The sequence below is a fragment of the Rhipicephalus microplus genome, chromosome 3 (genome assembly GCF_043290135.1).
Source record: "Rhipicephalus microplus isolate Deutch F79 chromosome 3, USDA_Rmic, whole genome shotgun sequence".
Lineage (NCBI taxonomy): Eukaryota > Metazoa > Arthropoda > Arachnida > Ixodida > Ixodidae > Rhipicephalus > Rhipicephalus microplus.
Window position 1 is genome coordinate 137,093,391 of NC_134702.1, and position 60,948 is coordinate 137,154,338.

At 44.8% G+C, this 60,948-nt stretch overlaps 2 protein-coding genes across 2 annotated transcripts; both read left to right on the forward strand.

Moving 5' to 3' along the window:
• The first annotated feature begins 26,520 nt into the window (after window positions 1-26,520).
• Window positions 26,521-30,615, forward strand: LOC142802968 (uncharacterized). Its single transcript, XM_075888055.1, has 2 exons — window positions 26,521-28,142; window positions 30,495-30,615. The coding sequence occupies exons 1-2, from the start codon at window positions 26,521-26,523 to the stop codon at window positions 30,613-30,615; spliced, it is 1,743 nt and encodes a 580-aa protein (XP_075744170.1).
• Window positions 30,616-41,203: 10,588 nt separating this feature from the next.
• On the forward strand, window positions 41,204-46,480 carry LOC119171113 (uncharacterized). Its single transcript, XM_037422188.2, has 4 exons — window positions 41,204-41,363; window positions 41,832-41,902; window positions 43,204-43,296; window positions 45,651-46,480. Exons 1-4 carry the CDS (start codon window positions 41,297-41,299, stop codon window positions 46,437-46,439), a joined length of 1,020 nt encoding a protein of 339 aa, XP_037278085.2. The 5' UTR covers window positions 41,204-41,296; the 3' UTR covers window positions 46,440-46,480.
• Window positions 46,481-60,948: the final 14,468 nt, after the last annotated feature.

Genomic DNA, 60,948 nt, shown 5'->3' on the forward strand with positions numbered 1-60,948 from the left:
CTTTAGCAGCGTATTGTCGGAGAGCTCTCAGGCCACCAGTCGTAAGTTTGGTTTTCATTAGGATTGGAGCTAATGTTTCATTTGTTTACGATACTACAAGCCTGCAACTAATCTATGTACATGCTAATCTGTGTAGTATTGTACATGCGATCAGTGAAACGTGGCATTTATTCCAAAAATGGCCACATCTTGAAAAAAACGTTAGCTAAATATCACGGGGAATAATCTTTCACTTTTAAAACAATTTCAAATAAAAGTATCTTATTCCTCAGTATAACGCGGACTTCAAAAATGAGAGTCGAATGAAAAATGAATGAAATCTTGCATCAATTTTGAACAAACTGAGCCAGATTTCTAAAGTTCACACTGCGTCACAAAATAACCAAGACGCCAATACTGTTGCATCCAATCTGCTTCCTTTGCGTTCCAGCTTCTTTCCTATTGTGTTTTCATTCTTCAGTTGTTTTCTCTGCAGTGTGATGGTTCTGACTGCAGGACAAAGTTTGCTACGACAGAATGCAAATGCGAAATTTAAGAGGCCAACTTTTCACTTGTTTCGGCCTGTTAGTGGTCCTTTTTGTGTTCTGCACTACTTTTCCTTCTTTTTAAGACGACATATATCACGTAGATGCTGACTGAAATAAACAAAGTGGGCGCCATTCTACTTTTTGAAGAAGTACTCTGAAACGGTGCGGCATTACTTGACCAAGAAAGTAAAGGAGCCGAAGGATTTTTGAGGGCCTTAAAAAGACATCTCCCTCTTTTTTACCCGTGTGGCATCCCTGCCACACTGTTAATACCCACTCACAAGTGCATTTCATTTCCAGTCCAAAACTTGGAGGAAGCGCAGGTCAGAAATGAAGTTCCCCTTGCAGTGATTTTTTGCACAGCAGCGCTGATTGCGACTGCATTTCTTCGATAAAAAAGACAAGCCTGTGCAAGACGTAAAACACAGTCACAGCGAAAACTGAAAATGCGGCTTTTCCAGAGTCTTTCTTGCACACTTTTGGGGCTGCTACTACAAACATGCTCAGACTTGGGTGCACGTTGAAGAACGCCAGGTGGTCAAAATTTCCAGAGCCCTCCACTACACTGTTTCTCATCATCATAATCAGCCTGTCTACGCCTACCGCAGGGCAAAGGCTTCTACCATGATCCGCCAATCAACAATGTGCTGTGCTTTCAATTACCACGTTATCTCTGCGAACCTTTTAATCTGATCGGCCCACGTAACCTTCTGCGTCCCCTTCGTGCGCTTGCGTTCTCTGGGAATTCATTCCGTTACCTTTAAGGATCGGCGCTTATTCTGCCCACGTGCTACATGCCCAGACTATGTCCATTTCTCCTTCTTGATTTACCCTATGACATTCTTAACCACGCGGTTTGTTCCCTGACCCACCCTGCCCTCTTCTTGTCTTCTAAGGTTGCACCCATCATTTTCTTTTCCATCGCTAGCTGCGTCGCCCTCAATTTAAGCTGAAGCCTCTTTGTAAGCCTCCAAGTTGCTGCTCTGTAGGCAAGTCCTGGCAAGATGCAGCGGTTATATACCTTTCTCTTGAGGGCTAGTCGCAGATTTTCATTCACGATTTCAGAGTGCTTGCCGAAAGCGATTGACGTCATCCTTATTCCTCTAGTTATTTCACTCTCGTTGTTCGGCTCCATGCATGGTTAATACTTCTCCTAAGTGACGCACTTCTTTACTACGTGCAGTGATTGATTGGTTAATATGTGGGGTTTAACGTCCCAAAACTACTATATGATTATAAGAGACCCCGTAGTGGAGGACTCCAGAAATTTCGACCACCTGGGGTCCTTTAACGTGCGTCCAAATCTGAGCACACGGGCTTACAACAATTCCACCTTCATTGGAAATAGAGCCGCCACAGCCGGCATTCGATGCCGCGACCTGCGGGTCAGCAGCCGAGTACCTTAGCCACTATAGACAACCGCGGTGGGGCTACAACTTCCAGTGTCTCTACGCGTACTGCAAAGTGCTGTTTTCTGCCGAGACTGTTCCACGTTACTTTAGTTTTGTAGATATTAATTTTAAGACCTACTTTTGTGCTTTTCGTGTCCAGTTATGGTATCCTGAGCTGTAATTCGTATTCTGAGTTACTCATCAAGCCAATGTTTTCACTGAATCGCAGTTTACTAAGATACTCTTCATTAACTCTTAGTCTTAACTCTTCCCAATCTAGGGTCCTGAAAACTTTCTGTAAACACATGGTGAAAAGCATTAGAAAGATCGTGCCTCCTTGCCTTACACGCTTCTTTACTGGGATTCTGTCGCTTTCTTTATGAACAAAGAAACACGATTCTTGTTGGGACGTTAAACCCCACATAGCAATGAAGCATCAATCAGAATGATATCTGAGAATGATATCTGCTTTCGCAATAGGTTGGAGCAATCAACGACCCTTGTACTCGTTATGCACTTCGTGGCACCTGGTTGTTGGTTTGCTGTTCTGAAACGCCTGATTACACATGTTAGCGAGATTTTTTTTTATCCGACATGAAGTTTGGACAGACTTTGTTTTCTAGCTCAGGGGTAAAACACTGGGATGTCATGGAGAGGACCCTGGTTTGAACCCTGTTGCCCGGGGCATCTTTATATTAAGCTTTCCATTGAACACTGCTGTGAGATCCCCGCAAGAGTGTCGTAGTTCTCGGCCGCCACCACCGGGATGCGCAATCGCTATGGCAGGAAATAAGAATAATATCCAGCAGAAAGCGGTTCGATCCTGGCTCTTGCACAAAAATCGTGTACAAGCACTGTGTTGAGACGGAACCACGTCTACATATTGCGATATAATGTTATGCGGCCGTTACGTCGGGTTAATGTCAACTAGACTTAAGTGCTACCCACTGATGTTGATATATGAAGCAGTGTCCAGGGTTATCATCCTCGTCAGCACCAGCAGTGAATAGAGTCAAATAACAACCAAGTGTCACAGAACGCGACTAATGTAATTAGGCGTTACACAATACGATTTGCATTACAATTCGTTGTTGGATGCTTCTAAGTTACAAAAAGCTCAGCTATCATTCTTCATGGCCATCAGTCATGCAATCAAGTATTTGAGTAGTAGTTACCTTGAAAGCGTACTTGTATCAGCAGGCTCAAGATAACTTACAAAGAGTTCTAGAATTAGCAATCAGTGTTTTTACTGTGACTGTGCTGCTAATTTTTAGGCCTAACATTTTTTGTTTGTTTTCGTATGTTACGCGTTAGCGTTTACGGACATCGTTGGTGGTGGTGGCTGGCTACTACAGAATCCTTGTTGTGATTTCATAACAGCTACGAAAATTTTGCGTATAGCTGATTTCCAAAGCCACAGCTTTCAAAAACGTCTCACTGCTTATAATGAAACATTCTGCAAGGCCAAGTAATGGTGATTCGCTCATCGTAAATGGCAGCCTCTTCGAAGGCAACTACTGTAGATTTGCACAAAGAGCTGGTGCGTGGAGAAATATTTACATTGCACGGATGTGAATAAACTCCATTCCCGTCCTGGCATTTGCCCTACAGTTTTAAGCAAGGTAAACTAACGGATGTAAGATAGTTTTCGGCTTCTGTGCGTGCGACATGAATTGGACGCTCACAGCCTAAAACCTCATCTGAGAATAATGAAAAGAAAGCAACGAAAAAAACATTCACAGCATATCCATGAGGTGAATCATGACAAGCTGGGTAGCAGACGCACGGATTGACGGATAGACGGATAGACGCACGCACGGACGGATAGATGGACGGATAGACGCATGCATGGACGGATGGATGGACGGGCACACAGACAGACGGACAGACGGACGCGCGGATAGACTGACAGACTCTTCGCCCCACTCAACGTCATTCCCTTCGTGGATATGCTGTGACATCATCTTTATTAACATGCACTGAAATGCAACTGGCTACTACGACGACGCGGGTCATACGAACCTGGGCGTAAGAAACTTAGTCCCTAAAATGCCGCCTGCATCTTTCCACGACGGAACTTCAGGAACTGCGTCACAGAAGTAGGGGGGGGGGGAATATCACGTGAATGTTTCGTAGTTGGGTATGGTATGAAAATGCTTGATTGCTATTTCGTCTTGATTATTCCTATTCATTGTATGAAGGAGAAGCGTTGCTTTCCCAGATAAGTGACAGCCAAGTAAAGCCGCCCTTCACTGAATTCCTAACGAGTGATTGGGAGAGGAGGAAGGGAGCGACAGTTCTACGGGAGACCGGCACAAGACGCCAGCATGCGCCACGAGGTGTGAGACGCTATCAGGCACTTTAAGAGTGTGCACTGCACCGCCGCTGACGTCGAAGTGCGACATCGCACGACCAAGAAATACTCCGCATATAAAACCTGTTGCTGCTCTTTCGGGTTAGGTGAACACACCGCTAAGAAACTTGAAGCAAAGTTCCCTCCTAATGCCGTTCCTCATAACGTACTGAGAAGTTTAGCGACGTAATACATGAATATTTTAATTACATACAAACTCTTTTGCATGGTTTCTTAGGTGTATGAGAGTGTATAAGTATGAAAAATATATGAGAGTGTATGAATATTTTTAGGTGTATGAATATGAAACACATTGTTTGAAAACTTTGCTGCTTGATACCCAAACTTAGATAGTGCATTGTATTTTCATAAAGACCAAGCCTAAAAATAAGCTCACCAAGATGCGATAAACAACTGCCTCCACGTTTTCTACTAGGAAGTATGAGATTTGCTATCAGACGTGGTCGAATAATTGAACTTTCGTATTTCCCCTGGTGAAGCGTAGACGCAGCTTCAGCAGTGTGAAAACATGCTTGGAACTGATGTGATGTGATAGCTTTTCACTTAGAAATTATGCAATTTTTTTCGGGGGGGGGGGTAAAAAGAAAGATTTCAAAAACGCTGGGAAGTACGTCCTCGCACGTCAAAGGGCCAGTTTTTTTTTCTATAAAGTTAAATTTTGATGTATTGTGGACATCCGGTCACTGTAACTAGCTGTTCTTCAAACATAAAACACCACTGTTTTAGCAAACAACATGCATCATTATTTTCACACTATACAAGATATCATCAGTTTAACTAAACATGAGCCTACGTCGTCGACTACTTGCAAGACACAGATAGATCGCACATTTTCCAAAATGATTCCGATGTTCCTTGCAGTGAAACACGCAGATATGTGGCCAATGTTTTCGTGAATGTTCTTTGTAATAGGTTGATTACATTGGCTATCAGTATATCTACATTAAGCATTTTATGAAAATGTCTGTTTTGGGCAATCGTATCTAACGCTAAAAGTCAATGTGCATCGCAATTTTTCAGCATGTTCAAGATCTCCTAATGTTAAAAAAGTGACTGTGACCTCATGTTCTTTCTTATTTGGACACAGCCGAGAAGAGTTTGTGACCAAATGATAAAGTTCGTTTTTTTTTTTTTTTTTGCACAGATGATACGTGGCGAGTACGTTGTGACCTGCGTCTATCTCTGCGAAGGACTTCCATTCCGGTTTTCTAGGGAACACGATGGCACCCGATGCGCTGTGAGTACGCACATTTCACAGTCGCACTTGTGCCAATTTTTTACAGCTGTTCTCGCAAAGCACCCGGGGGTTATTACCGTAGGAATTCGGCCCTATGTCGTTGTAGTGGCTGCACTAGGTAATGATCACAATGATGTTCCCGTACCTCCAAAGCTGAAGCTATGCTTAAACAATATGCACACAAATAAAAGAAAATATATGTATTTCCTCCTTTTCTTATATTATTTTGTATACGCTTGTAATTGTACACAACCGGGCATATACATGCTCCACAGCCCATGCAGTGGATGTCTTTATAAGTTATTCTCTTTTGTCAGCGAATCAGTCAAATTCTTATTTTGTCGAGTGCTTTTCAGTTTTCAGCAAACTTTTTATTTTGGTTTATGGACTACGATGGTGTACGTACGGTGGTGTTTGACGCCTGACTCAAAGGCCGCGGGATGAAATTCTGGCGGTGGCAGCATTGCGACAAAGCCAAAATGCTATAGTCCCTGTGCTTCAATTTAGCTGCGCGGCAAAGAACAACAGATGGTTCAACTTTGGTCTCTTCACCATGACATGTCCTAAAACGTGATCATTACTTTAGGACGTAAAACAACAATGAGGAGTTCAGTTCAACAATTAAGTATTCCGTTGCGTTTCTTTCTTAACAGCAGGGGTAGGCTATATCACTATCTAATCGTATAGTTTATTTAAGATCCTATCAATAAAAATACAAGCTAGGTTACATTGCACCTATAAGCCACCCGATGTGGAGCAGCAGACTACTGCGGATACAGAAGCGTATTCATGTATGTCTTGTCTAATCATTCACACGCGTTAATTTACTGAATGCACTTTTCTAGCCATTGACCAACGTTCAACAGTTTTCATTGATTGCCACCAGCTATGTATATTCGTTACGTACTTGTTTTAACTGTTCATACAGTTTTTTTCCTTTCAATATGCTTTTCACATCATCAGTTTCTTTCTAGTCGTCTACCTTTAGGTTTGGTTGGTTGTTTTAGTAGAATTAGTACAAAGGCGTCGAATCACCTGTAGGGGCATTTGCAGTATTGTTTTTCTTCAGCGAGACAAGTCGGTACGACATTTTGGTAGTCTACCTTTTATTCGCATGCAGCCGAGAGTACAGTAAATGAATCCAATGCCATTGTGCTGCCAAAACATAATCAAAATACAGATGACGAGTAAGAAGACGATGACAACTCAGGTGCTTCCTCTGCTAAATACGTGTGGGGTGAGTGTAGGTTGGCTAATCAAAGCCTTCCACAATATTAAGGCATAATTGCTCATAACTCTAATTCAGTCATGCGACCACGGCACCCATTTATTTAGAGCGTACGTGTGCTTCGGTTGACCACCATATAAATATCTGTACTCAATAAATTTTGAAGTATTGTGACACATCATCAGGGCACTATGGCTCAACGACATTATTTAACCCAGTTTTCCCAATGCACGTCTCCGGAAAGAAGAAATGCTAGAATGTTTCTATTTTCTCAAATTGAGGTATTTAGCACCAAGACAAAATTATCGATAGTGGAAACTAGTTATTCTACCACCAACGAAGTCATAGCTCCTTTCAATAATACTTATCAAAAAAATTCTTCTCTTTCTGAACTGGGCCAAAATAAATATAGTAACAGCAAAAACAAAACAGTACTGGCCTACTGTGGAGCCAGAAGATTCTGGCGGTAATTCTTGCTCGTACGCTGAAAAAAAACCACATGCACTGTATCACATGCGCTCGGCTCTCTGCCGTGGTCTCCACCACTGCCGGAGTCTGCGTCCTCTCGCGGTAGCCGGGCGTGCGAGGTGATACTCGTTCGCCTTGCTGGGGAGCGCATCAATTGGCACAGCCGGAGAGAAACACTGCGCACGGTCCTCATCTCGAAAGTCAACGTGGCGTTTGGGTGCGTCCCCACAATGTTATCTGATTGTATGACGGAGGTTTCATTCAGCCAAAACAGGAGATATTAGGCTTTCGGTTTTTAATAATGTTTCGCACATGATTTTCGCCACATGTGCATTCACCTCATAGAACGTATAAGAAATAATAATTTATCACTAATACATAAACAGTGGAACTTCCTATGCACCAGTATCACCAATAAATAAATTTACAGGAGAGCAAAAAAGCATGCCTATTGTCGCATATACTGTGCACCAACTCATTCCGAGAGCTGCTTTCGAACCAGGTTCCTTCAGTACAGCCTCCTCGCGATTTATGTCCAGTGACTGCTTAGTACCCACTCACCTGAGTTGCAGCTAAAGACGTTCCCATATCAATAGACAGAAAACGGAAATCACGGGAGACATCACAGCAAGCCAAATCACATTAAAAGGTGCAAATAGAAAGAGGAATACATTCAAGCTGTGTTCATACAACCAGAATTCATCAGCCAAATCATATTTCAAAAAACAAAATTTCTATCAAACGAGCTACCCCATATGGTTGCCATGATTCTTGTTTACTTAGCACTGTGTTTGAAGAACAGAGAATCAGACTACACCAATAAATGAGACACATACGACGCTTTACTTGGAAGTAGTTCATTGGAACAAACATTTGACACTTTAAGCCCTATCATAAGTATACTCTTAGCTGCTGACCCGCAGGTCACGGGATCAAATCCCGGCTGTGGTAGCTGCATTTTTGTTGAAGGCGAAAGTGCTGTAGGCCCGTGTGCTCATATTTGGGTACACGTTGAAGAACCCCAGGTGGTCGAAATTTCCGGAGCCCTCCACTACGACGTCTCTCATAATCATATGGTAGTTTTGGGACTCTAAACCACACATATCAATCAATACGATCACTGCGCTTAAAATTACGGTCCAACTATATAGTATAGATAAGAATTTTAATGACTTACACTTGTTGTAACTAAGGTTAGCGTCCCGTGAACTACAGTATAAATTATTTTTCATAGTGCACATGCAGCTGTGAAGTTTACCTACTTTCCATCACATCAATTTGGAGAACCTTGTTTCAATGCACCATCAGACAGGCGTCGTGAGCCTACTTCGCAACGGCGCTACAGAACGCAGCAGGATTTGCTTGTATGACTGTCAGCGAAGTCTGGTTACATACAACCCTCATACAGGGCTCATTTAGGCGGCAACGATTATATGCATAGCCATACCTGTTTTACACTTCTCACTTTGACGTCGATTTTAGATGCATGGTGAGGTCTACCGGAATTTTCCCCTTGGCAATGTTTTGCTGATCATGCAACTCTTTATGTTTCGTTTTTTTTATGTTACAGGCTTTTATAGACGGATATACAACGCAAGGTTACTGCAAGGACGGTGAATGCAAAGTTCAAGAAGCTGCAAGAACCAAGCAATGATTTTTATGTTTCTGCAACGACCTCGACGACGAAAGCTCGTCGAATGTCACATATTATATTCAGCGCCTATTTTACCCTTTTTTTGTGCAGAGACTTCTTGTGTTTCCCAGTTCTCGGTGTCCATATCCAATACATCCGCGTTGTCTTCTGCACTGTACACAAGACACAGTTGCTACCGAGACAAACATTGTCTCCAGAGGCAAGAAAACAAGTATACCACAGTTATTCTGAAGTTTGTAGGCTATATCAATTACCTTAGAGCAGTGCTGAGTGATGTGGCATAGTTTGAATATTTGCATAACTTTCAAAAGTTACATTTACCCTTTGCCAGAAGCAGTATGTAGGAGCTATGAAAAATTGTTTGTCTACAGTCTCAAGGCGTATCATGATGCTTTAACAATTTTCAGAAAATTACTTTGCCACGTGAGCCCCCCCCCCCTCCCAAACTCTAAAATCAAGCCACTGCGGATTGCTTAAAATTTTAGAGGGTGCTTGAGCTTCTCTTCAAGAGTAGAATCCAATGCAATAATCGAGCCCCATTCCCATCGCCTTCCGAATGGCCAGCCTAGCTTCACGTTGAACACGTCAACCATGGCGAAAGAAAAAGCAAGTCTATGCGTAGCAGTGCCCGTTTTGAACGAGCCCGGTGCGCTATCCCACGTGCCTGGTGTGCCGTGCCACCCCCTGGCTACGCCCCTCATACCCAATGTATTCTGCCATGCAACAAGTGGTTCCATATCGCGCCTTTATAGTATGGGTACTTCTTTACAAAACAGGGTAATGCACTTGCTCGTTCTTGTGGTAGAACCAACGGCTCCTAAAACTCCTTGTAACATCACTCTTTTTCATAGAGGGCTCTCTGCCATCCCGCTGGCTCGGAGCCCTGCCACTTGCCACGTTTGCAACCAGACGCCGTAAGAAAGCGCTCACCTCCTTAGTGCTTTTTCACATGACACAATCTTGCCAATAGCTTGGAGGTAGCTGTGAGAGCTTTGCGCGTTTACAAGGACTTGCAGTCATAGCTACTCACCCATACCAAATGGGGAAAGTAACATCCGCACACGAGGCAACGTGTGCGCGGCTCACGTTCAAGACATAGTTTCTTTAGGTGGTGATCGTAAAAGACGTGCCTGCCACCAGGGTCACCGGATCAAGTAGGCAGTGAAAAGGCAGAAAATTGGGACAAGAAAGGCAGAATGGAGCCAGCCTGAGCCAAACGCTGTCAAAGTAACCAAAAGCGGACATGCCTTTGTGTGAGCAGTTGTTCTGAAATACAGCGGACGTCGAGAACCCCACTAGCTAAATAAGTGGAACTTGATGCCTGTCGAGAACGCTAATGCTGACGATGATGATGTCGAAAACGCTGACGGCTTTAGTGAAGCGAACAACGTGCGCGACGAAACACCATTAGAGGACAACGAGAAGTGTGGTGACCCCGAAGGCCTGGATGACATGAGCGGTGCTGAATAAGTAAATGTCTTGGAGGAGACCGTCAAGCCGGTGACCGATGACACTACCGAGCACATAGAACAGGCCGGTGAGTCTCGGCACTGACAAAAGCACGTCGAGTCGTTGAAGTCTGATCAAAGCAAGTATGCGAAATCCTAATGTGACAAATTAGAAGTTTTCGAGGAGGATACGAAGCGAACTCTGGGGGCATATGGCGCTAAACTCTATTAAAAAGCAGCTGACCACCACAATGAAAGGAAGCCATACAACACGAATCAATAAAGATACATCGGCGTGAAGCCCGCGGCAGATACGGAATGTGACCCGAGCAAAGACTTCAAGAAGAATGGAGGTGAGAATCAGTACAAATTGGAAGACAACGAAGTGGATGGTGATGAGGATAGGGTCGTTAACGTAAATGGAATGGTCGAAAAATTTAATGAAAACGGCAATTTCATTACGTACAGTTTCTTCATTGAGTGAGATGCGAACAGTTCTTTCCAATCAAGGAACGGGAGGACAGGAGTTAGTAGACAACAAAAGAAGCGGAAGAGAAGCACTGTGAAAGGAATGGACTAGAAAAACACCAAAGACACGGAAAGCCACTCCAAGGGACATATAACTCATGCAGGGCTGCTGTAAGACTCCGGGTGTGACGCCTATTTCGATAAACAGATGTCACGTTTGAAAAGCTAAATAGCGATGACGGCAGTGACCAGAAACCACGAAATCTGCCAGGGCAGGCTGACACCAATGAACACAAAAAACTAAGTAGTCCAGGCTGCCCATCGAAGGTGGGCAAGAAGGAAAAAATGACTTAAAAGTTAAAAGAAAAATGTGTTAAAAGGTTTGAAAAGTCGCGTAAGCGCGGAAATAAAATGGTTTGCTCGGGCTTGACCCAAGCATTGAACAAATTGACATAAACGTTTCACTATTTATGCGGATGAACTTTTCAACGTGCATTAAAAATCAGTGTATTGTCACTGACGTCCTTGTATATTTACAAAAAGGGCCTTGAGCAGTGTCATAATGTGATGCATCGTGACGAATGAACAGCGAATTCTGGAGTTTTCTTTTTTTCCCACCTACGTTCTCGAGTCGGCGTTGTCGTATCGTTTAGGTCAGAGGTACGCACTGTCGTTCAGTTGTGTTCAAAACGATTCATCTTTGAACGCGTTGCTTGAATACGTTCCGCTAACATATGTGGGTGTATAAAATGGGACGTAAAACTACTTGTTGGCCTAGCGGACGCAAAGTCTCCGGAAATGGTCTGATACACCATGTGGTTTGATGTCGCTATTTTGTCTTGTGATAATTTACCGCGGGTGCGAGCAGTGCGAGCTCTATATGCAGGGTGCCCCTTCCTCGTTCATTTTTTTGATCGAGCAGTTTGTCCCGTTTTTTTTGGCGAAGTCGCACAAAACAGCTAAAAAGTTGACGCTGTCAAGGCGTTGACCGCAACGCGAAGTCACGTGATGGTGCGGAAACACTGGGCGGGCTATTTGGACCATTCGCACGTGAAGCCAGTGGTGCTGTCCGAGGAGTACCCCTCGATCAGTGTACTCACTGCGATAGCATCGTGTGCCTAGAGAGCTTAGAGATCAGTAGTTTGCGGCACAGGCGCCGATCGAGTACTGAGGGCGGTGTTGTTACAATGGGAAGTGTGAACGGTGTTACCGTGTAGCAGTATAGGCCATGCAGTCTTGACCGTGCCAGGTTTAGCCTACCCTTGAGCTATCGAGGAGGCCTGGATGCCGTCCTCGAATAGTTGCATAGGTGCTCCCGGCTGTATGATTGCCGCGGGGTTGATGGTGACAGTACCCTGAGCGGCGTTCACCAAAAGGAAAGACCACAGTAGCGATCACCTACGAAGACATGTTATGTTTCGTAGTTTGTATACTGCACCATTCATATGAATAAACAGGCACAGCAGCTTAAAGTTGTCTAAACGTGCGAAATACGTACAACAAAAACTATCAGTGTACGTCTGCCAAAGAATTTCAGAAAAAATAAATGACAGACAAAGAACTCGTTTTTCCTTTAAAATAGCCCCTTCACAATGAACTTCAGATTTCCCAAGCTCACCGCGAACAATGTAATTGAAGAACGTGCCTCAAATAATGCGCTCAGCATCTATTCGCATGTCGTATTGCTACAACAAACGGCACAGGTTGTATCCCGAAAGTTCTTTGTCTTTACACTAATCTCAACCTATGGTACGGGACATTTTGAAACTGACCACTTACTTTCACGAATTTAACTCAAACTGCGTGAGTTATACCATGACTACCAAAAAACAACGCGTTGCTGGGGAAGTAAGACAATATAAAAAAAGAAGTATAGTAACGATTTCTCTGCGTAAAGCTGACAGCGCGTGGAGCTAAACATAGATAACAGCAGCTCCTGTTTACGCTCTTCGTGTTGTCGGCCCTGACAGTGGGCCAGAACGGAACTTTCGCCACTGTTTTGCAACAGTGACGTGAGGGGCCCTAAAGAGTGCCATTGTTGGGCAGCCGCCTAATCTACTGGAATGTTCGCAGCCAGGATGTTTTTGCCTGAATAGATGGTTACACTGGCCTAACTGTAACAATTTTGGCATGCAATACTGCTAGTTTACTTGTGAATGCGAGAAATCAACACTTTAAAGCTCACAGATGCTACATTTAGGGATGGTCTAACACAGAACGTAATCAGAGGAAACGAAGATGTTTTCTCGAAAAATGAAGCGCACAACTTGCGCTAAGTGCGCAAGGCTGTAACCAACCGCGGAACGGGTTGGAATTTGCTGTTTTTTTATGTTTCTTTCTCTTTTTATCTTTTACTCTCTTTCTGATAATTCTTGCAAATTCTTTCTTTCAAGCTCTGTTTCTCGCTTTCATTTTTTTCCCATTGATTAGTGTTTGTGTCACTATTCTTTCTCTTTTCTTTCTATGCCCTTTGTTTTTTCTATCTCTTTTTTTCTTGCCTCTTGCTATCTGTTTTTTTTTTACTTGCTGCTGTGCAAGTTGGTTCATACTTGGTAGGAAGCGATGGTTATGTATTTAAAACAGAGAGACCTACAGATAGCGATAATGCAGTGATTGTTGATACCACGGGATTGATGGGCGTATTTATTGCCCTCGGCGGCAAATAATGCTAGTCGTAAGTATTCATTCGTCCGTGTCCGCTCTTTCCTTGTGTTTTAGTTGTACAGTCGTACTGTCTTGCCATTTCTATATTTTAGTCTCTTTTTTCGCCATCTTACTTGATCTGTCTCTGTGCTCACTATCTCTATCCTTCGGCTTATTTTATTCCACACTGAATCAACTGATTAAGAGCGCGTGCGCGTGTTGCATGTTTGGGAACTCACACATAAATGCTCCAAGAAAGTTCCCGCAGTTTATGATGATCATAATTTCTTGTCGAGGCAAACTGGGAGTTAGCCACGGTTAAAACGCTCCACTGTAGAAAACCAATGTTAGGTATATAACATTTTTTTTTCTTTTTAATAAAGTTTTCTAAAGTCTCATCTAACTGGTAAGAATAATAGTGAAATAAGCATTTGTACAAGCGAAAATAGTTTAAAAATGGAATTTTTAGACCTTTTTTATACTTTATATGCCTGCCAAATATTGTAAGAAAATTATAAAATTGGATAAACATAGATGTGACCTATTAACCTATTTACACTCTACTTCACTTTTATTCTTATAAACGTTTCCACGCAAATACCCTTTTGCCCCACCAAAATTTTCTAAAACATTGATGTAAGGTTATTTTCTACATCAAATAGCACATTGGTTAGCATAATGTTAACCAGGTACACATTGAAAAAACAGGCATCAATTGAAATGGAGAGTCGTTTAATAACATTTCATTTTCCGATGACAACCAATTTTAAAAGTCCTTTGTGGTTGAGCACTGATTATGATGAACCCTCAGGTCGTGAGCTCAGCCTCTGCCATGATTGTGTCACATCTTGTTGAAGGCGACTTGCTAGGGGCATGTATTGTGTGTGATGTCACTGCCCGACTGTCGAAATTTGCGTTGCCCTCTACTATGGCGTCTGTCATATTCATATTGTGGTTTTGGGACGTGAAACCCAAAATATTTTAGCGTGGTTTATTAGTAATATTATTGTAATATTTGTTAAAATACTATTGGTATTATTACTATTATTTACAAGTAATTATATTATTTATAATAGTATTATCTATGAATGGCAAAAAATAATTACTAATTGAACCAATACACTTTTATCTTGGCCTAAATATGAACGGGACGAAAATAATACCTAACATCCTGGCGGAACATGAAGAGTCTCAAATCTCAAATCACACATTGGTGTGTATGCAAGAATTTGTACACCTAGGATAACGACTAGCACGACTGAGCAATCGTGAAAACGAAATTCAGCTAAAAGTAAGAATGGGCTCGAGAGAATTCGGTAGGCCTTCCTATGCAATTTCCATAAATACGCCACTGTTATTAAAGGAGAAATTATACAATCACTTCATACGACCACTTGCAGCATTTAGTTTAGTTCTTCTCCAAGTTGTAGCGTGTGTGCCAGAAAGTTGAAGAGTAACCAAACTAGAGAAAAACTAGACTACGTAGCGTGTAGTGTAACATCAAATAATAGGAATAACACTAAGATGTCCGCTGATGGCAGCATGGGTCAGGGAACAAAGATGGGCTGCAGTTATCCTATTTGGTATCAAGTGAAAGAAATGGGCCTTGATTGACCACGTAGCGCAGAGCAAGGACCCGCTTACTACAAGAGCAACAGAAAGGTGGCCAAGGAAAGGGAAACGTAGTCACAGAAGGAAGAGCGGGATGGAGCAACTACATTAAAAAGCTCGAAGGAATAAAATTGGATCATCAGCAGGGTAGAATAAACTTTCGGTCATTAGGAGAGGTCATTGTTCTGCAGTGGACTATAACAAGCCAAGTGATGATGATGATGACGATGATGATGATAAGGATGATAACCTTTTACTAAAACACCCTTCGGGAGGTCACAGTGGTATCGGCTATCGAAACAAGTGTGGCCCATGTGATATAGTGCTAGCCGATAATTGGAACTCGCTGGTGAAAGAGGCGTTGATTTTTGGGTGGTATCAAGTGAACAAATGTCTCTTTTAGGATTTTCTACGACCACACCTGAAATATATTTGTACTTGGCGAGCAGCCATTGAATAATTCTTTAGAACAGTGATATCACAAGCAGCACTGAATGGTGACTGAAGAGACCGTGGCTGTATATACCAAATGATCGGTGCATTGCAGTATAGTGCAAGTGCTTGCTACAGGAGGCCTCTTTACAATATTTTGTTCTTAGAATAACTAGACGCCTTTGTGCGGCTTCTAATCTGCATGATGTAACTTTCAATTGGTAGTTCTCACATTGATAGCCTTTATTTTTCACTGCTTTTCAGTGACAAGGCTGTTTATACGATTGGGTACCTCGCATGATATTGGCATTTTGATTCACAAAAATGCCTGTTGCTTAGGACACAAAGGTGTTACGAACAGGTTGTGTTCAAGAACACTTTATAACACCCTCAAGGGTGTATACTGGTATACTGCATAGAGAAACTATATTAGGTATTATATTAGATATTGGCATTTTGATTCATAAAAATGCCTGTTGCTTAGGACACAAAGGTGTTACGAACAGGTTGTGTTCAAGAACACTTTATAACACCCTCAAGGGTGTATACTGGTATACTGCATAGAGAAACTATATTAGGTATAATTTGACTTCTGCTGGTATATTTCAGATGGCCACATTATGGAGTTTTCTGGCAATGCAGACAAGGGAACGCGGTGTTGTAGAATAACACTAGTCCTGTTCCCTCCAGTTTTTCGTAATAATGTTAGGTATTGCTAACACGTACATGTTGGAAGCTGCGCCCCGCGCAAGCATCACCGTGTGTGAGCTGGCGTCACTCCTCCCTACTTGAACTTAGTTAGCTTCTGTGTTTTGGGCACATAGTATGGTGACGTCTGTGGCAGGCCCTTTTTTCATAGGTACACCTGTTAAATCTGCGCAAAGCTAAAAAAGAAAAAAGTTTGTTTCCACCTAATACTTATGCTCTTGCTAAAAACACTGCTGCTCTCGAGAAAGTTCGTGAATTGCTGCAGATAGTTGTACTAATATCTAATATACAAACCGCAATTTCTACTTTTTTATCTATTTACCAATACCTGTCATTTCGAAAAGAGTCCAAATAAATAAAGGCGGGATCTTCACCTTCGAGAAACGCAATGCCACCTGAGCGATTGTGATAAAACTTGGATGTTTTACGGCCATCTGCATTGTATTTTCTTCGTGCGTCTCTGCCATGGGCACGAGAACAACAATCACGTGAATGAATCCGAATATCTTTCACGTGTTGCAATAAAGGTCACCCTATATCTGACGGTTTTTTACTGTGTAACAATTTTAAATGCACTCAGTTGTAGGTATAACGCCACAAATATTTCGTTTGTATTCGTTCTCGGTGAAATATAAGAACAAAGAAGTAAACATAATATCTTGGCACAGATAAATTTTAAATTTGAAACCTTAGTGTCTGTGAATTCTGAGAGCTCAAAATAGTGGCCAGCGTACATATCCAGGTCTTCAAGCGTTTCTATGCAAAAAGGCTTCCGAGGTTTATCTGAAGCACTATTTTGTCAACGGAAAATAGTTTTTCAGACAATTCTCAAACCACAATAAAACACACACTATACAATTTATTCGCGGCTGCTAAATGCGCCTTTATGAACTCTTCGGCTGGGAAGGAAAAAAAAGATTCTACGAGCAAGAGATACTGCTGTTCAGCCGAATTTTACAATCGCGTGTGGCACGTAGAGTTGCGCACTTAGGATAATCAAAATTTCTTAAGTTCTCTCTCTTCAACAGTGCCCTCGTCATTACTCAATCCTGGAGGAGCATGAACAAATGTAGTAAGAACGGAAGTTGATTGTTCAATTCACACGCTCTTAGTGACGTTTAGTCAAGTCATCTTTGTTACCCAAACGATAGGTTATAAATATTATGAGGCATGATAATGCGCGTACCTTGTTGTTTGAAATAGCCGATCAAGAACCTATGGCAAGGAAACAGTGAAGTCTAGCGACCATGTACAGGCTCGTCTATTTGTTGGGTCGTTGTGGCTAAGCGTGACTCCGCTTAGCGGAGCGCCAGTGCGTCTGGTGGGACCACACATCCTGTACGAAAGTACTGCAGATTGTTGTTCTGTACGAAGCAGACGAAGAGAGAACCACTCCAACATTGTGCGGATGACGCGAAGTGTACGCCTTGGGCACTTGTGTTGTGCTTCGCTTGGCTTCAATGAGTGGTCGTGCCGGATGGACTGGTGCTCCACATAGCGTAGCAGCACTGGTACAGTGTAGTGTGAAGACGTGTTGTCCGAACAGTGCACGAGGTTGAACATTTCTATTGGGCTTAAAATAACTCAAGGTATAGGTATGTCTGTTGCCGCTAAATGTGGCCGGGCCCTTTTGTTAGCGGGCAGCTTTATAGGACCAGCTCAACACGCAATCCGCATGAAGTTCCTAATACTCAGCATGATGATGTGGTCTTTGCTAATTAAACAAGACTCTGGCAATGACTAAGCTGCAAGCAAAGAGATAATGCTTGTGCCAAAAAGGTCACTGCCACCTGATATAATTTAGATTTCATTTGCGAGAATTTTCCGTAATAGGGCACTCTTACGCTGTTCACACTGCGTGAGACCTGCTGCGACCTATGAGAGTGCCTCGAAATATCTGAAACCACGCACTTGCAGATGTGTTTACTCATTGAACAAATGGAGTAAGAAAAGTTTTCGACGGCTGATTTCTCTATTAGGGGCGACGCTCAATAAGGTCGAGGCTTGTCCGGTTTTGTGCGCCGTAGTCGACATTCACGATGACGATGACGCTGATGACGATGAAGATTAAGGGCGTTCCATACCACATATTCTTTTGTCATCAAAGCACAGCACACGCAAGGTACCCACTTTACGCCATGATGATGGCGATGATCGTCATTACGATAAAGAAAAAATAGCATTCCAGGTGATTGACTGAATTGACTTCATTAGGTCAGTCAAACATGATCTTTCTTTAATCATGGCACAGCACATGCAAGGTACCCGTATACGTCATGACGATGAGGAAGCAGTGCATTCCAGACCACACATCTTTTTTCTGCCATGAAGGCACAACAAGTGCAAGGTACCCACCATAAGTCATGACGATGACGCTCATGATGACGAAGAACAAGCGCGTTCCAGACCACACATTCCATTTCTGTCATCATGGCACAGCACCTGCAAGATACAGACTATACGTCATGAAGACGAAGAACGAATGTGTTCTAGACCAAACATTCTGTTTGCACCATCGCGGCATAAAACATGCAAAATCGCCGCTATACATGATGACAATGAAACTGATGACGACGAAGAACAAGCGCGTTCCAGACCACGCATGTGGGCACAGTGTGGAGCACATTAAACTAGTAAATTCGCTAATGCCCGTCGGTTTACCAAATTACTTCGTGGCATGGGCTCACTCCTCTTTAAACATCGAGGATTCTATTGCTCTCAATCTGGCGCTTCGTCTTCAAAGTATATACAAACTAAAGGTCTCCCGCAAGGTTCGGTACTGTAACAATTATTATTTATTATTTTATTGTGCACAATTTCAGTACAACGCGATGTACAGGTGTATGTATACGCTGACGACATCGCCTTTTTAGCTACAGCTACAGATACACATACATTATATCAAATGCTACAGTTTTATATGAACGCTCTAGACACATGGTTAGACGAGATTAATCTATCATTAAACTTCAGGAAAAGTACAATCGTAGTTTTTCCTATAAGTGTTCCAGTGCATATTCCTGTTCTTTACAGACAAGACTTTATCCCGCCGGTGAAATCAATTAAATACTTAGGAGTGACTTATACTAAACCTAAATTGGAGTCCGCATATGAAAAAATATGGCAGCTACAGGAGCACGGGCGCTTGGGATGCTTCGTAGACTCCGAAATAAACGTTGTAGTTTACGTCGTGAGGTGCTTGTCATCATATATTGTATGTATGTTCGCCCGATATTGGAGTTTGGCTCTGTGTCTTGTTTTCTGGAGCACCCGCCTACAAAATTAGACCACTGGTACAACTAGAACGCGAAGCCTTACGTATACGACTTGGGCTACCTAAACTTGTCGCAATTAATATTTTACTTAAGGAAGCGCGCTTGCCTTCTCTTCGTTCTATGTTCCAAATACTAGTGGTCCGTACCTACCTAAAAATATACGCATCCCGACATAGGAGGCTGCAATATGTTTTCATTAATGAGCCGACGTTCTTTTTTAACCAACAGTAGTCTAGATTGAAGCGTCCACAAGTTATCATCACACAAAAGCTATTGGAAACACTACAATTAACCTTCGTGAAGTACGGGTATTAAGAACACCTACGCAAACAATAAAAATTGAATTTGACAATATATTTCCTGATAATTGCAAAACTCTTTCCAAGAGATACCTAAATGCCATTTTGAAAGACCGCCTGGCAAGATCAGACATAGCTATTGTAATAGCAACTGATGCTTCAGTTCGCGAAAAGAAGGCAGGAATTGGAATTGCATCTTCAGTGTTGGATTGGTCTTTTTCACTTCGTTTACCCGATTTTATACCTATTTATTAAGCGGAGTTCTTTGCAATTTTCTTAGCATTATGGAAATTACCTCAACCAATAACAGATGTTATTCTTTCGGACTGCCTGTTTGTGTGTAGTTTATCAACTGCGCCTAATATGTCCAATGCTTTAAAAGTATTTTACGCCCTTGCTCCAAGACATTTACGACTGATTCGCTTGGTGTGGATACCAGAGCATAAAGAATTCACTCTCACTGAATATGCAGATGCACTCGCAGTGGCCTCACATAACTATCTCGTAATTTCTCTATTGCCGACGCTAGCATTTATCCCCGTGACACGCTTTGAAAAATTTGTAATATCAGATAATTTTGAAAAAATCTCGCTTGGCAAGTTCTGATTTTTTGCATGCTAAGTACCCCGGAAAAATCGATGGTGCTCCTCTAGAGTGGCGGAGATATCAATTACGAAACTACGACGCCGAGTCCCCCCCCCCCCCCCCTGAATATTTATCTACACAGGTCTAATATAGTACAGGCTCCCCTATGCCTCCACTGCAACGAGAGTGAATGCTTTCACCATTTACTCTTAACATGCATGTTATATACAAACCAAAGGAAGAGGCTGTTAGAAGAACCTCTCCGTAGGTTGACTCTAAATTTATCCCTTCCGGTGGTCCTTTCCTTTGGAGCAACTGAAAAGGGATTTAGCCGAATGAATGTTTGCGAGGCTGTATGCGAGTTTTTAACGGCAAAAAATAAATAGAATATTAAGCTAAAGCATTAATTCACTTTATTTTAAACCATACTAGCTTGTTCGTTTTTTGTATTACCTGTATTTATTTCATTTCTAAACTGTCGCTGACAAATTCGTTCTTTGTTTAAACATCCTTACCTAAATAATTCAGCTGGTAAAACAATTCCATCTCACAAAAGAGGCACCGTCCGTTTCATGGCTGATCCCCCGTGGTGCGTTGCGCCAGGACCCTGAGGAACAACCAACCAACCAACATGTGGGCACGCAGGACACAGCACTGCAATGGCGCTAACCAAGCGAATATTTTGCCTTGTGCAGGGTATCATTAGTTTTGCGACAATAACTGCCACACGCATACAGCTGGACCAACACTTTTCGGGTAATGCACAACACCATGTTTTCGACTATCTTACGCTCAGGTGATCACCTTTACTGAACGTGACGAGGCCAACGACACTTTGACCTGGAATGACCTGGAATGCAGAAAAAAACAATCTTTTATAAATTTCCCCGAAATAAAACATCGCTATACTATAATTATATGCTGGGCTCTTCTCCACCTGAAGAAGGCACTAGCTATCGATATTTAGGCGCCACAATTTACAATAACCTTTCCTAGCACATTCACGTTCACAACATATCTTCCTCTGCTTTAGAAATTTATGCTTGTTTGAATCCAAAAATAAACATGCTCAGGTATCTGTTCAACTTTTTGCGTAGTATTACCTAATATGTCTTAACTTCGAGTACACCTGCATTGCATGGGACCTCCACACACAATGTAGCATAAAAAACCTTGAACGATATCTAAAGACGGGCTATCTGACTTGTTTACAATAGCTTTTCCACATTAGACTCACCAACTGAACTGATGCAGACAAATGATATCCCCAGTCTTGGATCGTGTCGAAAAAACTGTGCCTTGACTTTCTGTCACAGCAACATTGCAATAAACTCACACTCGATCCGGTTGAATATTTGAGTCTTCTATCAATTAGGCCTATTTCTCAAACTCATCCAAATGCTTTAACCCTCATGTCACTAGAACTGGCCGATTGAAACATTCTTTTTTTTCGCGCATCATGAATGATTGGAACAACTAACACACTGTATCATTTGTTTTGCACACTGGTACTGCATAATGTGGGTTACTTAAACATGTACGCTAAAGACTGTAAAGTTAAACTGACAAATTATGTCACTTTTAATCTTGTTTTGTCTACCCTGCATAGATCTTTTGTCCGCGTATGTATTAAATAATAATAAATAATAATAACGCATTCTATTTCTGCCGTCATGACACAGCACATGCAAGGTACTGACTATACGTAATGACGACGAAGAACAAGCAGGTTTGAGACCAAACATGGTCTTTCTGCTATCACGGCACACAAAATGCAATGTACCCAGTATAAACAACGACAATGACGCTCATGGCGATGAAGAACAAACGCGTTGTAGACCATCCATTCTCTTTCGGCCTCCAAGCAACACCACATGCAAGGTACCAACTGTGCGTCATAACGATCATGAACAAGTGGATTCCAGACCAAACATTCTCTTTCTACAATCACTGCACAGAACATGCAATCTACCCACTACAAATCATGACGACGCTCATGACGATGAAGAACAAGCGCGTTCTGGTCCACACATTCTTTTTCTGCCACCAAGGCACAGCACATGCAAGGTACAAACTATATGTCATTGATGATGAAGAACAAACGGTTTCCAGGCCAAACGTTCTTTTCCTACCATCATGGCACAGACAATGCAAGGTACTCACTACACATCATGACGACGCTCATGACGTTGAAGGACAAGCGCTTTCTAGACCACACGTTCTCTTTCTGCCACCAAGACAAAGCACATGCAAGGTACCGATACGTCATGACGGTGATCAACAAGCGGATTCCAGACCAAACATTCCCTATATGTCATGCCAATGGTGATGACATGGATGACGATTTAAAAAGCGCGTTCCATGCCACACATTCTATGGCACAGCCTATTCAAGGTACCCACTATACGCAATGATAATGACGCTGATGAGGGTAATTATGATGATGATGATGATGATGATGATGATGTATATCAAAGGCAACGGCAGGCTTCTCTGGTATATGGCGTCTTGATATGCTCTACGCCGTATTTCGTATGACGGAAAACAACCAACAACCACAGGGGGAGCGCTCAGACCTCGAATTGCCAACTGCAGGCCAGATCTGAATCCACAAATCACTAATATTGAGGGCGAAACTAATTTTACAACTCGACGAAACATTCAAGTTATGACGAATAAACATTCTATTTTAATGTATTCTCCTTGGCACTCATTCACATGCGTGAGTGGTCAACTTCAAGTGGGATTTCAAGTAACACCGAACCATCCCACTGCTTCGCCAAGGGATTATCAATCACTTCGTGGATACGCCGTCATGTCTTTTTTTGGCGCAACATTAGTGAAAACCTGCAGGTAATTAAGCCAACGAAGGTATGTAGGAAGCATCATAATCCCTTTATGTGTGTTTTAAGAATTCTTTTATAGTTGTGAAGAAAGCAAAGTGAACTAATATGCAGTATGTCGATGGTATGCGCTTACCGAAACTTGGCCTTCGCATCTTAAGCAGGAACGAAGCTTGAAACTTTTCGTTAGAACCAGTGAGCTTCAGACCCGATGTTCTCAGGTTCGGTTTCTGCCAGCCGGGTATTGCATTTTCGTTCACTTTACTTTTTTCACATCTATACCACCAATACTATAACTCGAAATAGTGCAAATAATGCTCCCCATAGCTTTTTAAAAACGAATGCATTTCTTAGTCGGGCTATGTCAGGCGTACATCGGGATCAGTCCACCGCCCTCTCCCCGGAGCAATAGCTGCGGGCTCGCGCTTCCCTAGCAACCACAGTCCCCACCATGTCATGCTTCGGTATCGGCAGCAGTCAGCAACAGCTGCGGGTCAATCCTAGCAACTGGAGCATGTGGTGCCAGAGAGTGTAGCAAAGGGTAAGGGCCGTTCCACGCGCTTCCCGCACAGCCCTAACGCACGTGCCGGGACCCCTACCACACGCAAGTGGGTAACAAATGAGCCAATTGGCGATGCTGTGGAGGGTGAAAGAGCGTCGCCAATTGGCTCAATGTTCCCCGCTTGCGTGTGGTAGGGGTCCCGGCACGTGCGTTGAGGCTGTGCGGGAAGCGTGTGGAACGGTCCTAAGTGCAGTGCTTTGCCACTCCTCCTCTCGTTGTCTGCCCTTTCAATTCCCATCGCCCAACTTTTCCGTTCTCTCGAGCCTCACTCTCGAACGTTTGCTGGCTGGGTGCCTCTCAAGAACGTGCGGGAATGTGTGCTCGAGACGCCGCTGTGAAGCACTGACGCCGAGCTGAGAACGCTGTTTGTTTTGTCCGCTTCATAATATGTTTTAGCCGTGTACGCTTGCTACTAGTGCTACTAGTGCTTACGGCAAGAATCGATGCAGCAGGCATCTCAGGTTTTGCCGAAATCAAGCGAAGCGAGAACGCTCGAGCTTGAAATTCAAAAGCTCAGTCTTCAGATTCAGTACGAAAAGCTATTGCAGGCTAGAATGAACGCGGAACGTCTCAATGGCACGTTGTCCAACTCTGCGCACACCGCGTTTCTCGCGACAGACAAACATCGCGATGGGCAAACTGCGCTATTGGCTGCATGGTATAACTAAAAAAAACATTTTTCTTCTAATGCCGGCTTCTCACGTGCGAAACCACGTTATGAATGGTACGCAATCTACTCGCAATTTCTCACAATTCACTTCGTCAAGGCGGGGACATTATTTTTGGCTGCACTGCCAACTGGTTTTCACTTACGAGGAACACCAATACTTGCGTGCACGACTTTTATTCTGGGTTTTAACACCACGCGCCAACAACTTGTCAATCATGATGTATAAATTTTTGCTCATTTCTTTTGCAACGCCCTGCCCAGTGAAGGTATACGGAGAAAGTGGCATTGAGAACCACCCTTCTGTAGAACAAAGCCACAAAAAAAAAACTTCCACGCTTATGAGAAAGAAATCCGCATGAATGTTTTTCTCGGTTTTATGAATTCTATTCGCAATAGTATAGATTCGTAACCACAAGGACTTCTTGGAAAAAAACCCGTAGTGCTATGCTCGTGACATCGAGCTACGAACAGGTGGTTACCAGTTTATCTTCCTGATCTCTCGAATAAATGTCATGTTTACTTATATCATATCGTAAATTCTTTCTTTCGAGCTGACGAGAGCTATTTACTAGTGATGCAAAACCAGATTCTTTCAAAGCAGTCTCTCATGGTGTAATCTAATGGCACCATCGAAAGTGATATCAATCTTACTAAGTTAGAGACATTAGGAATGTTGTGTTTTGCCGCTCATAAGTTGATCGTGCGGATGGGACAGCACCAGAAGCTACGTTCTTCAAAGCTTCTTTCTCGGATCTCTCTCGGCAAGGTCGCGAATTGCTTCTTTTGAGCAAGAGACGACAGCGCGGGAAGCTACGTTATACAAAGCTCCTTTCTCGACTCTCTCTCGGTATGCCCGTGTAACTATACACCACTTATCCTCTGGAATGCAAACTACGTCCGTCTCCTCCGCTGCCGTGGACAAACACACAATGTGAAACGAACCCGCTCTGCCAACGGGCTTGGAATGTTTGTGGTTCAGAGACAAGTTGCCGCTGCCGGGCGCGAGCTCAGTGGGAGTAGGCGACACGCTCTGTTCTGGCGATCAGCTCAAAATCGCAGCGATGCACGACCCGAGCACAAGGAAAGCGGAGAAAGTCAAAGGCCGCTTGCTACCTGCGGGGGCAATAACGTTCCGCGCGCAATCATTCAATTACCGACTTTGGAGGTTCGTCTCGGCTCGCTGTCTGTGGGAAAGGGCATGAATGTACGGGGTCTACAATGCCGATATCTCCCGAGCGTTAGAATTCCTGAGCGCGTGGGAGATGGAGAGAGAGAGACATGATGGGAAAGAGTACCAAAACGCCTGTTTAAACTGTAGAAGCGCTGCTGTCGAGAGTAAGGTCAGCCAAGTAGGGAGTGACTTAATCTGAGTGGAAACAGATTGGATGAGAGAATGTTGAGGCGGACCAGCAGTGGCCCCCTCCCCTTTTTCTTTGTTACCGCAAGATGCTTAAGACTGGAGGGAATCCGTTTCTCTTCAGTCGAGGCTGCAATCACTTAACTGATAGATCACTGCGACTCCGTACGAGGCAACTTTTGTCTGGGCCGTAACCACTTGGTGGTCGAACAGTGAGACTAAATACGTTGTATGTAGTAACAGTGTTCTAGACTCTAACTTAAGAAAAGTTAAGTAGAAGAGTAAGACGCTGTTGATGTCTGTGTTATCATGAGTGTGCTTCGGCAAGATGTACATATGACTGTAAATATTTCGCTGTAATATACCTTCAAGTTCTCATTACCTCTAACCTGCCTCCTGCTTCATCGACGCCGATCATCTCCTTGACGGGACTTCAATCCATATCAAGGAGATCAACGAACGAGAAGGAAAACTTAACTGGCGCAGTCGACAGAGATCGGCGAGCTCTGCAGCACCATACACTGGACCAGCGCTGAGAGGACCGAGGGGCAAGGCATCCAACAGCCACCAGCGGCAAAGTCGAGACGCTCCCACAGCAGCCAACTCCGGCACCATGGAGGAGATCCGGGAACGACAGTGCATACAGCAAAGGGTGAGCAGGATTTCTTGCGTGCTTCTCTAGTTGGCATGGCAGTTTATGTGTAGAGCACATGGTGAGAACACGCGGGGGTGCTAAAACAATGGAGTCTAATGAAGATGAGGGTACGAGTGTGGCAGATGTGAATCGGAGTCGAGAACCATACAATGATGGTATTCAAAATTCTGATCAGTCAAATGAGGCGACAGTGCCTACTCAGAGGCAAGAATCGATGCAGCAGGCTTCTCAGGTTTTGCCGAAATCAAGTGAAGCGAGAACGCTCGAGCTTGAAATTCAAAAGCTCAGTCTTCAGATTCAGTACGAAAAGCTATTGCAGGCTAGAATGAACGCGGAACGTCTCAATGGCACGTTGTCCAACTCTGGGTCGGAGACGGGGGATCAGAGGCGCCGGAGTTTCGATTCTGTTCAGCAATGTGCAAAAGGGCTTAAAGGGATCCGCCTGCCGAGTGACGCGGATGTCTCATTATGGTTTGAGGAAGTAGAAAAACTTTTTGCTACTTACCAGGTACCGCATGAGAGCCGCGTGCATTTGGTTATGCCAGCGCTAACTGAGCGAGTCCGTTACCTACTGCGTAACCTCAACCCTGAAGAGAGTGCAGATTATGAGTTTGTTAAAGCAGCAGTGCTGACGGAACTGAAGCTTTCTCCGGCAGAGTACCTGCAGAGGTTCGAAAGAGCAGTAAAGCGTAAGGAAGAGACGTGGGCGCAGTTCGCGTCCCGCGTGAAAACTTATTTTTCATACTACCTCCAAGTGAGAGAAGCCGACACGGTAGAAGTGATGGCAGAACTCATGGTTGCTGACCGCATAAAATCGGGCCTTAGTACGGAGGGTCTTGAGTATGTGAGATTCAGGGAAGGCGAGGGATGGCTTAGGCCAACTGAGATCGCGAAAGTGCTCCAAACTTTCGAACAAGCGAAAGGGAAAGGGCGTGCTTCAAAGCAACCAACTGTAGAAATGGGGCAGAAGCCGGCGACACGAGTTGAGAAAGGGGCTCTGAAATGCCACTTATGTCACGGCTCAGGCCATTTCGCTAAAGAGTGCCCGAAGGCTAGTGATAAGGAGAACAACCCCAAGAAGGCTACCGAGCCAAAGCGGAAGGTTCAAAAGGTAACGTTATCCCACGAGACGGATACTGAAATACCTACTGGAGTACTTAGCGCAAAGGTGAAGTCAGTGAAACACGAGGGTGAAGGCACAGATAAACTGCAGTTAATTCCTGTATCATGTGCAGGCATATCCGCAGATGCGATTTTGGATACGGGGAGTGAGATAACCGTCATCCGGGAGAGTCTGCTTCCGCGAAGTGTTGTAGAGCCGTCTGGCACGGTAAGATTGGTGTCCGCTTTTGGTAAAACTATCGAGGCAAGGCTAGCTACGTTACCGGTCAAATTAAATAGCCCGCGAGAGGTTACGGAGCCTCAGAACGTCGACCTACTCTGCGCGTTAACTGATGAGCTCGTCGAGGGCACAGATTGTTTGTTGACCAAGGACGATTGGAAACTTTTGTTGAAGGCCAGTAGCCCTCTGGCAACCTGTCGAGCGCCGGCCGAGCCTGCTCACGAGGCGGAACAAGCAGTTGAGAAACAAAAAGTAGTTGCCTGCAATCTTACCTTGGAGGAGAAAGACGATTCCGGGGAAGAGGCGCAAACTGATGAAGAAAGGGAGGCGTCATTAGGCCAAAGAGTAGAGTTCCACAATGTGCAGTTGGGCGACACTACGCTAAAGAAATGTTGGGAAGACGCGCGTAGTGGGAAATCCGGCATGTTCATTTCAGACGGACTATTATACCACTGCGACTCAATAGCAGGCACTCGAGTGAGTCAGCTAGTTGTCCCCAAAGATAAGTGGACTGAGGTCATGCACTTAGCACACGAGTCACTATGCGGGGGGCACCTAGAGTCAAAGAAAACAAGAGCTCGCATTAGGCATAATTTTTTGGCCGGGTATGGCGAAGGAGATATTAGAGCATTGTCATTCGTGCCATGAATGTCAAATTCGTTCAGACAAGCGTCGCACGGGTAAAGTGCCTATAACTCCGCTCACTAGACCCGAGCACCCTTTCCAAGTTGTCAATGTAGATGTGATCGGACCCCTAGACACACCGTCGGCGAGAGGGCATAAGTACGCACTGTGCTTAGTGGATCTTTGCACGAGGTGGCCAGAGGTGATCACACTGCGCTCTTTGACAGCTAAGGCGACTTGTGATGCACTGATTGAAATATTTAGTCGCACAGGCGTCCCAGAGATGATCTGCTCCGATCAGGGCACTAATTTCAAATCGCAGCTCACGCAAACGATGCTGGAGAAATTAGGTTGCATGCCAAGATTTTCAACCCCAGAACACCCAGAGAGTAATGGACTTGTAGAAAGGTGGAACCGAGTACTCAAAAGCATGTTGTATCATGTCATTCAAAGAGACTCCAAGAATTGGGACAAATTGATCCCAATGGTTTTATGGGCTTATCGGGTAGTCCCCCATGAGGTAACCGGAGTAGCTCCGTTTCGTCTATTGTATGGAAGGAATCCCACGGGACCGCTTCTAATACTGCAGAAGACTTGGACGGGAGAAATTCCGGTGCCCGCAACATTGAGAGAAAACCCCGCTAAGTATTTACAACAACTTAAGGAGCAGCTCGAGACGGCCGCTAATATAGCTGAGCTAACTAGTGCAACTCATCAGGAGAGTTACGCCAGTGCTTATAATCACAGCAGCAGGCTCAAAGCTTTTAACGTTGGCGACCAAGTTGTGGTTTCCGACAATGATCGGAGTCGTAAAATGTCACCTAAATGGCTAGGCCCATTCACAGTGGTTGGACGTGAGCGCGAACATTCTTACCACGTGGAAACATCTGAGGGAAAAGTGAAAAGTGTCCACGCCAACAACATTCGACCTTACTATGCAAGAGTCAGTCATATTGGGGTCGTCTTCGATGAGGACCATGATTTTGGGGAGGTGGAATACGCCCCACAGCCAACCACTGTGAAGCGGGAAGAGCTAGTGGTAACGAGCGAGAAGGTCGCTCACCTTGATGCTGATGCGCAGGCGGAAATACAGGCGGTGTTCCAAAGACATTGCACCCACTTTGACGGCACTCTGGGTATAGCAAAGGTAGATGAACATAAAATAGAAATAGAACCGGGTCAACAGCCAAAAAAGTCGTTTCCGTATCGGGTGCCGGAACTATTAAAGAAAGAAGTCAGCCGGCAAGTTGACGAACTTTTGACTTGGAAGTTGATCTACCCCACGGAGAGTGAGTTTGCACACCCGGTAGTATGCGTAGGAAAAAAAGATGGGACTATCCGCATGTGTGTGGACTACAGAGCGTTAAATGCCGTCACCAAAGCGGATGCGTTCCCGATGATGAATCCTCCGGAATTGATTTTCCGAGTAGGCAGAGCGCAGTTCATTACGGTAGTGGACCTTAAGCGCGGGTACTGGCAGGTACCGATGGAAGAAAACAGTCAGAAATTCACCGCATTTGTAACGCATGAAGGTCAATACGCATGGAAAGTGATGCCTTTCGGGCTGAAAAATTCCGCGGCAACCTTCCAAAGAATGGTGAACAAACTCTTGTCGCAACATCAAGTGTATGCCACGGCATACCTAGATGATATTGCTATTTTTTCTAGCACTTGGGAGGAGCACTTAAGGCATCTAGACATTATTCTTAAAGTCTTAGAGAAGGCGGGACTGAAAGCCAGCCCGGAGAAGTGTCAGATTGCGCAATCCCACATACATTACCTGGGGCATATTCTCGGTTCAGGGACACACGCACCAGACCCAGAAAAGATAGCAGCAGTTAAGAACTTGGTACCACCGCGCACCTAGAAGGAACTACGCAGCCTGTTAGGACTTTGCGGCTACTATCGAGAGTAAGTCCGGGGATATGCAGAGGTGACGAGCCCGCTCACGCTGTTAACAAAGAAAGCGGTACCTAATAAGATACCCTGGCCGGAGGAAGCTCAGGCGGCATTTGAGACTCTCAAACGATCTTTGTGCGAGGCCGTGGCGCTAAACACCCCTGAGCTATCTCAGCCCTACTGGCTTTTCACAGACACATCAGCTACGGCGGCGGGAGCATGTTTGGCACAAATGTCAGCCGAGGGAGAAGAAAAGCCTATCGCCTTCGCAAGCCACCGCTTCTCACCCACCCAGATTCGTTGGTCGACAATTGAGAGGGAAGCGTTCGCAATAATATGGGCCTTAAAGAAGTTTGACTACTGGCTTTTCGGTGCCATAGTAAACGTCGTTTCCGACCACAATCCGCTGTCGTACCTTACAACTTCGACTCCACACGGGGCGAAATTAACAAGATGGGCGCTGGCTTTACAGCGATATCATGTGTCCGTACAACATCGGAAGGGAGTATGTAACGGTAATGCGGATGCGTTATCTAGGCTTCAGAATAGTTCATGGAAGCCATCAGAATAACAGTGCCATGCCAACTGGGAGGGGACGTGAATGTTTCTGCCCACGTGCTGCTGTATATTGTGGACTGTGTGATTGACAATTCAAGAAACAGACACTAGTGATCTCACTGCTTGAAGCAGCAATGCTGTACTTGATTGTTTAGCATGTATTTGTTTTCGTTTAGTGTATTCTCCTGTAGTGTTGATTTGCAATTGTGTTTGATGCTTGTGTACAACTGTTGTGTGGTTAGAAAATCCAGTGACTTAATCGCGGCAGTGCTTTATTGTATCACTGAGCGTAAGACAGCCCAGTATACTCTTTAGGGGGGGGCGTGTTGTGTTTTGCCGCTCATAAGTTGATCGTGCGCATGGGACAGCACCAGAAGCTACGTTCTTCAAAGCTTCTTTCTCGGATCTCTCTCGGCAAGGTCGCAAATTGCATCTTTTGAGCATGAGACGACAGCACGGGAAGCTACGTTATACAAAGCTCCTTTCTCGACTCTTTCTCGGTATGCCCGTGTAACTATACACCACTTATCCTCTGGAATGCAAACTACGTCCGTCTCCTCCGCTGCCAACGACAAACACACAATGTGAAACTAACCCGCTCTGCCAACCGGCTTGGAATGTTTGTGGTTTAGAGACAAGTCGCCGCTGCCGGGGGCAAACGCACAATGGGATTAAGCGATCCCATCCTGCCTCAGCTGCCGGGCGCGGGCTCAGTGGGAGTAGGCGACACGCTCTGTTCTGGCGATCAGCTCAAACTCGCAGCGATGCACGACCCGAGCACAAGGAAAGCGGAGAAAGTCAAAGGCCGCTTGCTACCTGCGGGGGCAATAACGTTCCGCACGCAATCATTCAATTACCGAATTTGGAGGTTCGTCTCGGCTTGCTGGGTGTGGGAAAGGGCATGAATGTACGGGGTCTACAATGCCGATATCTCCCGAGCGTTAGAATTCCTGAGCGCGTGCGAGATGGAGAGAGAGAGACAAGATGGGAAAGAGTACTAAAACGCCTGTTTAAACTGTAGAAGCGCTGCTGTCGAGAGTAAGGTCAGCCCAGTAGGGAGTGACTTAATCTGAGTGGAAACAGATTGGATGAGAGAATGTTGAGGCGGACCAGCAGTAGCCCCCTCCCCTTTTTCTTTGTTACCGCAAGATGCTTAAGACTGGAGGGAATCCGTTTCTCTTCAGTCGAGGCTGCAATCACTTAACTGATAAATCAGTACGACTCCGTACGAGGCAACTTTTGTCTGGGCCGTAACCACTTGGTGGTCGTACAGTGAAACTAAGTACGTTGTATGTAGTAACAATGTTCTAGACTCTAACTTAAGAAAAGTTAAGTAGAAGAGTAATACGCTGTTGATGCCTGTGTTATCATGAGTGTGCTTCGGCAAGATGTACATATGACTGTATATATTTCGCTGTAATATACCTTCAAGTTTTCATTACCTCTAACCTGCCTCCTGCTTCATCGACGCCGATCATCTCCTTGACGGGACTTCAATCCATATCAAAGAGATCAACGAATGAAAACGAAAACTTAACTAGGAAGATTAAGTGATCCCAAGTTGTATTCAAAATATAGTGTGGCTATTCTCCATGACATAATAGCAATATGGGAACCACGAATGTGATTTACCATCATCACGGCGACAAAGAAAGAAAAAAAAGGAATCGGAATGGAGGTACTGTTTGCGACAACTTTACACGTTCGAGAATTTTAGTTGATTTGAGTGTGACCATCTACTAAATGTAATTTTCAAGAGAAAAAAGGCTATGATACTGAAGTGGTTTCAAATAACTGCGCTGAGATATTCACGTCTTGATGGTATCGCTCACCCCAGAACATAAAAATGTTCCTGAGAGTGATGGTCTAGGTTACCATTTAAGCTCCTACGAGGCTTAGCTTCACCCACTCCGGTATTCATTTTTCTAACAAACAAGTTCAGCACACAACATTATGCGAAAGTTCACTGCAGCATTGCAAACAGGGTCCGCAAGACCACAATGAATCGCATTTTGGACCCATGGTTACACATGCAAGTTTTATGATGTTGTATTCAGGAAAATTCCGCATTTGCAAGATGCCGATGCATGCACGATCTGCACAAGTCTCCACTTTTATTCTCCCCTGATGTAGTTGAATCTAAGCTTATGGTACAGTAATTATTCTTATTAAAATATTATACCTCGACATATGGCCAGACAATGACACATGAAGAGCGCTTTCAGTAGACCAGGCAAGTTTATTACACGCTATCGCGCAAGTCAGTATCAGGGCAAATTTTTCTTTCACGTCTCGAAATCCACAGTAGGTGACCGTCCGTCCCGTCACCTTCAACATGCAATGGTGCCAGCAATTACCAAATCACAAATGACGTCACCATTAGGTCATTTGAGAAGATATCACAAAGTCATACGTCGCCAAAATTTGAGGCCTCGTCGTGCGACAGCATTGTAAGACGTTACATCATCGTAAGAACTCGTCGCTCGTTCAAAGGTCAGCCGACTTCGAATGCAGTGGAACGTAGGTCTTTTGAATATAATTTTGTAGAAGAAGAAGTTACTCGAGTTCACTGACAGGGGTCATTGTGTCATTCAAGACAAAAGTCTATTTCATTGTAAGAAACCAGTTGCGATATTGGAACCATAATTTCCACTTTTTAGTCTGCGCGTTTGCCATGTTACAATCATCTCGAAGCGTGAAGAAACCTTCAGCAAGGGGGCGGGAGGAGATAAAAACGCTTTAAAAGTGAAGTACGGCTTTCGTTTTCGCGGTAAAAGACAGCGCATAAGAGACCATGTCACACTGCTACAACTACAAAAGTTATCTAAACGCGCACAGTAAACACACACACACTTATATATATATATATATATATATATATATATATATATATATATATATATATATATATATATATATATATATATATATATATATATATATATATATATATATATGGTCAAGTAGACATTCCATGAGCAGTTTGGTCCCCGCCACGGTGGTCTAGTGACTAAGGTACTCGGGGTCTGACCCGCAGGTGGTCGCGAGATCACATCCCGCGCTCTGGCGGCTGCATTTCCAATGGAGGCGTAAATTTTGTAGGCCCGTGTACTCAGATTTCGGTGCTTGTTAAAGAACCGAAGGTAGTCGAAATTTCTGGAGCCCTCCACTACGGCGTCTCTCATAATCATATGGTAGTTTTGGGACGTTACACCTCACAAATCCTCCGTGAGGCAGTCACGACGTAGTTTATTTCGAAGTTTCAACCAGAGTCTGGCCTTGATGAAGAGTCATCCAGAGTCATCCTGATGAAGGCCAGACTCTGGCTGAAACGTCGAAATGAACCACGTTGTGACTGACTGCTCACGGAGGATCTACGTGACTACCTGCGATGCTACAGCCACTCAAACACCATGCCTGCTCACAGACACACACACACACACACACGCACACACACGCACACTCACACACACACACACACACACACACACACACATATATATATATATATATATATATATATATATATATATATATGCACTTCAAACTGTTAATAGGTTTAAATTTAGCATTAATTGAAAAAAAACCTGCCTTTCAAACTTGTGGAAGAAAACTGCGTTCCTTGTATAGGTCTTGTATATTGACGAGAACCCGCTGCTTTGAAAGCAATCGCCACAACAATAACTACAACTACTGAGTAAGCTAATACCTGCAAAAGTCCATACCTACTTCGAAAGTTTCAGGAATGAAAGCAGCTTCAGCTCACCAGTATCTTGCACCTCCATGCAGATATATATATATATATATATATATATATATATTGTTATGGCGTTTATTAGCCGGCACACAGCGAGTCTACACAATGGCGACAGTAACGGCCAAAACACGGGGTCTCCGCGCGAGCGGCGTTCTCTTTGGGCAGACCCACTAGAAAGCACATAAGAGTTCGACCCACTTCAGTGTTCGGCGGCTTCTGTACAATTACCCCGGGGTCGAAGAGGGAGCCGCCTGGCGACCTAACAGCTTGTCACTACGAGCGGGTCATAGTAAGCCTTCAGGCGCTCCACGTTGACTATGTCGCGCCCGCGGCGGCGCATGTCCGAAGATTGTTCAATTGGCTCGATAAGATAGTTGACCGGAGATGTGCGCTCGATCACACGGTAGGGACCTTCATATTTCGGGAGTAGTTTGGAAGAAAGGCCAGCTACAGAGGTCGGGATTGAGAGCCATACAAGGGAACCAGGAAGGAAGGTGGGCTCAGAAGTGGCGGAGCCATCACGAATACTCTTTTGCCGCTCTTGCTCATGCGTCGTGAAAGTCTTGGCAAGCTCGCGACACTCTTCAGCAAGCCTGGCGGTCTCGGAAATAGGTGTACACTCAGATGGATCCGGCCTGTACGGGAGTATCGTGTCGATGGTGTGTGACGGGTGCCTTCCGTACAGCAAAAAGAAAGGTGAAAAACCAGTCGTGCTCTGAGGGGCGGTGTTGTAGGCGTAAGTGACGAAGGGCAGTATGGTATCCCAATTCGTGTGATTGGCGACGACGTACATCGACAGCATGTCGCCGAGGGTGCGGTTAAAGCGTTCGGTCAGACCATTCGTCTGCGGGTGGTAAGCAGTAGTTTTGCGGTGGACAGAATGGCACTCAGTGAGAATGGCATCGACGACTTCTGACAAGAAGACACGGCCTCGATCGCTGAGAAGCTCCTGGGGTGGACCGTGGCGCAATATAAATCGATGTAGTAGGAAGGACGCAACATCACGCGCAGTAGCCGCAGGGAGAGCGGCGGTTTCGGCGTATCGCGTTAAATGATCTACGGCGACGATGGCCCAGCGGTTGCCAGTGGACGTCAGAGGAAGTGGTCCATACAAATCGATACCTATGCGCCAAAACGGACGGTCAGGGCAAGGTAGCGGTTGCAGACCGGCTGGTGACATGTGTGCGGACGGTTTGCGGCGTTGGCAAGCGAGACAGGAGCGAACGAACTGCTGGACGTAGCGGTACATCCCGCGCCAGAAGTAGCGTTGTCTAATGCGATGGTAGGTTTTGAATACCCCAGAGTGCGCGCACTGTGGATCAGAATGGAAGGATTCACATATCTCCGACCGCAGACTGCGGGGTATCACGAGTAGCCACTGCCGGCCATCGGCGTCGTAATTGCGTCGGTGTAGGAGGCCGTCACGAATGGCGAAATGGTGAGCTCGACGACGCAAGGCACGCGTGGATGGCGTTGCGGACGGATTAGAGAGCAAGTCGATCAGTTGGGCGATCCAATTATCCTTTCGCTGTTGGGTAGCGATGATGTCAACATCAATGGCAGAAACAACAACCGAGGATACTGAGCAGAGCACGTTAGCTTCAGGCAGAGGGGAGCGCGAGAGGGCGTCGGCGTCAGCATGCTGGCGTCCGTTGCGGTAGAGGACGCGGATGTCGTAGTCTTGTAAGCGAAGAGCCCAACGGGCGAGGCGGCCTGAGGGATCCTTCAATGATGACAGCCAGCATAGTGCATGATGGTCTGTGACGACATCGAATGGGCGACCATACAAATAAGGTCGAAACTTTGTAAGAGCCCAGACGATCGCCAGGCACTCTTTTTCCGTGACGGTGTAGTTTGTCTCGGCTCTTGTGAGCGTACGGCTTGCATATGCCACAACATAATCAGGGAACCCGGGTTTGCGCTGCGCCAGGACAGCGCCGAGGCCTACACCACTGGCGTCCGTGTGCACTTCTGTTGGGGCCGTAGGATCATAGTGGCGGAGAATGGGAGGAGACGTCAACAAGTGGCGGAGCTTCAAGAACGCGTTGTCGCACTCTGACGACCACGAACTGAGGGGCCCGTTACATCCGAGGAGCTTCGTCAGCGGTGATATAATCGTGGCGAAGTTTCGTATAAAGCGTCGGAAGTATGAGCACAGGCCCACGAAACTACGCAGTTCTTTGACGGACGCAGGTTTTGGGAATTCGGCCACGGCCCAAAGCTTGGCTGGGTCAGGAAGAATGCCATCCTTGGACACGACGTACCCTAGGATGGTGAGTTGGCGTGCTGCAAAGCGGCACTTCTTCAGATTTAGTTGCAAGCCGGCATTGCTCACACGTGCGAAAACTTGTTTTAGACGTTGGAGATGGGTGGAGAAATCAGGAGCGAAGACAACAACGTCATCGAGGTAACACAAGCACGTGTGCCATTTCAAGTTGCGCAGAACGGTGTCCATCATGCGCTCAAATGTCGCAGGTGCATTACACAGACCAAACGGCATGACGTTGAATTCGTACAAGCCGTCGGGTGTGATGAAGGCAGTCTTCGATCGAGCGTCATCAGCCAGGGGTACTTGCCAGTACCCCGAGCGCAGATCGAGGGAAGAAAAAAATTGGGCTCCGTGAAGGCTGTCAATTGCGTCGTCGATGCGCGGCAGTGGGTAGACGTCCTTGCGAGTGATCTTATTGAGCCTTCTGTAGTCCACACAGAACCGCACAGAACCATCTTTCTTCGCAACAAGAACAACAGGAGACGCCCATGGACTGTCCGAGGGCCGAATGACGTCGCGTCGGAGCATATCGTCAACCTGCTCGTTAATTTGCCGGCGTTCAGCAGGCGACACGCGGTATGGACGTTGCCGTAATGGTGGATGGGCACCAGTGTCAATACGATGCGCAACAGTGGACGCGCGACCGAGAGAACTTCGCCCGACATCGAAAGAAGAACGGTATTCTTGCAACAGGTCTAGAAGCTGGGAACGCTGCACTGACGTAAGGTTGTCATCAATGAATGGGCCAAATACATCAGGAGATGATGGGTCAGAAGTAGAAACAGCACTGATGGTACGTGAATCGGGACAACGCGAGTCTTCGGGTACGTCCAGGACTTGTGCGTCGTCGACTGGTTCCACTCTGCCGAGACATTCCCCTCGAACCAAGGTAACAGTGTACGGGGATGGGTTGGTCACAAAAATAGCGGCGTTGCCTTGGGTGATTTGCACGGTTGCGAAAGGTACTAGCAACCCTTTCCTCCTGGAAGCACGGTAGGATGGCGAAACAAGTGCAATTGTGTCGGAGAGACCGGTGCAGTAGACCGATACGCCCATCGTCGAGCTTGGAGGCACTATAGTATCGTCTTTCACAAGAATCTTGTTCAGTGTCGAGGGACCGTCTTCTGGCGTCAAATGCGAGAAGGGCGAGAGTTCAATTTCGGCGGCGGCACAATGAATGACGGCGTCGTTGCGGGAGAGAAAATCCCATCCCAAGATGACGTCATGAGAGCATGCAGGAATGATGATGAATTGGGCGACATACAGAACGTCCTGAACGACAACGCGAGCTGTGCAGCCTGCTGTAGGATTAATACGATGCGAGCTAGCGGTACGAAGGGACAGTCCAGAAATCGGCGTCGTCACTTTTCGAAGCAAGCGGCAAAGGTTTTCGCTCATAACTGATACCGCAGCTCCAGTGTCAATAAGAGCAGATGCATGAACACCGTCCACAAGCACGTCAATGACATTAGATGGGCGGCTCTGAGGGCTTTCACAATGCGATAGCGTCGCAGTCCTTGCCTCTGGGACTGCGACGACTAGTTTTCCCGCTCATGAGCAGAAGAACTTGGCCGCATGGGGGACAGAGACCGACGTCGTGGAGACGGCGACCTTCGAGCAGACGGACCTGGGCGAGACGACAGTGGCACAGACGGTAGTTCCTCGTTATACGAACGGCTAAGGTGGCCAGCAACAGGAGAAGTGGGAGCCGGCTGTAGTCGAGAGCAATAACGGGCTACGTGACCGGCGTAACCGCAAGCAAAGCAGATGGGCCGGTTGTCGGGTGTGCGCCATCGGTTTGCCGGGGTGGGTCTCGCCCGGAACGGTGTCTGGAAAGGCTGCATGGTGGGCTGAAAATGAGGCTGAGGCGTTGCGCCAACATACGCAGCCGGCATACCCGCTGCAAAGGACGGAGGTCGTGCGGCAGCTTCGGCGTAAGTCACTGGTGCAGGCGCTTGAACGACTGGAGGCGGCCTTGCGACCACTTGGGCGTAACTTGGGGGTGCAGGGGCCGGAAGTTGTTGTGGGTGGTACGCAGGCATGACCTCCGCTATTTCCTGCTCAATCGCTCGGCGGATGGGTTGAAGAATGGTAGTGGCCGATTGTTGAGCAGCCGGTGGATGGGCGAAGGGCAGGAGAGAGAACTGCCGCGCGATTTCCTCACGTATGAAGGACTTGAGATCTGCCAGCAGTGCCACCTGATCACAGCTCGCTTCCAAGCCTGCAAGCCCTGCATCTCGTGGTGTGGAGCGACGGGTCATCGAACGCTGCCGGCGGAGCTCCTCGTAGCTCTGGCACAGCGTGATGACCTCAGCTACTGTGCCTGGGTTTTTGGCAAGCAGCATCGTGAAGGCATCATCGTCAATGCCCTTCATGACGTTCCGGATCTTGTCTGATTCGGACATGCTGTCGTTCGACTTCTTGCACAAGTCCAGGACATCTTCAATGTAACTGGTGAATGACTCACCGGCTTGCTGAGCGCGTTCGCGTAAGCGCTGCTCGGCTTGCAGCTTGCGAACGGCAGGGCGGCCAAAAACGTTGGTGATAGCAGTCTTGAAACCGGACCAGGTTGCAAACTCGGACGCGTGGTTGGTGTACCACAAACTTGCAACGCCCGCAAGGTAGAACACCAAGTTTGTCAACTTGCCGTCCTCGTCCCATTTGTTGGGGACGCTCACGCGCTCGTAAATGGCGAGCCAGTCCTCCACGTCAGTGCCATCGGCGCCCGTGAAGATGGGTGGATCGCGGATCCTGGGGACACCGGGACATGGGGGTGACATGGGAGGAGGCGTTTGCTGAGAGGCGTCGTGGGACATGGTAGATTGCAGCGTACGTGAGCGTAGTTCCAAGGGCATCGAAGGGGATCGTAGCACTCTCCACCAATTTGTTATGGCGTTTATTAGCCGGCACACAGCGAGTCTACACAATGGCGACAGTAACGGCCAAAACACGGGGTCTCCGCGCGAGCGGCGTTCTCTTTGGGCAGACCCACTAGAAAGCACATAAGAGTTCGACCCACTTCAGTGTTCGGCGGCTTCTGTACAATATATATATATATATATATTTATATATATATATATATATATATATATATATATATATATATATATATATATATATATATATATATAGGCAGGCATGGTGGTTGAGTGGCCGTAGCGTTGCATATAGTCCAGTAGATCCTCCACGAGTGGTCACAACGTGGTTTATTTCGACGTTTCGGCCTAGAGTCTGGCCTTCATCAGGCCTAGAGTCTGACCGGATGAAGGCCAGACTCTAGGCCGAAACGTCGAAATAAACCACGTTGTGACCGCTCACGGAGGATCTACTGGACCATATATATATATATATATATATATATATATATATATATATATATATATATATATATTGTGTGTGTGCGTGTGTGTGTGTGTGCGTGCGTGTGTGTGTGTGTGTGTGTGTGTGTGTGTGTGTGTGTGTGTGTGTGTGTGTGTGTGTGTGTGTGTGTGTGTGTGTGTGCTGCCATATCTATTGAATTCAAATACTCTGGATCGATTCTGAGAAACCGGCAATGCCGGTGCTTTTTACTGAATTGTTCTTGAGCTGCGCTTAGCAAGTATTTTGCTTACGTCTTGCCTTCACTAGAGTAGTTGTGTGTACATCAGCAGTCTGACGTCAAAGCGCCTGGTGTCCATAATCAGCCTAACGGGGGAGTAGACGCTGTTATCTATATCCTGTCGCACCACAAGCCACATCCGGGAACAAGCTGTCGGCGTAAAATTGTCACTTGCAGTCACTTTTGATAGCTGTACAGAGCACCCAGCAGGAAATTAAACTAGCGTGGCAAAATTGACTTTGCAGGGGAGAACATGATTCTCCTTTTTAGTCGTACATAAAATTACCTTAGCCAATCACGACATCATTAAAACTTGGCGTTACAGCATCTCGAAAATAGGAGCACCAAGGCTGTCACTAGCGTTTAGAGTGAGCCCGCTGTTTCGGAGATAATGGCGATACAAACAATAATTGCTCGTCTTGTCGCTGTGAACCACCGTCGGGCGAGCCGCAACTACGCGTAATAAATGTTTATGGTAGTTTGTCTCCGATATGACGTCACTATCTCCAGGGGTCACCGAGACGCTTATCGGCAAGAAGTGTCGGCAGGGGCCCCTTCCACAGAGACTTCAAGGCGCCTTGCCGCTGCGTCCATCTGAGGGGAGGGCTTCGTGAACGGAACTGTCCATAAACCTGACGTCACCCACGTAAGCTCGGTAGCCAATCCAGACAGAGAGTGTCTTGGTTTACAAGAATCGCTGTAAAGCGAAGAGCTAGCCGCATAAAAGAACCCACGAACCTCGAGTGGTACACAGTGAAGTCAAGAGAAACGTTGGAAACTGACAAGCACAGAGGAGTACCACCAAAGAAGCAAGATGATCGTGAACGCAAGAATCCTGTGTCTCAGCGCCGTCATGGTCTCCATGGCGGTGCAAGTTACTGGTGAGCTGATGCTCCTTTTATTTCTAAAACTTTTGAAATAGCTATGGAATCTTGCAGGTATTCGCTTACTCAGTAGTACTTATATTTTTGTGCGATTTCTTTCAAAGAAGTGCGTTCTCGTCAATATAAAAGACCTACATAAGGGGGTAGCTCGTTTTCACAAAATTGAAGTGCAGGTTTTTTTTTTAACTGACCTACTTAATGCAAGCATATTGACAGTTTGAAGTGTTTCATACTAGCTTTGATTTTGCTAAAGCAGAACGCAGTTTATCTCAGAACGTTCACTCTTTCATGAAACAAGAAATATACAGGCTTATTTGTCACCTCCCGGGGCGGAGGCATGTCAATGCCGTAAACTGTACGAAGAAATTAGCATGACTACCTAGAGTATTTTATAATTTTTTACTCTACATGAAGTTGCTTCAAGGTTCATAGACATCAAACATTTCCTTCCGTTTTATTCTTCAGCCGTTCCTTTGGGCGTGGCATCGCCAGGCTTGGCTCTTCCCAAATGCCCAGAGGCTACCAACTACGGCTTTGTAAGAATACTTGGTCATTTTTATCTACATCTACCTATTTACAATTAACGGTCCGTTAAAGTCAGTTTCAACTTAACAACCTCCACCCTGAAAACCTTACAGCGTTTGTGAGGCCGCTCTGAAACCTAGTCCTACCAGCTGATTAGGCGCAATTTCAATTTAGGCGCAAGCAGTTTATGCTAATTTTAACTTGGTTTTATAGTCAAATAAATGTTTTTACGTAACTAGGTATCTTTTACTGGGCAATATTCAGAACGATAAAACTAATCTGGTCGCTGTCGTCTTCTTTCTGTATTGAACGAGCCCGACAAAATTGTCCCGGCATGGAAAAATACGACTATGTTCCTGAATCTAGAACATCAAAAGCTGAACCAAGAAGTGGCGTGTTCAGTTCGTAACGTCGTTGAGCAGCACACGCTTTGAATTCAATGAACAATCATTATGAATTGTTTGGCAGAATAACGGCTCAGCGGAAAACATTTCTTTCCAGCAACTTACTTTGTATTGCGAACATAAAACAGATATTTGTGTGTAGACTCCGCAAACTTGGCAACAGAAAAAAAAACTGACATTGCTTGCAAATACCCTTTATTTTTTGTAATAAAATAATAATCGCACGTCCGTCAGAGATTTTATCTAAGTGAAAAACAACAAAACGATAGTAATAAGATCTTCGCGAGACCAAAGTACTGTTCTATAATAACGAGTCTCCTTGAGTAATCGACTTCTTTTAAGTACCGATGATTCTTAAGTAGGCATCTATCTTTGAGTACATTAAATAGTATACGTGAATACTAAAAAGGAAATTGGTATGCAATTGAGATGAACATTGTTTACTACTGAGAAATTTACGTTCGTGGCGATCACTCTTATTTAGGTTGCACTCTGATAATAAAAGAGACATTCTTTGAATTTAAATTCCATGACCATGTTTTATGAATAAAAAGTCCAAGGCGATGAAGCATAACAATATATTGGAGTTTTTATCGGGCATGACTCCTCATGGCTTTATATTTGTAGCTTTTGATCTAAAACTATTTCATTATTTGCCAATTCTTTAACCCTGCCATTGATTATGAAACACTATAGTGTTTCATAATCAATAGTACAAGATTGTAGTACAAGATTGATTGTAGTCAATAGTACAAGATCAATAGTACAAGATTGTAGTTGATGCTAGGACCCTATGGTGTAATCAGCGTACAAGCAACAGGAATGTACAAGCTTGGCGCTCTTTTAAAAAATTCATTTTCAGATATTCTTTTTGTTGTCATTATAAGATAATTTTCTTCGTATTTCAGCTTATCTTCGCACGGCTAAGGAACCCATGCAAATATTTGTGCCAAGGATATCCCATTCGCTTTGAAGCTGAAGACAACGGAACACCATGCTCAGTAAGACAGTATCTGCATTTCTCTAAGCATTGCGTACGGATATTTATGCTCACTGAAAGCAGTGAACCCTACAGCCAACGTGTGCATGTTGACACACATAAATTTCGGGGGCGCCTCACACACCGCTTGCCCCGTCGCAATGGTCTAGTGGCTAAGGTACTCGGCTGCTGACCCGCAGGTCGCGGGATCAAATCCCGGCTGCGGCGGCTGCATTTCCGATGGAGACGGAAATGATGTAGGCCCGTGCGCTCAGATTTGGGTGCACGTTAAAGAATCCTCGGTGGTCGAAATTTCCGGAGCCCTCCACTACGGCGTCTCTCATAATCATATGGTGGTTTTGGAACGTTAAACCCCACATATCAGTCAATCAATCACACACCGCTTGTGAAAAGCAGTGTGCCCATTTATGCAGGTTTCCTGAGTGAAAAACTAATGCTCATTCAGCTTCATCGTGGTGGTGGTGTGGGTGTTGAAAACATTTATTTACAAAATAGAAGTTTAGCACCTCTTTAGAAATGGTGCTTCGTATTGCTCTAGAGAATCATTTCGCTGAAAGCACTACCATATTTGGCAATCGTATGGCGTGCCGTGTTCAGGGATAAATGTTAAAAAAAATGTTTTTTGCTTGAACTGAGTTCCAGCCCTAAACAAGATGTGCATACCTTTGGGCCGAATATTTGGTTGCTGTAATTCAACAATTCAAGCTTAATGATTTCAGGATAATTAAATAATGAATTGTTGAAACTGATACAAAACAACAAAAACATTATTTTCTTTATCGGAACATAATACAGATTGACTTGGAATCTTGCGTTGTGAATTTGTCGCATTTCGTGACCATGCATCTTGATTAGCGCCTCAATGGGATAACTTAAGCACTAGTTGCGCTAGGGCTACATATAAAACAACGTTTTGCGCTTGTCAAAGATATTCGCAACAATGCCTGACAAGTGGGCAGTTCAAAGCGTTATTTAGGCAAACTGAGGAAAATGTTTCTTTCTATCCTGAAAATAACTTAAATGTTTCAAGTATACTTTCTGTTGGGTACCCTGGAATTGGTTAGTAAATCAGAGTGTTTGAAAGCAAACTACTCGTCGACGGTAATCCTGCAAATAGTGTGAAGTGATGATGGGTTTGTTGAACAACAAGTGTCAGGGCAGCCATCATTTTCGCAACGTGACTTTTTTTTCGCCAGAGCATTCAGTGCATTCTCGGCCCCGTATTTCCATACACTTTTCCAACTATCCCCTAATTTCGAAAATGGAGGATTAAAAGTGGAGGAATACGCGCAGACGAGGAAAAAAAACGCCAGGCCGGCGAGGTAGGCACAGCAGTCACAGCGAAAGCTAGAAGTGTGGCCTTCCAGAGCCTCTTCTAAACACCTATTGGGTAACTGCTTCAAGCACACTTGCTTGATGCTCACTACGGCATTATTAATAAAAGTCTAACGGTAGTAGGCCGGCATTCGATATGGTATTTTTCGTCATTCTTCTGAGAAGTGTGTTATCCACTAAATAATTGCCAGGAGTTTTGTGCCGATTGTTCATGTAGTGGCTGAGGACGGTGAGGAATTATGCCTGAAGTGTGTATGCCCCACAGTTTAGAGCTGAACAAAAACAAGCTTCTGTAATGAGTTCGAGCGTTGGACGACCCACTTGTTACGCTATACACAATGTGCGACGACTGCTTGTTCTTTCGCTGTTGTAAAACACTTTATATGTCATATAAACGCGATTCCTTTCTTGGCATCAAGCCTGTCTGAGGCAAGTTTGCCAACAAGTCCCAAGCACCAGCGTAACGCAGGGTTATAATAGTGTGCTGGCACCTAGCAGATCCAGGTTTGAGCCCATTTATGCCATTGGTACTAGGCTTTTTTTTCTAATTTCGCGCAACGTGGTATACGGACACCAGCGGTGTTGGCAGCAGCGGACAACTTGCGTGAGACCCGAGTTTTGCTGTAAAATGCAATATTTTGCTGTAAAATGCGATGAGACAACTCAGTCATGATACCACTAAATTACTAGCGTGTGAATTGCGGATTCAGTGTCGAGTAGTTAGCGATTACAATGCAGAAAGTAATCGTGTGGCTACCTCAAGTTTTTAGAAGTATTGTTCTCATTCAAATGCCAGAGGAAAGAGGCTTAGCGTACCGGCCATGAGTTCGTGGCTGGTTAGCCTTATTGTTTAGAAAAACGTGAAATCTTTCCTAGACTATATTTATGTCTATTCATCTCTCCTCCCGGGTGAAAGTACATATCAGGAATCGTTTGCTTTTAGAGTAGAAATAACACTGTGATCTTTCTGCGACTACATCGGGTATCAATCTTTCTTAAGTGCCCTTTCTGTTCTTGCAGACCAAAAAGGTGTTCAATGGCGAATGCTTGAACGGCAAGTGCATTGCCGTGCTGCCACCACCCCCACCACCACCCGCCCCTGCACCCGCACCTGAGCCCGCACCTGCTCCAGAACCTGCACCTGAACCAGCTCCAGCTCCCGCGCCAGAGCCGGCACCTGCTTCTGCACCGAAGTCTGCACCAGAAGAACAAGCACCTGCCGCTGCCCCTGAAGAAGTTGCACCTGCTGCTGCCCCTGAAAAAGCTGCACCAGCTGAAGAATCTGCCCCTGCACCTCCCGAAGAGCAGCCTGCCGCCGAACCCGCGGCACCTGTCGAAGATGCCGCACAAGAACCTAAGACGGGAGCACCTGAAGAAGCTGCTGAAGAGCCCAACGCCGAGCAGCCTGCTCAAGAGGCCGACGCTGAACAGCCTGATGCCGCGCAACCCGCTGCTCAAGAGACTGTCGCCGAAGAGTCTGCTGCTCCGGAACCCGCCGCTGAAGAGGAAGCCACTGAAGAAGCCGCTGCAGAAGAGCCCACAGAAGAGGAGCAAGCCACAGAGGAGGCTAATGAGGAGCCTGAGCAGGAGACCGATGCGGAAGTTGTTGAAGAAGCTGCTGCAGAAGCTGCAGAAGAAGCCGCCGAAGATGCCTCTGAACAAGATGCCCAGCAGCCAGCTGAAGACACGCCGGCGGCTGAACAGCCCTCCGAGGCCACTGACGAGGCCGAAGAAGCTCCTGCAGAGCCATCTGCCGATGACGCTGCAGTAGAAGGCAGCGAAGCTGACGCCGGCGAGGCTGAAGCGTAAACAACTCTTGTTGTTTAGACTAATAAATTTTTAAAATTGAATATCCCAGCACTATTAAACCCTGCAAAGTTGGTAATGCCACGAGCTAGATTGCCTTTAAATGTATGTGCGTAAAGTGCAGCCCGATATGGATTGTTTGTTCTCATAGCTTCTACAGAACATCATCTAGAAACATTTCTGTCCACTTCATGCAGTAATGACAAGACAGTCACAAGAATTAAGCTCTGCTTAAGCAGAAGTGCCGAGTTCTTGCACAACCAGCGCTTTTGCAATACATGTCGTATCTGCCTTTCACGCTGCTTTTCGCCAGTCAACTATACGCCACACGTTATACTCTTATACTCAACGTCCGGAGCAACATTTTCTACCAAACAATTCTATGTGTTCGTTATGTTTGCACACTGGGTGCTTGTATGAACTTCATTTCGCAGTGAAGCTTGCAATATTTTTTCGTGAGTTCAATTAGGAACTTGCCTTTTCAGTTTCAATACGTGCTCACTTCTACCAGGAGCATTCATCATATTGGTCTCAGAGTTCCCTGATGACAATAATAACGGCGCACATTCCTACTATAGCTAGGGAACCACGAAATTACAAACCACGTGTCCGTATTAACACTGGAAGCAAGTGAGATATAGAAAGAGAGAGAAAGAAGAGAAATAGATAAGAGGAGAAATGGAAATATAGCGCTTTACAGAAAAGAAACTGAAAAAGTGAACAAGAAAGATAAAGAGGCGGAAAGTAAGGGAAAATCAAGAAGTAACAGTAAGTGCTGTGCAGCTACGTATTTCCTTTGAGCTTCGCAGCTCCATGGCAAAGCTGCTCTGCTTTCTTTCTTGCTTGAGAGAGACCACATGATAGAGTAATGTCTGCAAACTCATAGAGAATTCAATGAAGCGATATCTGAAGAAGATACTAAAACTGCTCATGTTTATGCGAGAAAGAGCACATAAACGCGGTCTTTTTTTTATTTTATTACTTGGTATTGTTGCTGGGTATGTTATTGGGTATGTACTTGGGTCTTCTCTATGCTCGGGCGCCTCTTCATACCCTCGATATCGTCTTCCCGTTTTTGGACCACCATGATTTCTGCATATCCGGGACCATCTTCCATACAGACGAAGCCCAACGTTCTTGCTTACCTGCGCAGTCTCGCTTCGCAAGATCACTCGAAGGCACGTTTTCATCGTCGACGCCGACGCGTGATGCATAATAGCGGAAACCTAGTGTGGCTCTGGACGCCAGCTAGAAAGCGGGGATTGTGCGAAAAACTGCTGGCGCACTATGCGGGACGTTTATAGTCCGTCGGAGTGATTTAACTTCACACGTAGTGCGTCTTCATTCAAGTGGCCATCAGTCTGCAAAGACTGTAGCTTCCCAGGCAGCGTGCGTCCTTGAAAAACTGCTTGACTCACCCAATTGGCTTTGTCTGCGTAGAGGGAAATGTTACTGAGTATGGGCATATGTGTAGTGGGGAAGAGGGAGGTGAGAGTAGAGAGGACGTTCGGTTCGTGAGAAAGGTCTGTGGTGTGTGTTGATTCCACAACTTCAAGTCTACCGGTACGTCGCAGCTTTCGTAGACGTAACAATACAATCCGGATTCTCAGCTTTCGTTCTCGTATGTGTGCGTTTTAGATGCGAAGCGTTTTATGGTACAGCTCAATCCGGTGTGCGGCGTGACCACCCTTACTGCATGAGCGTCCTCTTACCCTCTCCTTTTTTATGCTTCCCTCCCTTTCTCTTTGGGGAGAGAGAGGTTAATGAAACGAGAGTAGTTAAAAAGACGCGCCCACCTCACCGAAGGAAATCGTGAGGGAATGCGAATGGATTGCGTAGCACCCATAATGGCGTTTTGCACGTAAAAACTGAGCGTTAAAGGAATATTGTTTTCATTTTTTTTTTTACACCGTGCAGCCCATACCATCGTTCGCCACACGTGGCGTTTTTCTGCTGCGAGAAACGCGGTATGCGTTTCCAGCTCTAGTAGCTCGCGTGCAAGGTTAAAAACAAAGAAAATTGGCAGCATATGCACGGAGTGAATGATGGAGAGTGGAACGAAGCATTCGTCCGTCCATTCGTTCTTGCTTCCATCCGTCCATGCGTCTGTCTGTGTGACCGTTCATGCATCCATCGGCCCGTCCGCGCACGCGTCTGTTCGTACGTCCGTCCCTGCATCCGCCCCTGGGTCCGTTCATGCGTCCATCCATGCATCTGCGCCTGTGTTCGTTCGTCCATCTATTCAACACTCAAGTACCACCATCACACATCTTTTTATCATATATTCCTTATATAGAAGCACCGCCATCCAGCGGACATTCCAAGGACTAAACGAGAGGTGGCACACGCACACTTTCTTATGGCTCGTTCTTCGAGTCTACTTCCCACCTTTAACAACCTCGAGTTCATGGTATATAGTAGTTCACTGTATTTATGACACTGCGGCCCAATGCTCGCTAAACCTTTATAAAACCAAGAAGGTTACGCCCAGCGAGCATGACGTAGCACACATTTCCTGTCAGATAGTGCTCAATGTGCATGCTAATGGCTGCTAATGGGAAATGAGAGACAGGAAAATTTGGCTTTTACTTTCTTACGGCTTGCACTTCGCATCTACTTCCCACCTTTAACCACCTCGAGTTCATTCATGGTATATACTACTTCATTGTATTCATGGCACTTCGGCTCAGCGCTCGCTAAACATTTCTAAAACTAAGGAGTTTACACCCAGCGAGTGTAACGTAGCAACCCTTTCTTGTCAGATAGTGCTCAATGTACATGTGAATGCCTGCTAATGGGGATCGCAGTGTGCGCGTTAACAAAAAGCCGAATGCTCCTGTCTCTAATTTTCCATTAGCAGCCATTGACATGTACAATGAGCACAATTTTTTATTGTTCAACAATGCGCGCAAGACCACCAGCATCACCTTGGTGGTCAAAATGTTATATTTGTTTCATACTACAACGGCTACGAGGGACGAACGGGTGCCGCTATAAGGAGCTTCGACCCTAATATGCTATGATGTGAACAAAACATAGCGCGTTCTCGGCTCGGCATTTGCCTTTCTCAGCGGCGTCTCGAGAAGACATTTTCGTATCTTCTTGGAAGGCGCCCAGCCAGCTAACGATCGAGAGTGAGGTGTGAGCGGACGGGAAAGGGGGGCTCAGGGAGGGGAGAGAGCGACCTTGAGAGAAGGAGCGGCGAAGCACTGCACTCCCAACAATCAACGATGGAAGGAAAGAACAAAGTGCCTGGAAACTGTGGCACACACCTACGCTAGGGTATCGGCCAAGAATTAGGTATTTCTGACGAAATACTGTTAATTTCTTAGCTCACGGTTTTCAAACTACTGAAAAAGGACAAAAATTTAACGAGAAATGGACAATTACAAAAACGGATATAGAAAATGAAGCAGATGGTTTCACCAACAACAACACATAATTGAATTATTAATGTAATTTGGAAAAAAGGTAATTTAGGAGTAATAAACGGTTCTACAGTCTGAATCTTTTTGAAGCTCCTGCAAGGCATCGGCAACTATCCCGTCAGTGAACCCTCGGGACAAAGCCCCCGGAGAAAGTATACTTGGAGTGGTCAACTCCAAACTTACGAGACGTAAGACGGCATCTAATGTGATTTTGGCGCAATGCAGGCTATTTTTTACAATGTATCAGATACTGTTCTGATGTATCAGGCGCTCAGCAAAACCAACAATCGGGGGCCGCTGCCAAACCAGCTCTGTGTAAATAAAAAAATTGGAATATATATTATGACACCTCAGTCTTGTGATTGTGACTTCAACTGCACGCGTGTCACATATTTTACTATTCCAACGATGATTTAGATGTTGAAATTTCGATGTGTTTCTTATGGATGTCAAAGAAAGTTCTCACACGATTGTCCTCCTAAATCTAGCGCCTATAACAAATTTAAATGCTGAAATTATGTGAATAACTGGGCCGTTTATAATGATTTAGCTAATGCATCTGCCATTTCATTGTGGAGAATTTCTTTATGCCCTTGTACCCGAACCAATTTAACCAACTGTATATAAAGTGGAACTAATGACTTAAACGTACTCAGCAAGTGGGAGTTTTCATTTGCAGTGAGCGAAGAACACACTGACAGCGAATCAGTTAAAATTATTGCCGAACTAGTTGGAGCAGTTAATTTGCGGAGAGCCAAAGTTATCGCAAAAACTCCGCTATGAATATGGGTACAAAATTTGGAATGCGTAGAGAAAATGACCAATCTAGAATAGGGGCGAATATTCAAATTCCACTTTTTTATTTCATTTTGCGAAACACATGTCGCAATGACTGTCCTTATTATTGAATGAACCAGATAATCATTCATAATGGAATTTAAAGCATGGTCTGACATTAGTTTCACTTGTTTTGGAAAACTTTTGTCAAACTATATTTCGATGGAACTGCTGCTATCACTGAGGGGAGATATGGCACTTATTTGGGCATTTAGGTTGTCAAGGAAGCTTTGTATATGAAGAACTTGAGGCGTGTGAAATCTTGGCCAATATGTTTCAAAGAGCAACTCAGGCAGAGAGATAAAAACTGTTTCGAAACGGCTTGCTGAGAATTCATAGAGCTTTAAAAATGATTGTACCGCCAATAATTTGAAACGTGAATGAGGTGATGGGAGTCTAGCTTCCATGTACAAGAATTTAATCGTTGCAAACTTAGGAAGACCTAAACACAAACGTAAGGCTTGCCTCTCAGGCATTGAAATCGGGCGAAGCTTATAAGCAGGAGCACCAGCGTATAATATGCATCCAAATTCCAGAGTCAAAGCTGTCTTGTGCTTTTTGAGGACTACAGCCCTACGTGACCACCTTTAACTTTTTTGTAGTGCCACCGCTGCATACGCGCCAGCCGATTGACTGACAATCCTCCTTTTTGTTTTTTTCTCTCTCTTTCTCTTCTCTTTACTCTCTCTCATCTTTATGCCCCTTCCCATTTCCCCATCGTAGGGTAGCAAACTGGGCATGTGCCTGGTTAACCTCCCTGCCGTCTCTCTTGTTGTTTATCCCCCAAATTCCAGCACCGGCCAAACGTACATGCAGTATATTGATGAAAGCGTTTGCCTTCGCATGCCAAATCGACTATGACTAATCTTGCGTAACAAACCAACCGCCCGAACAACCTTTATTGATACGTATTTGATGTTTTCCTTCCAAGACATGGAGCGATCTTATAGCACACCAAGCTATTTTATTTGCTCAACTTGCGGAATACCTTTTAGATGATAATAAAGAAAAATATGAATGGGGTTTTTTCAAAAGAAATCGCAGAGCGGAGCATTTTCGCATAATCAGATGCTCGTGTATTTCATCAAGCCACCCTTCTAGAGCTGATAGGTATCACTGTAGCAGCTGATATAGATTGCGAATATTGTCGGCCGCAGCGAAAAATGCGATATCATCCGCATAAACATATTTGTGTACGTTCTGATGTGGTATCGAACGCATAAGTATATATTGTGGAACGCCTCATATTTGGGCGTACGTAGACGAAGAAATGCCGCTTTGGGAACAAAAGAATGTCCTATAACAAAAAAAATTCATAAATCTATGCCGTAATGTAATTTGGGAGCTTCATGTTGTGCGACTGCTTAACTAAAACTGAATACTCAACGCTGTCATACGCTTTTGCGATGTCCAGCGTTACTAATGCGGCATACTTTCTTTCATGCCGAGCTAACCGAATCCGACTTTCAATATCTATATGTGCATGCCATGTCGAGCACTCTGGTCTCAAGCCACTTTGAGACACATGTAGGATATCTTTCTCGTTAATGAGCTTTATTGTACGGATGTTGAACACTCGTTCAATCAATTTCACAAAATTACAGCTTAGCGTAATGGGCCTAATGTATTCAAGTTCATAACCTTTATCTGGATTCTTTAACAGTGGTATCACCTTACCTATTTTCCAAGCCGGAAGGAGTCATGCTATTCTTACTGAGTAGTTGATAACCTCCAATAAAATCTCTCGAGATTCTTTATTTCGCTGTTTTAACATGGCCGACGTGACTCCGTCAGGGCCCGGTGCCACTGATGGAATGCTTTCTACTGCCTCTGTTAATTCAGAACTGGAAATTTCAATGAAGTCGTTGTCACTTGGGGCATGCTTTAGTGGTTAGGATAACAAGAAAGAAAAGCCCTGATCTAACCCCCAACCAATTAAGTCTAACCAATTTTTCATTTCCTTTGGAGACAAGATATTAGACTGTGTGTTCATAGCTCGGGGGCATTTTCTTCTGCTTGCGAAACTGTTCTTTTAAAAGCTCCAGTATAAAACTAGTAAGCCTTCCCATTTTGAGGGCATTGATTGAATAACAGTTTTTTCCAGGCTGCTTTTCTACGTCTGTAGTCCATGGAACAATCATCATTCCACCACTGTGAATTACCATTCTGCTTCACAGATGTGACCATGAACTCAGATTTTTCGCTGGAATTATGTAGAACAGTACAAATGTTCATTACTTTTGAATTCGCACTTGCATAAGATATAGAAATTAGTGAAGAAAGCAAACACTCTATAGATTTAGCATAATTTATAAACGTGCGTACATTGGAAGCTACGAAAACTATCGGACTTGTTAATTCATAAGCAATCGGTATATGATCACCGTTAATTGCGCAGTTAACTACAGACCAACCCCAAACATTAAGGCAGGCGCTTGCAAAAGTAAGATCCAATGAAGAAGATCTGTAACTCTCAAGTACGTTTGGCTTCCTGAATTGGAACAAGTAAGGTTGTTATCTTGGGACCAGAACAAATGGTTTCCGCACGCATCAGTCTTTACACCCCATGTCAAATGATGGGCGCTAAAATTTTCTGCCAATAAAATATTTCTTCAACGCATACCAATTAGGGTGTCCAATGGTCTGTTATCGTGTACGCCTTACGGAATATAAACACTGGCTATTGTGAATGTCTGACGAGAAGGCAGAGTTATCTTTACACCTAAAATTTTAAATTCCGGGAACAGCATCTTTAACGTTACCTTAGCATTATGGCAAAGGCTCTTTGATAACAATGTCATTATTCCCCCAACTCTCGAAGGGCGGTCTGGCCTAAATGAACGGTAATTCTTGACATAAAATCTGTTGTCTGGATTAGGCCAAGTTTCTTTTAACAAAATAAATCAGTATTTAGCTGAAAACTGAGACAGAGTAAATCAGTAATTACAGCAAATATCGAACGACAATTCCACTGTAAAACTTTTAAAGATAATGTTTTTCTGATGTAATCGTTGCGGGAACAACTTTCTCCGAAAACCTCTCTTTCAAAAATTTACTGGCCGGATTCTTTTTTATTTCACCTGTGGGGACGTAGGGTTTGCACGGTTCAGCGGGGATTGGCTATGTTTTTGAGCATGGACATCAGTTTCCACATGAGTAGATACGTCCAAGCCCAGCACGGGTTCCTGACCATTAGCCGATGAGCATGCATTGGAGTCATTGCACCTATCAGAGGCATCCTCCTTATCACTTATCGGATTTACCTCATTGGCGGTAGGGTGTATATATCACTCGAGATGACCACTTGGTTGCGGGGTTACAATCTTAGCAGTTTGATTGCTTACGACTTGAGCAATCCATTCGGAGATGCTGACAACTAGTTGTTTCATCATCCTAGCCATAGCTTTTTCAGCACCTACCTCGACTACTTGTGCACTGCTCATCTCTGTGAACGTTTGACGTGCAGTAACGCCAGCATACTCATACTCTCTTTCCTATTTCATTGCTGTTGCCTCCCTTCTATAAAGGGCATCTTCGTTTATCGATGACCTCAAGAACTTGCATTTTATGTTGTCTAATTGAACAATCTGAGTAGTCAGCAGCATGTTGTTCACCGCACAATCGAAACACGTCCTCTTGTGCTGTACATTCTCTAGTTTTGTGAACTACACCAAATATTCTGCATCGCCTCTCTGATTTACAGCCACTGACACTATGACCTAACCTCCAGACGTTCCGGCGTTGTAACGGACGAGATGTTTAATTGATCTACTCGAAACACCAAGCTTTCATCTCAGAAGGACATGAGGTGCCAGCAAAAGTCGCAATCACGAACTCTGTTGCTACGCACTTGTTGTCCACGACTCAATTCAATCGATAAACTGCCACCACACCTGCCACAGAAAGCTTTTCTAGAGTTTCAGCAGGTCTCAGCTGCACGTATACACCTCGTAAAATTTCTTTTGTGCAAGCCAGGTGAGGTGAAGCAAACGCACTCCCCGGAATTCTTGCGAAGGACGAACATTTGAGAAGGTCTCTTACACATTCCTGGTCTGGCTATCTGCATACTATATCCCACCGCGACCAAACTACCGCACGTCAGTTATGGTCTGGTTGTTGGGAGACACTGCCTGAAGGTGTTCTTGAATGGGATTGGGGTTAATAAACTTAATGAAGTGACTACCCAAAAGTACCAGCGTGACGGCAATGCTGCTCACACCACTGCGGAGAGACATTGCAAGAGGAAGGTCATCATGCCACAGAGGGGCTGTCCATGGGGAATGATCCTGACCAGGAAAATTCCTGGACATCAGTACGCCTTCAAATAAGCCTAACAAGAAAAAAAAAATGCTGATCCAGCTCTCTATGACAGGTAAGGTAATAAAGATCCTAGAAGACAGGAAGACTGTCTGGTACTGAGCCAGCCCCGCCGCGGTGGTCTAGTGGCAAAGGTACTCGGCTGCTGACCCGCAGGGCGCGGGTTCAAATCCCGGCTGCGGCGGCTGCATTTCCGATGGAGGCGGAAATGTTGTAGGCCCGTGTGCTCCGATTTGGGTGCACGTTAAAGAACCCAGGTGGTCTAAATTTCCGGAGCCCTCCACTACGGCGTCTCTCATAATCATACAGTGGTTTTGGGACGTTAAACCCCACATATCAATCAATGGTACTGAGCCAATCAAATGATATGTTACAAGCAAATAGAAGTGGACGAAAGGGGCCATGAGAAGACTGCGTTTATAACGCCGGACGTACATTGTGAGTTCAAAGTAATGCCTTTAGGACTGTGTATGGCACGAGCAACGTTTCAAAGAGTCATGGATACCATGCTGGCTGGCCTAAATAGGCACACCAGCATCGTTTACCTTGTACATAATGAATAGTGACATAAGCATTTTCTCTTCCCAAATGCCACTCATCGTTGATGTACATGTTACCGATATGACTCATTTCGATCACCTTCAGCAGCTTGGTTGACTAACGTCCCAAAACCACCATATGATTATGAGAGACGCCGTAGTGGACGCCTCGGGAAATTTTGATGACCTGGGGTTCTTTAACGTTCGCCCAAATATGAGCACACGGGCCTACAGCACTTTTGCCTACATCGAAAATGTAGCCTTCGCCACCGGTATCGGATCCCACGACTTGCGGGTCAGCAACCGAGTACTTTAGCTACTAGACCACCACGGCGGAGTTTGGCAGCTTGTAATGGGTCATCTGAATGAAAGCTAAATACAACAATAACCGTGCATTTCATGTTGCAAATAAGCTTGACCTACGCCGGCTAACCTAATGCAATTATGGGGCTTTCTTATTTAGAGTGTTTCTTTCTAAGCACAATGGAGCTTTGCTAAAAATATTATGACAGTCAGCAGGTTTCAACTTCACACACAAGCTCTAAGGCGAGGCGGAAATATTTAATGGCATCGAAACTGGCGTTCAGATTACCAAATGTGGAGTCTCGTCATTTTAGTCTTCAGGTATTTACGTAAGGGTAGTTCATTGTACGAGCTTAGGCCACCCTATGTTAAGGCACACATTTCATTCGGAAGCCAAAGAATGATCCGCTATTTTTTATATACAAAATGAAATATCGATGACAACGTGCAAACCGCCAACTTGTAAGTGAATTGGGCGCGTGAGAAACGTGGTCAGTCTGCTCCTTCAGACTGCAGCTTCCCGTCACAAAGGCAAGACGAACTTCGAATGAAAGCATGTGACGACAGTGTCTCGTCGGGGAAAACGGCAAGTCATCTTGCCAGCACATGTGGCTCGCGTCACCTTTGCCTGAGACTCTTGGTTGCTCTCTGTTTATTTAGCGCTGTACGCGAGAATGCCACGCTTTCCACCTTTATGCCCCAGCACACTAAAATCAGATGCCAGCCGCTTGCCGGACTACATGACTACATGACTACATTTTGTCTACGACTGAATAACCTGTATTTTGAGCTCATTTATATAGGAATGGGAAAGCAGCATGTGGGTGCGACGCCCCACATGCTAAAAAAACTGGTCGATTTTTTTTTATTTCTGAAAAATTGCCGCTTTCAGTGAATGAATACTGCATCGACGTGCCTTGTTTTTTTTCATTGAAATGAAATTAAACCAAGGAAATGTTGTCACTGTTACTTAGCGACAGTTCCCCTTTTCCACTTTATTGTTACAAATCGAGAATAAAAATGACATAGCATATATACATTTATATACAGTCCTACATAGGTGAGTGCAAAAGTTCTCATAGAGAAAGCATGAACACTTAGCCGCCATGCTCACGCTTATCTATAATGGGCTCAGTATATGGTCACAAATTGTTCTTTCTTCAAATAATACAACGTTCCAGTACGTTCATTGTTTCACCATTTATTTTGAATGACCATGGGCCTAGTATTTTATCCAACGTAAACGTTCACTCGATATCTAGCGTATGTAGTTCCTGTTCGAGTTACCTTGTGGGTGCGTCGTGGTTAGTGTCGTCTAGCAAAGGGTGATAAATATCCTCGTCGTCGTGGCCGCATAAATATTCTGACAATGTTGCACACTGCATACGAAGTTGGAAGTGCTTTGTGTAAGCGATTACGAGTCTTAGGCGTTGCATGAAGGTGTAAATACGTCTTTGAAAAGGGGGGTCTAATTGGCATTCAAGATTAGGATCAGCAGCATATAGGATCAATTTCTTTGATTTGTCTGTGCACCAGGTGTACAAGCCTAATTCACGTTTCGTCATATTTAAAATTCTATTTACAACTTATTGAGATTTAGGAATAAGGCGGGTTTGCGTAGAATGATGAGCGGTTTTCGCCAACTCATCTGCAATTTTATTTCTCTTGATTCCGTAGTGACTGGGAACTCACTGAAATGCCACTCGATGATTCGACTTCATAGCTTTGAAAATCCTTTTGATATGGCGTATACTATACGCACATCAATGTGTCCTGACGTGGCATTTTCTACGCATGCAAGTGACGCCATAGAGTCTGTAATTATCGCCCATTTTCTTGGTGTCGTTGACAGTTTAATAAAGCTTATGGCTAGCAATATCGCCATGAGCTCCAACGTTGTTGAAGGGGAGAGATGGCCCAACAAACATGCATATCTTCGTGTAATTCTTGAATTATTAATGCTGATGTCGCTGTTTCTTTGGTGATGGTGCCATCAGCGTACACGTGAGTGTAGCCTTGGAACCTGTCTAGCAGATTATGTGGAGCCAGCTACTGTACGGCAATGATTGGCGCTTCATGTTTTCTGCGAAGCCCTTCTATTGACGTTTTAATAGTTGGTAGGTCAAGTAGCCATGGTGGGTGGCTTAGGTTCGGGGGCCAATGCTTTGACACGGGAAGCTTGGAGATGTCATATTGGCACACATGGTGTATTTATGATTCGGCACGGTTCACAATGTTTGATATGACTGGATGTGAAGCCTGTTGTGTCACTTGGCGAAAGGAGTGCCGACAAGTCTCTATACTTCAGATTACTGTAAAGTTGGGTTTTCTTGCCTCTGCCAGTGTCAGAGAACTCGATGATGCCTGTGGGAACCCAGACTTATGCGTAAGCTTCGTGCTTGTAACAGCTGAGGTCTGCGTAAAGACGTTTGAGAGATGTTGTGGAGCACTGGCGCGGAGTAGGCGATCTTCTATCGGATAAGTGCACAATCAACGTGGAGTAGAGACGCTGATGCACCACTCCATTTCGTTCTCGCTATGCGACGTATAACATTTATGGTGCACTTTACTTGGTTTACTATATTGACAATATGCTGACATCTCTCTGAGGTAAAACCAAGGAAGCAATGTTTTCATGTAATTTTGATTCTGTAGCCATCCACAAAAAGTTTCAAGTTTTTGACTGCCTTTCTCGTGAACGGCAAAACTACTTATTTAACGGGAGAACTCTGTATGCCTCGCTCTTTCAGGTAATCACTTATCGCACTTATACCTTGCTGAAGCCGATGTTTAATCACTTCCAATGATTTCTGAGACGCCCATATGCATATGCATGTTGTCTAATACATAGATATGTTCAAGACTTCAGGCAGCTCTTCTGGAAGACCTGCTATTGCAGCATTGAAAAGAAGCGGACTTGAAATACTTCTTATAGGTACATTTCTGCTCACGTTGAAGCGATCGCTCTATTCGTTATTTATAGAAAGGTATATTTGCCTGTTGCGCAGGAAGTTGGCAATTCATTGAAGGATGCGACCATGAACACCTAGTGAGGTAAGCCCGTACGGCACATACAGGTGGCTCACAGAGTCGAACGTATTTTTTATACCCCTGTCATACGTACCAACTTAAGTGCACTTCAATCGAGTACGCTTAGCCTCGAGAGTCGATTTGAGCGCTGTCACACGAGCAAGTTGAGTGTCACTCGTTGCAACGTACACTTACCGGCAAGTACGTTCTCCAACCTCACTTCGCTGCGACCAAGTGTGTAGCCTCGATACCACTGGCTTGCACAGAAATACGCTGTTGCCTAAAGCGGCGCTCAAACTATTTTTAAAGTATTGTTTTTGTTATAAAGAATTTTTTCTCTGTATTAAAACAAGTCATAAATCAACGAAAATTCTCGCTACTCTCTCCCTCTTAAGCAGTTTGCGGCCACGTCTGCTACGGCGATGTGGCAGCACATGTGGTGCATTGACCACGTACGTTGCGTTGTTTACTTACAGCCACACTAGCACATGTGTAGGCGAGTCATTCTCTAGTCGTTTACAATGGTGTGTGCCACTTGTGCTACTTCCACGAAGACAACGTGGTCCGACGATGAGGCACTGGTGCAAAAGTAGCCGATACGTATTGTTCGACAAACCCAACAATCACCACTGTCATCACTTCCAAAGTACACTTCGCTTTTTCATGTAGCAGTGAACCGCCGAAATGACACTTTGTGAGCGTAAGTACACTCAATCAAAGTGCACTTAAGTTGCCACGTGTGACAGGGGTATTATACCTATGAACGCCGCAGCAGCAATGTTTCCTCAGCTCGTCTCATGTTTCACAAATGTAACAAGGTCAAAGATGCAGTCTATAGTGTATCGCCGTCGTCTGAAGCCAGCCATCTGTTCTGGAAGAAAGTTGTTAGCTTCAATTCATGACTGTAACCTTCTGTCAATCATTTGTAGTCATCACTTTAGATACCAGCTAGACAGGCTGACTGGTCAAAACTAGTCAAATGAAAGCGGAGATTTGCCGGGCTTTAACCGTGGGATGATTCTCGCGACCCTCCAGCAGTTAGAACGTACGACTTCGTTCACATGTCGCTATATACCCGTAGAAGAACTAGCATGTCATTGGGGCCTAGATTTTTCAGAACACCGTACGACACGTTGTCTGAACCGGTGGCCGTTCTTACGTGGGTTAGTGATAAAGCAGTACGCAATTCTAGTAGAGAATACGCGTTATCTAGTTGAGCATGTAAAAAAGCGTATGCATCGTCAATTTGATACTTTATAGAGCTAGACAGTGTGGTAGTGTTGTGAATTATTGCCCAGTTCCAGTCAGAATTGTGCAAAATTTAATAACAGCAACATCACGTAGTCTGACAATCTAAGAGATGTGACCAATGCCCCAGATGAGCTTCACTGGGATATTGGGTGACTTAAAGCAATGATTGTTTGCCAGATTTTGGAAGTGGAGTAACTGGGGTCAATGAAATGCAGAAATTGCGCCATTTTTTTCTTAACTTCTGCACCTTTATTTGTTTTTAGTCAGGTGCACGTTGCGGTTCTTTTCAGTCCAAAGCAACACAGCGTCTGTGTTTGCTGGGCACTAGACAGGCTCGGTTTCAATACCACAATTCACATTTGATGTTCATGAAGAGGACCAGTTATGTCGGTTTTCTCTAATTTAAACCAAAATTAAGGCAGGTTTGCAGAGTGCTTCTAAGTCTAAAATATGTGCCGAGCTTGTTGGCCTCCTTCGTTTCCGTTTAGTTTTTTCTTTCTTTTCTCTTTCGTTTTTCTGTACTTTCTTTGTATCAATTTTTTCCTATATTTTTGTTTTTTCTCTTGCTTTCTTTATTGTTCTTTACTTTTTTCTTTATATTTATCTTCCTACATCATACGTGCTGCCTCTGTTTTAACATTGTTTTTCTCTATTTTACCACTATCTTTCTTTGCATTCTCTTCTTTCTCTTTTCTTTTCTCTCTCCTATATTTGTTTTTCTATAGTTTTCTTTTCCTCACTCTGTATATGCTATGTTTTACGCACACCCGTTTTCCTCTTTTTTCTAACAATTCGTTATCTGTCCTT

Excerpts from the sequence above, each read along its gene's own strand:
- LOC142802968 (XM_075888055.1), top strand. The coding sequence starts at position 26,521 with ATGGAGTCTAATGAAGATGAGGGTACGAGTGTGGCAGATGTGAATCGG. Across the intron at positions 28,143-30,494 it reads GTAGAGTTCCACAATGTGCA|ACACATCAGCTACGGCGGCG; the intron begins GTTGGGCGACAC and ends GGCTTTTCACAG.
- LOC119171113 (XM_037422188.2), top strand. The coding sequence starts at position 41,297 with ATGATCGTGAACGCAAGAATCCTGTGTCTCAGCGCCGTCATGGTCTCC. Across the intron at positions 41,903-43,203 it reads AGGCTACCAACTACGGCTTT|CTTATCTTCGCACGGCTAAG; the intron begins GTAAGAATACTT and ends TTCGTATTTCAG. Across the intron at positions 43,297-45,650 it reads ACAACGGAACACCATGCTCA|ACCAAAAAGGTGTTCAATGG; the intron begins GTAAGACAGTAT and ends CTGTTCTTGCAG.